The 57,990-nt window shown below is 36.5% G+C and overlaps 7 protein-coding genes across 12 annotated transcripts; 5 read left to right on the forward strand and 2 right to left on the reverse strand.

The window, feature by feature from the left end:
- The first annotated feature begins 7,051 nt into the window (after positions 1-7,051).
- Positions 7,052-14,707, forward strand: LOC129727190 (3-oxoacyl-[acyl-carrier-protein] synthase, mitochondrial). 2 transcript variants are annotated; one of them, XM_055684749.1, is made up of 2 exons: positions 7,052-7,150; positions 13,398-14,707. In XM_055684749.1, exons 1-2 carry the CDS (start codon positions 7,067-7,069, stop codon positions 14,667-14,669), a joined length of 1,356 nt encoding a protein of 451 aa, XP_055540724.1. In that variant the 5' UTR covers positions 7,052-7,066; the 3' UTR covers positions 14,670-14,707. The 2 variants fall into 2 exon arrangements, with proteins under 2 accessions (XP_055540724.1, XP_055540723.1); XM_055684748.1 differs by lacking the exon at positions 7,052-7,150 and having other exon boundaries at positions 13,171-14,700.
- Positions 10,686-11,861, forward strand: LOC129727194 (ribosomal RNA small subunit methyltransferase NEP1). The gene is made up of 3 exons (XM_055684755.1): positions 10,686-10,966; positions 11,027-11,270; positions 11,328-11,861. The coding sequence occupies exons 1-3, from the start codon at positions 10,820-10,822 to the stop codon at positions 11,651-11,653; spliced, it is 717 nt and encodes a 238-aa protein (XP_055540730.1). The 5' UTR covers positions 10,686-10,819; the 3' UTR covers positions 11,654-11,861.
- Positions 13,170-20,686, forward strand: LOC129727192 (G-protein coupled receptor Mth-like). Of its 2 annotated transcripts, XM_055684754.1 has the most exons (4): positions 13,170-13,185; positions 19,265-19,746; positions 19,810-20,223; positions 20,288-20,686. In XM_055684754.1, exons 2-4 carry the CDS (start codon positions 19,611-19,613, stop codon positions 20,644-20,646), a joined length of 909 nt encoding a protein of 302 aa, XP_055540729.1. In that variant the 5' UTR covers positions 13,170-13,185; positions 19,265-19,610; the 3' UTR covers positions 20,647-20,686. The 2 variants fall into 2 exon arrangements, with proteins under 2 accessions (XP_055540729.1, XP_055540728.1); XM_055684753.1 differs by lacking the exon at positions 13,170-13,185 and having other exon boundaries at positions 16,354-19,746.
- Positions 15,206-31,683, reverse strand: LOC129727191 (45 kDa calcium-binding protein). Of its 3 annotated transcripts, none has more exons than XM_055684751.1 (3): positions 31,079-31,683; positions 30,349-31,027; positions 15,206-15,355 (listed from the first exon to the last, which is right to left on the reverse strand). In XM_055684751.1, the coding sequence occupies exons 1-3, from the start codon at positions 31,312-31,314 to the stop codon at positions 15,338-15,340; spliced, it is 933 nt and encodes a 310-aa protein (XP_055540726.1). In that variant the 5' UTR covers positions 31,315-31,683; the 3' UTR covers positions 15,206-15,337. The 3 variants fall into 3 exon arrangements, with proteins under 3 accessions (XP_055540726.1, XP_055540727.1, XP_055540725.1); XM_055684752.1 differs by lacking the exon at positions 15,206-15,355 and adding an exon at positions 18,285-18,451 and having other exon boundaries at positions 30,425-31,027; XM_055684750.1 differs by lacking the exon at positions 15,206-15,355 and adding an exon at positions 18,285-18,451 and having other exon boundaries at positions 31,079-31,682.
- A 2,589-nt stretch (positions 31,684-34,272) lies between these two features.
- Positions 34,273-37,067, reverse strand: LOC129727103 (ras-like protein 2). Of its 2 annotated transcripts, XM_055684569.1 has the most exons (4): positions 36,760-37,067; positions 35,753-35,840; positions 35,273-35,698; positions 34,273-35,240 (listed from the first exon to the last, which is right to left on the reverse strand). In XM_055684569.1, exons 1-3 carry the CDS (start codon positions 36,868-36,870, stop codon positions 35,286-35,288), a joined length of 612 nt encoding a protein of 203 aa, XP_055540544.1. In that variant the 5' UTR covers positions 36,871-37,067; the 3' UTR covers positions 34,273-35,240; positions 35,273-35,285. The 2 variants fall into 2 exon arrangements, with proteins under 2 accessions (XP_055540544.1, XP_055540543.1); XM_055684568.1 differs by having other exon boundaries at positions 34,273-35,698; positions 36,760-37,066.
- Positions 37,068-41,223: 4,156 nt separating this feature from the next.
- Positions 41,224-45,897, forward strand: LOC129727100 (venom serine protease Bi-VSP-like). The gene is made up of 4 exons (XM_055684565.1): positions 41,224-41,347; positions 43,021-43,184; positions 43,242-44,057; positions 45,607-45,897. Exons 1-4 carry the CDS (start codon positions 41,290-41,292, stop codon positions 45,748-45,750), a joined length of 1,182 nt encoding a protein of 393 aa, XP_055540540.1. The 5' UTR covers positions 41,224-41,289; the 3' UTR covers positions 45,751-45,897.
- On the forward strand, positions 42,029-43,040 carry LOC129727102 (uncharacterized). Its single transcript, XM_055684567.1, has one exon. It carries the CDS (start codon positions 42,099-42,101, stop codon positions 42,918-42,920), a length of 822 nt encoding a protein of 273 aa, XP_055540542.1. The 5' UTR covers positions 42,029-42,098; the 3' UTR covers positions 42,921-43,040.
- Positions 45,898-57,990: the final 12,093 nt, after the last annotated feature.

The following is a 57,990-nucleotide window of genomic DNA, read 5'->3' on the forward strand; positions in this document are numbered from 1 at the left end:
CGTTTTGATGTTGACAGTTGCCTTAACGGTGAGTGTCTTGTCATTTCTCTAATGTATAGGTTCGCTACCTGGGAGGGAGAAACGAATACTACACTCAAAACAGAGAACACGCACATGCGTCGTTTTCTGCTAGCGTGTAACTATCTTCATGCTGTAACCAGGCCTTAGACGCGCCTATGCTTTTGCACTGGGTTGTATGTGACTTTTTTTGTGGCTCCATTTCCATTTCGAACCCACTGTGGTTCCAATATCTTGCTTGTTATTTTTCGGTCATAGAAAAATGGCGCCTTTTCATAGGCCTGGCTGTAACGCATGCATGACTCAAACGAAGGAATACCGAATGTGCAAATATTACAGACTAATTTTTCGAATCTGTGTTTCCTTCGATTTGCCATTATATAAGTTTTTTCAAAGTTTCGAGTTTGACCGTTATGGAGTGTGTTCGAAATTGTAACCAAAGCCTTAAATCATGAGAAGCGCAAGTTTGATAATCGAAGTACGCTAGCATGATTATTACTTAAAGCGCAGACTTAAAGCTTATGAAATTTATTATTTACGTAAAAAAACCAATTTTTTTTGTAAAACGACAATGAATAAAAAAACTGTTTGCGATGAATATTTTTTACTCATCGCAAGAAAAAATGCTTATTTTTTCTTGGATCCAATTGACAGTCAATGACAGCTCATTCTGGTTCATTTTGACATTCACACAGCTTCGAATCCGTTTCTCCCTCCCAGGACTTGACATACAAAACCGACAAACCAAGCGAATAAAAGATACACTACACACTTAGATTTTTTTGCCGAGAACTCAACAGCTGATAAATTCAGCGAAATGTTCTACAAGTTTTCGGCAGAATTTTCAAGAACTTCGGCAAACGAAATTTAATACCTGCTGGTTTACGGTAGATCGATATATTTGCTGAATGTTCGTCGAAATATATTGCTGACATTTGTTAGAAATTTCGCCGAGCTCCATCAGCTTTTGGGAAGTTTGCCGAGATAAATTAAGTGTGTAAGGTCTTTTTTACGCGGGGGATGCGTTACTCGATATTACAAATTATTTATCGTTGCTTTTTCAGGCATTAGCAGCAATGCCAACCTTTTTTTTATAAAAAGCTGGAAGAATTCAAAATAAAAAAACTGGAAAAAACTGGATATATAAATTTGAAGCTTTTACAGGAAGTTATTTAATTTTCGGTTCAAAAATGCTGCACCGTAATATTACATGTAACCAAAAAGGCTAAAAGAAAATTTTTTACTGATGGAGATTATAGTCACTGGCGTACTTGAAATTGAGTGGATTTCGATTAAAATCTTACAACCGAGGGGCATGAAAGCACAAAACACTGAAAAGACCATACATGTAATGGGAATAAGTTCAAAAAATGTGGTGATGAACAGAAAACTGGATAAAACTGCAACAATTTTCCAAAAACTGGAACTATTCAACCTTCAGCTGTTTCGCTGGCGATCAGCTAGCTGGCATCCCGCTATGATTCGAGGGCTAACATCTCAGCGTGTGTGTAAACGAGATAGCATATCACCGCCACTTCTCATTCACATAACATAGCATCTGTCATTGGGGCCCGCAAATCGCGGATCCGCTGCGATGAAGCAAAACAAATAAGATAGAGATGCCAGCTAGCTAGTGGCGATCTTCAAAAAAAAAAAAACTGGAGACATCCAAGAATAACTGGAGGGTTGGCAACGCTGGGTATTAGTCTACCTATAGAATTCTCCAAGCGAAAACACACAAACACTACGACACGGCCCGCTTTACACTGTATATTGAAATTTGTGAGAGTGTGAATCAAACTCGGTAGTTTTTTAGGCTCTCTTTCAGATGACAGTTCTCACAGGTGACAAAAAATTCTTACAGCTAACAAAAAAAAAATCGAAAACATCGCACTAATACAAACGCACCTGGAGAACTCTATAGACCTTCCTCTCTGCGCTAGTATTAGTGGTCTATTTCACTAAAACAAGTTTAATTTTGGTAGCAAATAATCAACACGCTGGTAGTAACAAAAAATTTCCTCCTGCCCCGAGCTTTTATTCAAGTTGTAAGCCAATTTTTAGTTTTATTTCATCTGGTTTTCCACTAAAACAAAGTTTGTTAAAACAGGTAACACTAATGAACTAGGATTCATAAGTGCAATATTTTTCGAAATTGAATATCAGCTGATTTTTTGGTTGAAAACAAATCGATTTTATTAGGATACAGACTAAGCCTGTATTGGTGAGATCTGGCGTAGAAAGCTCTATAGAGTTCTCCAGGCGATGTATTCGATTTTTTTGTTAGCTGCAGGGTACGTTAATGAAAAGGTATTCTGGACTCGAAGTGTGTCGATACACGATTCACACATACACTTTCAAATATGACGTGTTAGGTTTAATGGAATGCGACAAATGCACATAACGAAAGTATTTTTTACTGCAAATACTAGTCGTTTTACTATTTTTTCCTCTATAGTACTGCAGTAAAACCACATACATAAGACATACGTAACACCCAGGAAGAAATCTTCAAAAATAGTTGGTACAAAATGAACTACTCGAATGGTACCACCCTCTGAATAAAATCACTGTTTGACTTGTTTTTGAAGGCAGTGTACCTGCGTAGCCCTGTATTTGGCTCGTTCCTACTCGAAAAAGGCTGCATTGATTTTGTAAATCAAGAAATATTTATCTAAAGTAGTCTAGAATTGGCATTGCAACCATATTTCAAGTAGTTGGCAACACGGCCAAAAGATGTATCCCAATGTTAAACCACTTCATAACCTTTATATTAGAACATTTCTGCCAGGAATTTTCTCCAAAAATGAGTGCCAGATTTTTGCCAGACTTTTTATTTTCGTTTTGCCAGATTTTATTTGAAACTTAGTGGCAACGCTGTGTTCAACTGAATATTTATCCAGCTGCTAAAAAGCATTGCAAACAAAACAGCTATTGGTAAATATTTTCCTCAACTAGTTGCACTATTACATTCGTACGTAAAAAGGTCTATAGACCTTTTTACGTACGAATGTATTAGTGCATCTAGTTGAGGAAAGTATTTACAAATCGCCTTTTTGTTTGCTATGCTATGTTTTTGGCAGCTGGACAAATATTCAGTTGAATACTTATTATAAGTTCTAAACTCGTTTCTGAATGAATTTTTCATTCGTGATCATGAATCGGGGGAAGCTGCTCAACATTATCGACCAAAAATGGTAAAAAGTGATAAAAAGTCGGAGCAACGAGATGCGATGATTTACATTTTGGAGGAAACAAAAGCAACTTTACATGAGTTTACACGTTCATTAGTGTGCGTAGGTGAAAAGTCACTAATCTCTATACCGAGTAACAGTGAATGACAATGTATTCATGTCCTGGGCCCAAATTCATTTGTGCCCGCTGTCAGAAGAAAGATAAAGATGTATGATGTATGATGCGTTTACTACAGTCTGGCGAAGTAAATTTCGAAAACAAAGAACAATTTCACGAACTGACAGGTGTCACTGATGTTGTTAAGGCCCAAGCACAATGGATGCGTTTGCATTGCGTTGGCGTTAATTTAACAGAAAATGCATGGGCTAACTGTCAAATGGCCGCAATCGCAGCCGCAACGTATCCATTGTGCTTAGGCCTTTAATGTTCGCTCCATATCCGCTAATGCTCCTGCTGATGTTGATGTTGCTTTTACATTCGTTATGTCCAGGAGACTGGTGTGACGAATGCTCACATTTGTCATCTACCTCATTGATTGAGGTTTGTTTGTCCTTAAACAACAAAAATAGAGTGAACGTCCAATAATTACTATATGACTTATTCTCGAATAAACATGTTTTGGAAGAAAAAACCAAGACTCAACGTTTATTTTATGCCTTGTTCAGACTACGCCGGATATCACCTGATATCGCCAGATAATATCGGATATCACCTCGAGCGTTCACATTAGAGTGAGCTGATATGATTTGACATTTGCTTTGGTAATTGAAAAGAGAAGAAAACAAAAATAGGTCAAAGCTAAAACAAGACAACAAGAGCAATGGGATTATTATAGAGATGTCAGCGAGTTGGCTCGCACCAACGCGAACTCTCATATGCAATTGTCAACATGTGCGGGATGAAAAGTGCAAAAATACTTCCTTCCTTTTTTCTCGCATGCAACGCGAAGTTCGAAATTTGTAGGGTTGCGTCAAAAGTCTTTTGGCCGTGTTGCCAACTGCTTGAAATATGGTTGCAATGCCAATTCTAGACTACCTATTTCTTCCTGGGTGTTACGTATGTCTTATGTATGTGGTTTTACTGCAGTACTATAGAGGAAAAAATAGTAAAACGACTAGTATTTGCAGTAAAAAATACTTTCGTTATGAAATGCTGTGCATTTGCCGCATTCCATTAAACCTAACACGTCATATTTAAAAGTGTATGTGTGAATCGTGTATCGACACACTTCGAGTCCAGAATACCTTTCCATTAACGTACCCTGCAGCTAACAAAAAAAATCGAATACATCGCACTAATGCAAACACGCCTGGAGAACTCTATAGAGCTTTCTACGCCAGATCTCACCAATACAGGCTTAGTCTGTATCCTAATAAAATCGATTTGTTTTCAACCAAAAAATCAGCTGATATTCAATTTCGAAAAATATTGCACTTATGAATCTTAGTTCATTAGTGTTACCTGTTTTAACAAACTTTGTTTTAGTGGAAAACCAGATGAAATAAAACTAAAAATTGGCTTACAACTTGAATAAAAGCTCGGGGCAGGAGGAAATTTTTTGTTACTACCAGCGTGTTGATTACTTGCAACCAAAATAAAACTTGTTTTAGTGAAATCGACCACTAATACTAGCGCAGAGAGGAAGGTCTATAGAGTTCTCCAGGTGCGTTTGTTTTTTTTTTGTTAGCTGTAAGAATTTTTTGTCACCTGTGAGAACTGTCATCTGAAAGAGAATATTAATCTGAATAAAATTCTGTTCAACGGATTCTTTCAAACAAAATGTTCTCATATAAAGGTTATGAAGTGGTTTAACATTGGGATACATAAAATTAACAGTTTCTTTGCGAAATCGGTGATTTTATCTCACCAATGTACACATAGACCACTCTGACTTCATATATATATATATATATATATATATATATATATATATATATATATATATATATATATATATATATATATATATATATATATATATATATATATATATATATATATATATATATATATATATATATATATATATATATATATATATATATATATATATATATATATATATATATATATATATATATATATATATATATATATATATATATATATATATATATTTATATATATATTTACATTACATGTAACACAAAATATAACATATTACATAATATTTTACATGTTATATTTTTCGTGTTACATTACGTGTAACATGTTACATATCACGTTTGACATGTATAAAACAAGTGGCATGTTCCTTATCACATGTAATATGCTACATGTTACGTGTTACATAATACTATTACATCGGTTTATGTACATAGACCACTCTGTTCCGACAGATTTTCAACACGGAATAAATCAGTTTTAAAATTCGATTTTCCGAAATTTTCTTAATCTCCCAACTTCAGCTTCTTGAGTAGATGCGGTTTATGCCATTAACTCATTTTCGAAAAAAATGGACTTTAGATCATCCTTAACAGTGCGGTACCATTTGAGATGTTATGGCGGCTGTGTACAGCGCGGCTATTTTGCTCACTCACTCGTTTTCACATCGATCGTTGCTATCGTTTCAGTTTAAAGTTTCATCCACCATAAACCTTTAGCTGCGCTGTTATCGGGCTGCTAAATTTGAGAGCGTGATGCTTCCCGGATGCTCGGCTACTATTCCTCTAGCGCGTTTAGCAGCGACCGGTACGATGTGAAGTGATTATAGAGCGCTGCCAAACAGGTATAGAAGCGCACCGTTAAGGATGCCCTTAGGCCACTCTGTTCCGCAACAACTCAATTAAAAGTGATGTTCTTTTTTTTGCTCTCGCCGGGCGTAGGTAGGTAAAGGCCAGAAGGCCAACCACGGCTCATCTCGACCTTTTTGCGAGACGACGCGGATAAAATCTGGCAAATATCTGGCTTATGTTCAAATATCTGGCAGATTCTGACGTTTATCTGTTTGTCTGGCTCGCAAACAGAAATCTGGCAAAATCCAGATTTATCTGGCATACTGGCAACGTTGGTTGAACACTCATTATATGTGCTAAACTTGTTTCTGAATGAATTTTTTTATTCGTGATCAGAAATCGGAAGAAGCTGCTGAACATAATCGACCAAAAATGGTAAAAAGTGATAAAAGTCTAAGGCCAGTGACATACTGGCGCGTTCTGCGTTGCGGAGACGGTTCGCCTTGCCGTGGGTTAATGTATAGCTCTGCTTAGCGCTGTATATTAACTCACGGTAAGGCGAATCGTCTCCGCAACGCAGAACGCGCCAGTATGTCAACGGCCTAAAGCAGGTATTAGACGAAGCAAACATTTGCTATTTTTGGTACGAATTTTATTTGCACAAAATAAAATCCGTACCAAAAATAGCAAATATTTGCTTCGTGTAATACCCGCTTAAGCAACGAGATGCGATGATTTTCAGTTTGGAAGAAACAAGAGCAACTTTACACGGGCTTACACGTTTACTAGTGTGCGTAGGTGAAAAGTCACTTATCTCTATAGGGATGTCAATTGCTCGGGTGCAATGGAGTATACATAGGTACGGAAGAAAAGGTGTAGTTGTGGTAGTGAAATGCAAAATTCTATCACAGTACTCGTGAGATGTGTGTAAGATGCTGTCAGTGACGTAAAGCTTCAAAAACAGTGAAAACAGGAAAGCACATTTTTAATTTTATCAGAGTGGTTCGCGTTTTTATGAAGATATTACTTATATAATACCGTTTAAATGCCTTTCTGTGTCGTGCAAGAATGCGGTATTTGGGCATACCACATTAAAAAGAGTGAACGGTCAGTGATTTTGCATATTTTCCCCAAAGAAAAGTCAAAAAGGAAGAAATGGGAAAAAATTTGCAGAAACAATGAAAACGGTGGAAAACTTTATGTTTGCTCTCTTCATGTTGAGCCATCGGACTTCGAAAATATCTACAGCTTGGATGTGCGACGTGTATTAAAGAAAACAGGTATGTTGATATGATATGAATCAATTGCTTGGTAAAAATACCAAATCATCGCCGTTTCCAGCTATACCTACAATCCGAGTACCTCAGATCACACCGTTATCGGATCGATCCGTCGATGCAAAACTGAAGGCCCGCAAAAAAGTGGTGGCTGAGCTGGTAGAAGCACACGATGAAGAGAAAAATAATTCTGCCTCAGCAGAGGAGTTGTTGAACAGCACACAGCACAACTTCGACGTTCTTTTCGAGGCTATCGGTATCGCTGAAAACCAGAATACATCATCAGGAATGGAAAATAACCAAAAAAAAACAGTGACATTAGTTCGTCAGGACCGGAAAGAGGCCACTACGAATGAAATCGGTGTAGTTGAGAATCAAGGATTTGATGAGGTTTTGTATTTTCCCGAGATTTTTTAGATGTTTTTTTTTGTGACAAACTCGCAGACATCCTACATTGAACATGCAGTCGAAGATCTCACCATCGCCTTAGAGGCATACGGTAGAGATGGTCGGGTACGGGTATTTTTACTCGATACCCGTACCCGACCCGTACCCGACGGGTTCGGGTAACGCCAAAAAATATTTTTCGGGTTCGGGTCGGGTACGGGTAATTTAAAAACCAAGGCTTCGGGTTCCAACTCGTTCCAATTTTCAACTCGTCGGGTACGGGTTACTCGATTTCCGTGCATTATGAGAATTTTATTATTAACTTGCCAAGCCTCGGTGTTTTAGCATAGTTTTGGTCTCGGAGGGAGAAACGGATACGAAGCTATGGGAGTGTCAAATGAACCAGAATGAGCTGTCAATTTGAATTAGTAGAAAAAAAGCATATTTTAGTAGCAGGTATTGTAATAACTTGAAAGTATTGCCTTACTTGAAAAAATATTCAAATATTTTTGTATTTAGTATGGTTATACAAAATATTTTGGTTTATTTTTACGAGAAATAATAAATTTCATAAACTTTCAGTAATAATCCTGCCAGCGTATTTCGGTTATTAAACTTGAGCTTTCTGGACTTACGGTCAAAGCCGTCTTTCTTTCGAAATTTGAGAAATTGCTTAACCAACTTTTGTTTTATGTAGCGACAGTTTTGTAATTATTACTCGGGTATAAAAAAAATTAAAAAAAATCGTTTGGTAACAATTTAGAACTATTCACTTCATCACGGTTGAATGCTGAATGAATCTTTCAAAAAAATTATATTAAATTTTTATTAAACTCTCGAAAACAAAATAAAAATTTCAGCAGTTTATATGAATCATACGTATGCATACAACATAAATAATTGAAATCCCTGATCAGTTTTATTATGAGGTAACTAACAGGAAAAATTAAGCCTAAATTCTCCGTACACAGTTATGAATAGATATTTTGCTGCGTGATAAAATGGTCACATTTTTCTACATCAGATGAGCGGACGTACTCAGTGACAGATGCTAAGCTGGATTCTAGGTGAACCAATACATCGCCTGGATCTCTGGGTTCATTAACATTCGTTCACATGAACACTCGGTTCTAGCCTAACTCCGGCCATCATCTCGAGAAACCACATATGACAATTGATGCATAAAATGTGCGAGGTAACCAGGTATCTAAAAATAATTAAAAAAAATACCAGAACGGGTCGGGTACGGGTCGGGTACCGGCAATTTCAGGGCATTTTTCTTTCGGGTACGGGTCGGGTACGGGTAGCTGGAAATTTTTTTTTTCGGGTTCGGGTCGGGTACGGGTATTTTGAACAAACCTGACTTCGGGTTCGGGTCGGGTACGGTTTTGAAAATTCTCGATGAGTCGGGTACGGGTCGGGTACGGGTAACAAATTTCCGATACCCGACCATCTCTAGCATACGGCATGCCGGCTACTTTAAACAAATCGGACAGACAGCGGTAGCATGTGTAGCAACTAGTCGTCCTGTTGGTATTTTTTCGCGGGTCGCTTGAAGAAAAAAAAGCCAAATCCATCCTTGAACCCCTTCAACCGCCGCGATGGAAAGAATTTTAATATTAATGATTGACAACACTATAACAGAAGCGCAAATCATTCAAGTTTGTCCAAGTTGTAAGACGTTATTTATTGTAGAGTTATAATTAAACTAATTTAACATGTAGTGAAAATACTCGAAGCATTCCCGTGCAAATAAAACTGTTATTTCTAATATTTTCATTTTTTAAATAATCTTCGAATTTACTTAAATCATGGTCGAATGGAAGCAATATTAATGTACGGGGAAGAATAACCCATCATCTGATGTAGAAAAATGTGACCATTTTATCACGCAGCAAAATATCTATTCATAACTGTGTACGGAGAATTTAGGCTCCATTTTTCCTGTTAGTTACCTCATAATAAAACTGATCAGGGATTTCAAATATTTATGTTGTATGCATACGTATGATTCATATAAACTGCTGAAATTTTTATTTTGTTTTCGAGAGTTTAATAAAAATTTAATATAATTTTTTTGAAAGATTCATTCAGCATTCAACCGTGATGAAGTGTATAGTTCTAAATTGTTACCAAACGATTTTTTTAATTTTTTTATACCCGAGTAATAATTACAAAATTGTCGCTACATAAAACAAAAGTTGGTTAAGCAATTTCTCAAATTTCAAAAGAAAGCCGGCTTTGACCGTAAGTCCAGAAAGCTCAAGTTTAATAACCGAAATACTGGCTGGCAGGATTATTACTGAAAGTTTATGAAATTTATTATTTCTCGTAAAAATAAACCAAAATATTTTGAATAACCGTACTGAATACAAAAATATTCGAATATTTTTTCAAGTAAGGCAATACTTTCAAGTTATTACAATACCTGCAACTAAAATATGCTTTTTTTTTCTACTAATTCAAATTGACAGCTCATTCTGGTTCACTCCCACAGCTTCGTATCCGTTTCTCCCTCCGATACCAAAACTATGCTAAAACACCGAGGCTTGGCAAGTTAAAAATAAAATTCTCATAATGCACGGAAATCGAGTAACCCGTACCCGACCCGTACCCGACGAGTTGAGAATTTTCCAAACCCGTACCCGACCCGAACCCGAAGCCTTGGTTTTTAAATTACCCGTACCCGACCCGAACCCGAAAAATATTTTTTGGCGTTACCCGAAACCCGACCCGAACCCGTCGGGTGCGGGTCGGGTACGGGTATCGGGTAAAAATACCCGTACCCGACCATCTCTACTGTTTACCTCTTTTTCGTTACTTATACAGACAAATGTCTTCTTCTCCCTCACCTTTGTATACCTCATTGGCTCGGGTGGACGTGAGACTATTGTTGCCATTATGCCAGATACATCTGGAATATGCCATATTTCTGATGAAACCCATAATAAATTAGCAAATCTTAGGATCTCGAAATATTTAAAAATGAGCAAGATTTAAATCAGATTTCGTTCATCTTGGTTTGCAAAAAATTCAGCCGATAAATTGCCTTTCTTCACATGAAATCTCGCCTGCTTATTTCAAGATTTATTAAATTACACATTACCTGATTTTTATTAAGCCTACCGGCAACCCTGATGACGAAACGAAACAAAAATGTTTGGAAAACTAATAGACAAACACGTTTTGCTACAAACCTACTCCGCGGTATCAAATAAATTCCACGATTTAGTTTTAGTTTTTGAATAATTGGCTAAATTTCTGAATATGGGTAAAAAAAGGAAGCACCAAAATGATGATGAAAACGATACAGAGTATGATTTGCCGGCTAAACATATGAACACGAGTCATATACGTTCTAATGAACGGAGGCTCATTGTTATTCTTGAAGGCGCTCAATTGGAAACTGTAAAGGTAAGTGATTAAAAGTATGTTTACACGGTGGAATAAAAGGTTAAAAAGATGATTTAATAGGTTGGTGCAGCGTTTGAGTTACTAAACTGCGATGATCACCTCAACATTTTAAAGAAGTACAATCGTGATCCCGGACGGTGTCGCCCAGACATAACACATCAGTCTCTGTTGATGTTGATGGATTCACCATTAAATCGAGCTGGATTGCTCCAAGTGTACGTGAAAACCGAGAGAAATGTTCTGATTGAAATCAATCCACAAACGCGAATTCCTCGTACGTTCCGGCGCTTTGCCGGGTTGATGGGTAAGTACGGTTTGCTATAATATGTTGTAAATAAGCTGTAATCAAAACATTTTCTAGTTCAATTGTTGCACAAATTCAGTATAAAAGCGAATGATTCACCTCAAAAGCTAATGCGAGTGATTAAAAATCCTATTGTCAACCATCTTCCTGTCGGATGTCGAAAATTTGCAATGTCTTTCAGTGCGGCAAAAGTACAACATCCACGCGAGTTAGTTCCTAAACAGGATGAACCAATTGCTTTCGCTATTGGAGCTTTTGCACACGGCAATCTGAATTTAGATTACACGGAGGGCTGTTATTCTATCAGCAATTATCCCTTGTCTGCAGCACTCACTTGTACAAAACTCTGTTCAGCTTTTGAGGAAGCATGGGGAGTTATTTAGTTCTATTCATATGTATTCAAGGGAATTGAGTTTACCAATCATGATTTGTATCGAAAATATATTTCAGGTCTTCAAAACAGCTCAAGATAAATACATTCGTTTTGTGTATTCAGTTATTTTCTAAGGGCCCTCATTCATTGGACTTGTATTCTATTCAAATTGAAAGAATAAGCTGTTCCAGCCAATAAATGCTACAAAAATAGAAATATGTATAGTGAAAATAAGAATTAAGAGAAAGAATGTTGTCCTGAAAAAAAAAATGTGAAAATCGCGTTTCATTTTCGTATAATATTTAAGTTTTGTAAAAAATTGTTATTACAGGGGCTATCACAAAAGGTTAGCTAGGTAAATCCAACATCTTTTCAATACGGCTTAGATTTTTTCCATGCCACATGACCTATCGTCCAAGTTCGAGTGCCTGTACAGAAATAAATGTTATTTAGGCTTGAAAGGTAGAGTCTCTTGAACAGAACTTTTAAAGATAGTAAATGCATGCTACCTTTTCAACAAACTGTGGTGGTGGAGGAAATTTATCATGTTTTATACAGTGAAAGCTTATACGATTTAGCTTTTCGAAATAGGTAATTGATGTTCTCTTCTTTTCACTTAATTTGGAATTTAGTAAAAGCAATTTCACACTGCTATGTGAATAGGGGTTATATTGTTAGCAATTATATTTCAAAAGTGACCACATGTCCCGTTTTTTGAGGGACAGTCCCGCGCTCTACCTAAATGTCCCGCTTAGAAATACGTCCCGCGTTTGTCTTAAGTGTTTCACACGTTTTTGAAATGTCCAGTTTGAACAAAATGAATCCACCCGATGTCACATTTTTTCACAGCGTGCCTCTAACAAGCATTATTCTACATATTGATCTGTTTTTTCCCGTCTATAATAACCGAATTAAAGGAGCGTAAGAGCGAGAAAAAACACTCAGTGGGTAAACGTATCCATACACCCGACAAAAATGCTACAAACAGATTTATCTTTAAAAAATAAAATTTTAAACAAATTTTTATGCAAACATTGTTATATACAAATACAGGTACTCTAAAGAAAGATGCAAAGTATTCAGTAAAAATATAAGTCAGAATGTTTTACGTCTACACAGAGTAGCATTTTGTACATATTTAATCTTTTTAATTGATTTAAAAATTAAATCACTGTTTTGCTTCCAGCTTGTTTCTAATACCCGCCGCTTGGTATAATGGCGCTGCGACTGGCTAAATGTGTTGGCCAAAATCGATGAATTCACGAGAAATGAAATTTAAATAGGTACGGAAAATGGTTTGAATCTCAAGTTTAGAGAAGCAGAACTCTAAAAACAGTGTGAAAAAACAATATTTGGGTAGAATTTTTCAATTTTTTTTGTTGACTAATACAGACAAATGTCTTGTTCTTTCTCACCTGTATATACTCCTTGGTTCACGACAATTTTTTTGTGCCTGACTCAACACTAGTGAACCTGTATATATACTCTATATACTTATACATATATAATAATATACAGGTTCACTAACTTGACACCGGTCCGGTAAGCTTCATGTGTTTAACAATAACAATCTTTTCGGAGAAGGAAGAAGGCGCTTGAAGAACGAATATAATTGTTCAAAAATTTTTTAGTGTTGATTGAAATGATAAAGTAAAATGTTCTCACTTCGATCGCAATATTTTGGGAAACTCCGCGGTTTGAACAACAATCGAACGTTATGTTTTAACCCAACACCTAATTGTAGTTTGGCCGAGAAACGCCGTGTCGTGATTACTGGTTTGGGAATCGTCTCTCCCGTAGGATGTTCCGTAGAAAAAGCATGGACTACTATTTTATCAGGAAAATCAGTCGTTAGCAAACTAACAGATGAAGCTTATGAGAAATTACCCTGTCGGGTGGCAGCTCAAATACATGATGATATGATAGACATAAATGCTCATTTCACCAAAAGTGAAATAAAAACAATGGCTCGGGCAACGGCTTTTACACTGATAGCAGTGAAGGAAGCATTGGAGATGGCAAAGTGGATACCACCACTGCTTGATGCTAGCTCTCTCGAGCATACTGGAGTTGCAATTGGAATGGGTATGGTAGATCTTATGGACATATGCGATACTAACGAGGCATTGAAGAAAGGGTACAATCGGGTGAGTCCATTTTTCGTGCCACGTATTTTACCTAACATGCCAGCTGGTCAAGTTAGCATAAAGTATGGATTTCGAGGACCGAATCATTGCGTTTCAACAGCTTGTGCAACAGGAGCTCATTCCTTAGGTGACGCATTCCGTTTTATAAAACATGGAGATGCAGAGGTGATGGTTTGTGGAGGTGCTGAAGCTTCAATAAGTCCTCTAGGTATAGCCGGTTTTTGTAGATTGCGAGCTCTGAGCACCTCTTTTAATGATGAACCCGAGAAATCCTCTCGTCCATTTGACGAATCACGAGACGGGTTTGTTATGGGTGAAGGGTCTGCTATTTTTGTTTTGGAGGAACTGAGTCATGCTAAGGCAAGAAATGTTCGTATATTAGGAGAAATACTAGGATATGGTCTTTCAGGGGATGCTTCACATTTAACTTCACCTAGAGAAGATGGAACTGGTGCTCTTCTGGCAATGAATAGAGCATTAAAAGATGCTAAATTAAACCCTGCAGATATTGGCTATGTTAATGCTCATGCGACTTCTACTCCGATAGGAGATGCTATAGAAGCACGCTCGATAAGATGCCTTTTCACGGACTGTTGGCGGGAAATTGCCGTTTCTTCAACCAAAGGCGCACATGGACATTTGCTCGGAGCAGCGGGAAACGTGGAATCACTTTTTACTATACTAGCTTGCCTGGAGGGGAAAATTCCACCTACAGTCAATTTAGAAAAGTTACCTGAAGATATGCGAGGTATGAACTTGATTGCCAACCAGTTTCAAAACTGGCGTCCTAGTGAAGGGAAAAAAAGAATCGCATTGAAAAATTCGTTCGGGTTTGGAGGAACAAATGCATGTCTTTGTTTAGGTGAATACAGAGAATAAGCTTTTCGATAAAAATATTGATGCTGATTTTCATTTTATTCTGGGTGGCGAGTAGTGTACTATATCACACTTATAAGAAAGGCGGAATAAACCGAGAACCGTTATGATTATCAAGTTACAAGTTCAACATCTGCGATAAATATTTTTTATAGATCTGTTGGATTGTCAATCAATGCCTTTTATGATGATCCAACTTATCATTAGACATCTCTTTACTAGTCGCAGATACACTGTTATTTCCATACTGTTCGCCAGATCTATGAGATTGATTACTGTAAGATTTCACAGAACTTCCCGATATGTATTCCCCCATTGCTTCTGCTTGCAACTGGATTAGGTTTCGCAGTTCTTCTTTATATGTTAATGGATTTTTGGCCACCCGGTATTTTTGATTTCGTCGCCGAATATCTCTTCGATAAGAAACAATATCCTCCAATGATGTCATTTTCTCATCATCATCCTTTTTTTTAAAGCTGTAAAAAGTTACATAGTATGGTTAGACTGTTTTTGATACATTTTTCAACAATAATTTTACTTAATTTGAATTTCTGGTGGCGCATGCAATATTGGCGTTGATGATATGACGTTTTCATATAGCGCCAATCGCTCTTCCGGACTGAAATTTATAATCAAATCTGCATGATTATATGGTGTGGCTCTCGATGGTACTACCCTTGCCGGCACATCTGCGATGAAATATATTTAGCTATATTATTGCATCATATCTACGTGTTTATTTATTTCGAATGTGTAACATTTGCTCTGAGGCAGTATGGAAAGTTGAAGTAACGTGACTACCTAGTTTCACTGAGAAGCGATGTTGATTGGAGTAAAATGATTCCGGTAATACTTCGTTGTTTATCTTTTCCCTCTTCTGTCGAGGGATACTAGTATTGGGTGGTTTCTGGAGAAGAAAGTATGCTCCATGAAAACTGTGTTTATCAGATCATTTGTATTTGGGTTCTTACCATTAAATTTTCATCCGTCCACTTAAGATCGTTTATTATTGTCTTCAAATACTGATTTGAATTCTGTATAAAACATTCCAGATCAAATAAAACTTTCTTACGTTCTTCCATTTATTTACGAAAACATTCACGTTATTTGATTCAGTAAGCAGCACCTTTGCAACAATAAACAAATCAAGTTCTATCCTCTCTCGTAGAAGATATTATGTATCCGTTATCGAAAAGATCATTCTATCGTAAACCAACCAAAGTACATACATACATAACCAACATTGATAGCAAATCAGAGATGCCAGATGTTTTTGAAAAATGTCTGCGACTGCTCGAAAAACCGGAAAATGTGCTCCAAATCAGAAAAAAACTATCCGTCATCAGAGAAAATTTCGCTCGCGCAGGCAAAAGTCTGTAAAAATCTGCACACATTTTAAGAAAATCTGCGCAAATATAAGGAGACTCTGACAAAAATCTGCAGAAACCGTGGAAAAACAGCAAGTATCTGCAAATCAATATATATCTGCACACGGGTTCTAAAAATCTGCGTTTTGCAGACAAATCTGCACATTTGGTATCCCTGTAGCAAATCGAGAAAAAAACATTGATGTTCACAAGTCTGTCATCGGGTGTTTCTAGAACCCCCTGGCAACCGGCCATATTTTTGTACAGCAATTGTATGTATTACATTTTTACAGAATTTATTATAAATACATAGGCGCTAGACAACTTTATTTTCATAAAAAATATTTCGGTATTCGGTAATATTATGCGATATCGGATTATATATTTTAATATTTATCGTTTATCTCTCACATTGATATTGCTGGCCAAGTTGAAATATCCCGCTTTCCACAAGCTGTAATGGCGGAAAACAAACATCGGAAGTGAGCGTGACAGCTAATATTGTTTGTATGTTATATAGTTATTAGAGCTACTCAGAGAGAAAGAGAGAGAGAGAGAGAGAAAGAGAGAGAGCGAGAGAGAGAGAGATAGAGAGAGAGAGAGAGAGAGATAGAGAGAGAGAGAGAGAGAGAGAGAGAGAGAGAGAGAGAGAGAGAGAGAGAGAATCAGAGTCTATCAACCTGGGGTTATGCAGGGTCGCTGAAGCGAAGTGATTTCACAGGGTTGTCGTCCGGCATTCTTACGACGTGACCGGCCAACCACAACCTATGCAATGGGGTTCTCTCCAAGCAGCGCGTGCAGTTCATGATTCATGCACTGTCGTCGCCATTATCTATCGTCCGTCGGTACTCCACCTTAGATAGTCCGCAGCACCTTCCGTTCGAAAACTCCAAGGGCGTTAAGGCCCTCCACCAGAAGCGTCGTTATATTGATTCCGTAGAGGACTACCGGTCGTATCAGGTACATCGTCAACATTTTGCTTCGTCGCACTAGACTCGATTTTAGCATGCTGCTTTACTAGGGCTGCGATGCCTAGTCTCGCGACGAGGCTGCCGTATTGGGTGTAGCTGGCGAGACACCGCATTTCTTAGCGAATTTCTTCATTTATTAGCGAATAGCGAATTTCTTTATTCCATTGTGTTCGGGAAAATTTGCCGAGTAATAATGAAACGACATCGCAATTTACGACGCATATGAGAAAGAGATGCCAGATAATTGTTTACGAATTGAGCACGTGCGGTGGCGGGTTGAAGCTGACAAATTTTACAGTGCGCTTCGGGCAGCACGCCAGGTCAATACTGGGTCAATATCGAGCGAATAAAGAAGAGTTTTGACAGCGGTTCGGTTGCTTCCAGGTCAAAACGAGGTGACCTGGTGGAATAAAGAAATTCGCTATTAGTTCAACAGTCCGCTGCGGATCAGTCGCTGTTTAAGCCGCTCCTATCCTGGGGAACAGACGCTCAAACAAGTTGCTCTCCAAGGAGAACAGCTACCCCTTCCCTGTCAGCCCACCGGTTCACCGATGTTCTCTTGGTTACTCGTATTCAAGTCGGTACTACGTAGAAGTAGGGATATGGCACTAAGCCTTGGACCACACTAGGGTCTATTTTATGTTAGTTGGCCAGTTGGCACGGCCGTATTGCTGGTACGCACTGCCCAGCCGTTTACCAAACCTGGCTCTCAATATCGATTCAGTGTTGTTGAAAGAGCGTTGAGCGTTGACGCTGTGATCAAGATATTCAATACATTTTTGGAGATTCAATCCCGATTGAAGTGATTTTTTCTACTGTTACGACACAATTTTATTCTTTATTAAATTTGCGCATTTTACCTTTTTTTCCTCTTTTTTTTAAATGAAATGTATGGAAACTAGCCCCCCTAGAAATTTTCCTTAGTTTCGCCCATGATTGTACCTGATTGCAATACCTCGTTTGGCTCGGATTTGGACATGTTCGTTTGGCTCACAACATTCTCATCACATATCTCTCACTCTGAGTATTGCTAATAGTTATATAGGTTATGAAATATTCGATATAGATTTTTTATGTCTTGGAAATTCTTAAAACGTCAAGATCCGAAGTTGTTTAAGAGAAAAAAACCGGAAAAACGACTTTCTTAAACATTCGAATTTTTGAACTGAGAAACTTCCTCATCTCAAAAATTTCTAAGTCTCATAAAGTCGATAAATTGCTTATTGTTTCTACAAAAATGGCAGGTATTTGGATATTTTCGGTGCAATAATCACAATAGGTTCTTGTTTTGCGCGAATTTATTTGTATAATAAAAATCAATATAACACATGTTTATCACAAATAAAGATTCTGCTGAACGGAGTCCTGTGCTTCAAAATTCATCATGGAAACTTTCTGCAGTATTTATCATTTTTGATGAAATGAAAATTGTTGACTTGGACAAAATCTGTAAATTGATTGAAGAATAGCACAGTATTACAAATAGGTATAGCTTAAAATCAAAACTTCAATGATGGTGAAATTTGGGGTACGACTCATATGTCATATTGTTGTGTCTACATACTTGATTGGGCCATTCAAACGACCGTAGTTTATTTTGTAGTGCGCAAAAATAATAATTTTCCCAACATCCGGGAACCAAGTTGATTTTTTTCAATATATTTCAGTATTTTAAACAGACAAATTACTTTTGTTCTTCATAAAGAGATACTGTAGTAACTACGAAAGAGTTCCACATGTTGTATTAAAAAATGCGAAGTTTCGCATAAAAGAGGGGTGCCCATTTCGCCCCGTGTGCTCATTATGCCTTTAATCCCCCTACAATATTTAAATGGCAAATAAGAAGCGCACGCCGGTACTGTAAAAATGTAAAATACAAAATTATGGAACGGTTATCTCGTGCATGTTTAAAACCAACGAATGAACTTTGTGTTGTTAAGAGATTTTGTTTTGAAGTCATTTGTTGGCCGCTGTTTATGAGAACGTCGTTTAGGACTTCTTTTCTTAAGTGTTCACTTTTTACATTCTTCGCCTGCTAAGAGCAATATTGCAATATGCAGAATGTCTTTTTTCAATTTTATAAATACACTAAAGTCGCTTTTTACGCGTTTTTTATGCGGGTTTTTTTTACGTCTTTAAAAATTTGTGAATAATGACAGTTTTTTAGCGCATTTCACAGTCAAATTGCTTGAATCAAATTCCCACATATTCACTGATTTTTCCCGATTTTCCTTTTCTTTCTAATTTTCATCATTCGCAGTTGGACTGCGGTTCCCGAAATTTACGCGGCGCGTATTCCTGCGAAAAAAACCAACTCCAGGATATATTACACTACATTTATTGGGGTCTCATTGAATATTAGGCATGGAAAATAGTTTCTGCAGAGTTCAAATTGTACTTTAATTCTATACTGTATGTTCTCCTCCTTGTTAGCACAAATCGACTATGACAGATGTAAGCGCAAGAACAGTAAAATTTGAAGATCTATTATTAGATTAAAAGCAACGAAACAAATTTGCCACTAATCTCGCGTCCAGTTCATTTCTGTACTCTGGCATAGATGAAACTCACTCGAAGATATTTTGTTAGATCGAGGAATCATAAGTATGATAGAAAAGTTTCTAATTATGTTGCTCATAGCGGCTGCGGTAAACGCTAAATTAGATAACCCAGATGATGTATCATTGTGTTCTGGAAGTGACTTAGAGAAATACGTGTTCGATGCATCATGGCATATTTTAGGTACATAAAAGTATACTTTTGGCGTTTAATTAGTTTGTTGAGTACATATCGTTTTTTTTGCAGCTGGTGTCATCTGTATCGTTCTTCTGTTGGCGGTTTCATTTATTTACTACCACATTCATGGACTACGAAGTGTGCACGGTTTTATGTTTTTCTATCTTCTGTTTGGATTGCTCACTTTGTACTTTAGTTTGATAGTTATCAACTTCAAATTTTCTTTTATTCCATGTGCATTTAATGGATATTTGCTTGGGTTTACTACACTTTTTTGTATTTGTTGGATGAACGTTATGTGTCTCGATAGTTTTCTTGTTTTCCATAATATCGATATGAGTAAAACAAAACAATTTACGTATTGCTGCTTTTATGGGATCGGAGGTCCAGCAATTTATCTTTTTGGCTGTTTTCTTTTAAATCAATTAGAATTAGATCTGGCAAGTAAACCACCGTTTTCTGCAGTAGGTTGCGGTCTAAAGGGTAAGTTAACAGATTCAAAATTTATTTGCGAATATGTTCAAATCTGAATACTTTTTATTTGCAGAAAAAACTGCTGATCTCTACTACTTTTATTTGCCATCTCTATTACTTGTTGTCGCAAGTGCCAGTCTCCTTATATGGACGGCTTGGCGCGTAAAACATCTTCAGCGAGTTTTAAAACACAATACGGTTCAATTCGATAGGAGCGCCGACCGAGAAAAACTAACGCTCACTTGGCGACTTTTCGTAATATTAGCTTTTCTATATGGTTTGCAGTACTATGCTTGGGTTACGGAATCGAATTGTTGGCTTCGATTTCTAACTAGCGTCTATGTATATATTACGGGTCTGTTTATATTTCTCATATGCATTTGCAACCGTCGCGTATACGATTGTTTTTTAAATCTTCGTTGTTTAAAGTAGATCACAATAAAGTTTGACAAAATGCATTTATGTATCAATCCTGCTGTGAAATAAAAATATATGAAAATATTTTAACTCAACATCAAACTGCCTGTTTTACTTTATTCAGCCTTTTTTTAGATTTAGCTCAGTCAGCACATGATCAAGCCTCAATCAGGTGCTCAAGAATGTACTTAGTGTGTACATAATTTCCAATATTTTAGCGACACTGGTAGTTCAAGATATTATTTTTACTAACGATTGAAAGGCGTCGTACACAAATTATGTAACGCATGTAGGGGGGGGGGGGGGGGTTGAGTCAGCGTTACTTATTGTTACATAGGGGGGAGGGGAGGTAGTTAAAACAGTTACGTAACTGAAATGTTTGCTCAAAATTAAAAATTTGGAGGGGGCTCAGGTTGCTCAGCATTACGTAATTTTAAGGGAGGGGAGTCATATTGAACGCTACTTATTGTTAAATAGGGGAGGAGGGGGTCTGAAAGCTTAATTTTTAGCGTCACGTAATTTGTGTACGACGCCAAGTCGAATTAATCGTAGAGGTTATAGGTCCAAAACATAAACAAAAATGCAAAAATGAGAATGATTGACATTTTATGTGATGATGTACCACCGCAAAAAAGGCGTACAGGAAGATAACGAATCTATGGCCTCAAATATTTGGACATCTCCTCATGATGTCATTATACAACTACGGAAAAGTATCTCTCATTGATTCACCTCAGCCGACTACACAATGTTACGAATAGTCCTGTGCGCCGCCACGCCGCGCCGCCGCCGCCGACACTTTTACGCACGCCGCCGCCGTCGATGATTTGGACTATTAATTAAATTTTTGGTGCGCCGCCGAAGAAAATCTTTACCGCGCCGATAGTGATTGTGTATGCTGGATTTTTTCCTGGTTATACAAATGCCGCAAATCACAGCCGATAAGGGAACACTCGTATAGGTATTAGGTAATGCGGAATTTGGAAATTCTTAATACCCCTTCACCCCTACGTAATGCAATTTTGCATGGTGGCCTCACTCAGTGTAACACTTCTTATCAGTCATTATCAGTGATTTGCTTCGTCAGTTTGCTTCGAGAAAATTGTTTCAGTTATCATAACATTTATTTTTTATTTTTATGCAAATGTATTTTTTATTTTCATGCAAACGTATGAGCAGTCTTAAAATGTTCAAAAAATTTATGAAAAATGACTAGTGTTTTTTCATTAATTATTTGGTAATTTTCTTTAGAATACAAAGTTTTTTTTGGAGATCAAAATGCGAAAATTCACTGAAAATTTTGCGCAAATTAAATAGTTGATCATATTGCGCTGAAACAGACATTTTTGTAGATAGTTTTTTCGTCAACATTTTCAAGCACGACTATATTTTTTGCTGATTTCTCGTTAATTTTTATTCTTTTTTCCTCTGTGCGGACTCATCACTGCGACCAGAGACATTTGATCTATTGTGACATTGGCCAGGTGTTTTCTGTACTCCGCACTTCATATTATTGGCAGTAAATGTACGCTTTTCATTTATATCCGTGCTTGTGTGAGAGAGTTTACCCTTTCGTTTCAAGCTTACTGCTCTACTATAACGAGCCTCTTACTATTCTACCAATATTGCCAAATTACAACCTAACGTTCCCCTCTGGCCATTATGTCAAGATGAAGGAGCCTTATCGAAACCTCCTTCCTCGTGCCCATACCGCCAATTATAATTCCCTGGAGAGGATTAATATTCCTCAGAACAGTTTTATTATAAGAAAGACTTATTTTGTCAAGAGGGAGGAGTCTTAACGAAACCTCGTTGCTCCTACCAACACCGCGTCACAATCACAATTACCCGAGAAGGATTTAATGCTTCACCTCTGGTCAGCTTTATCCCAAAAGTCGCAATAGAAAATGAAGAAACTGTGGTGTTTACCGAAGAACTCTATTCGATTGAAAAGAGTTTCCCATTTTTTCAGTTATTCCAACCTAACAAAATATATGAAAGTTAAAATCGACTCTCTAACGTAAGATTTATCCAATTTTCCCAAAGGTCTACGGTTAATCGAAATCAACATATCAAAAAACTATCTATCTTTTTTTCTAAATTGAACGTCTCTGGGAACAGTATTCCATGCAGGGTTGATATTTGTTGACACTCTTGAGTGAAAGTGAAAAAAAGCATCCATAAACGTTATTTTTTTACAATCCTTTCAGAGTTCTCCCTTCCCGCTTTTTGCATGGAAGTGAACTGTCAAAACACCTCATTATATTTCATGCGATGAAAGCAAGACAACAAAATCAGTTTATCAGTTAACGAAGATTGTCAAGGCATCGGTCAGTGTCAGTGAAAAAGTGTTTCGGTGAGGTTCATTTTGGTTGAGTGGACTGTTTGTTATTCTTTTTCGCTTTGAAGTGAAGATCATTTGGTTGGTTTTGTCGTTAAATTTTATTCCGTAACCGTGAACGATGCGCGCGATCTATTTCATCTGAGTATAACAGCACGTTACTAGGACGAAAATCTAGTGTATTTGAAAGAGTGCTGCGATCATTGGAAGTGAAAATTGAAAATGATTGGCTGTAATTTTCGAAGAATTTTGCTGGGGAAAATGACTTTTATCAGCACTGATTCCATGTAATTTTTTGTTGTGGGCTCGTTGATGATTTTTTTTGGGATTTACACTTGTTTGTACTTTCTCTGCTTGGTTTATTATTTTCTGGTTATTCAATTGTTTGTTTACTTGATATCTTACAAATTTTATTTCTATTTTTGACATTCTTACAACTCTGACGCATACATTTTTATTTATGAACGTTCAATTAAAAAAATCGAACATGAGAGTACAAAAGCACACATTATGCGCAAGATTTTATAAGTGGTAATTAGTGTCACGCCGATACACGCCGCCGCCGCTGATAAAAGCTAACGGCGTCACGCCGGCGCGCCGATCGCCGCCGAGGTAAAATGTTTTCTACGCCGCCGCCGCCGGTGATATGGTCGGCTCACAGGTCTATACGAAAGCTACGCAACTCTACGCAATCCACGTGTCAACCTCGCCACTCATATAACTTTCTCATAAAGTAAAATACCGAAAACTTTTGCGCGTTGCTAATCTATTTCAGGTATTATATGGTATATACATCGAAAGTTGCGAGTCATTTTTCCAATTTTCAACTGGAACAATAATAACTTTTTTAAAGGTATCGCAGAGTCTCTAGGGATTGGCTCGTCCGAATATCAGGTTTTCTACCTAACAGATCGATGACCAATGTCTCTCGTATACTTCTCATCTGTTCCTCAAAAGCCTATTCGCAAAAAACACCATCAATCTTTTATTGGTCGATCACCAACCACAAGAAAACAAGCGCAAGGAATACATCGCGTAGTCACTAGAACAATCATGATATCTATCGACCTAACCAACCGTGTCCAAACAGCGCTCAGCACTGAGTGGTAGTACCTACATATTAGGGATGTTACGGATATCCGCATCCGCAAATGCGGAACATCTGCATAAAAGTTGACATCCGCATTCGCATCCGCATCCGCAACATACCATGCGGATATTGATAAAAAATATCGCTTCATAAATTTGTTTAAAAAAACTTTCCTTGGTGTATTTACTGCTCGCTTAAATAATTTTTGCTTTGGGGTAGGACATGGTCATGTGAAAAAAGCAAAATAAAACATAAGGGATGCATGAAAATTGACATCCGTATCTACATCTTGTGGTCCCCGTGGTTCTGTGGTTAGCGATGTCGGTCGGCTAGCTCTCTCACACGGTTGTGATATCGGGTTCGGTTCCCGATCAGGTCGAGGATCTTTTCGAGCTGGAGATTTTCCCGACTCAGCACTGGGGCACGGTTTATCGTTGTACTTATCCTACAACATGCAAAATGCACCAATAACAATATCGATAACGAATTCTCTCAACTAATCTAGTTGATCGAGACCGCGTTAGCCACCCCCCCAGGCTAGCGTGCGATATTGTTGTATCTACATCTGCATCCGTAATCACATATCCGCATCTGCAGATGTCTAAAACAGGCTTTGTTTTGCTCATCTTTATCTTAAAGAGAAAGAGTTTTCTTTCCTTTTAACAACTGCGAGCTTACATTCAATGTGCATCACACCATCTGCTGTAGAGAGAGCGCAGAGTAATAGTTTCTCTGACGAAAAAACGCTCCTAATTTGACAGAGCATCCGCGCACGCAAGAAAAAAGGAAATAAATTGCACGGCGACCAACTGAGTATTGCGTTACCGTTCTCATCGCTCTGGGGTGCGCAAAAACAGTATAAAATCGAACCTTCTGCAGAATACGCACCCATGGTGAGTTGGGAATCTTCCTATAATATTAAATTCGAAAACAGTTAGGATGTGGCTTCAATATGAACCTAAATGTTTTGATATTTGGCCAACTTCTCTTCTAGTAAAGGAGAAGCTAACGAAAACTACTCCCTCTTAAACTGAGAGAGCAAATAAAGGTTTATTCCTAACACGTGATGATAAAGAGTGAAAAGGAACTCTGCGACCGAAATACTCTACGCCTAAATGTGGATAATTACTCACTCTGTGTGAGAGAAAGTCTAGTTCTCAAAGGATTTGGCAGGTAGAAAAGGAAATTTGGGCAAAAATCAAGAGAACGGAAGAAGCCTGGTCTAAAAAACTACATCCGTAACATCCCTGCTACAAATGAGCCGTTGCGGAACAGAGTGTCTAAAGACCATTTTTTCGAAAATGAGTTTTTTGAATAAACCACATCTACTCAAGAAACTGAAGTTGGGAGATTAAGAAAATTTCGAAAAATCGAACTTTAAAGCTGATTTATACCGTGTTGAAATTTCGTCCGAAACAGAATGGCCATTTTGTTTCGGAACAGAGTGGTCTATGTACATAAATCGGTGTAATACTATCATGTAACACGTAACATGTAGCATATTACATGTGATAAGTAACATGTCACTTGTTCTGTACATGTCACACGTAACACGTAATGTAACACGAAAAATGTAACATGTAAAATATTATGTAATATGTAACATGTTGTGTTACATGTAATGTCACACGTGACATCTTACATGTGACATGCTATATGTACCATATAACATGTGACACTAGCCATTTTATACGAGTTACCGTCATTTTCTTTGTCATTTACCAGGTTTGTGTACATAGACCACTCTGTTCCGAAACGATTCGAGGATTCCAGTGAATATATATATGAAGTCAGAGTGGTCATTGGTGTACATTGGTGAGATTTCGCAAAGAAACTGTTAATTTTATGTATCCCCATGTTAAACCACTTCATAACCTTTATATTAAAATATTTTGTTTGAAAGAATCCGTTGAACAGAATTTCATTCAGAGATTTTTCGAAAATTGCTTCTCCTGAACAATTTTCTCGATGGCACATAGACCACTCTGTTTCGCAACGGCTCATATATTCGAAGCACGACACGGCGCGTATTGCATCACCACTCAGTGTTAGTGTTATATTTTCCACACCGGTGTTTCATACTTCGACAAACACCGGATCCGTGGGCTTTAGTTTTGTGAAAGCACCGTAACGGAAAGTTTAAGCTTCGTAGAAACACCTTGCACTCTTTGGAACACAGCCCGAAGAATGCGGATTCGTATAAAAGTCAACGCAAGTTCGGACTCTGTTCCTGCGTAAAACTTTGTCCGCGATGCGTCTCCGGGCCACGACGCGATAGAATCACCTTTTTCGATGGCAGAATTTTCAGTTGCCTTCCTGTCTTGCAACAATAACACGCCTGGACCCCCTCCGCGAAAAGGGGAGAATCGTGTGAAGACAAATTCTTATTGTAACTTTGAGTATCTCTTACACTCTTGATATTACAATAAACAGATTTCAAACTAGTTAATCTAATGTCGAGATAAAGCTCTTTTAGTATTGTAGGGGAATCGGGGCAAAACTGACATGTCTGACATGTCACATGGCTGATACTTTACGTAGATCAGACATTTACCAATCGATTCCTGAGACTTTTTCACTCAATATAAGACAGATTTTAACTACCACTTTTAGATATTAGCGCATTACCATTATTGCTCATACATAAACAGGCATACCTCGATTATACACACCCTCGATTATACGCACCCTCGATTTTACGTACTTTGATTTTACGAACAGTTTACCTCGATTTTATGCACACTTTTTTCAAACACATTTTCAATTCCAATATTTTTTGTTTGAATTGTGCATTTTGCAGGATTATATAAATTAGGTATCGTTCACAAATAAGGGGCTGTCCATATATCACGTGCAAGCTTAGGGGACAGGTAGGTAGATGTCAACGGTCTATATAATTTTTCGAGAATTTATGTGAAAGTTCATCCACGGAGGTCTGAAATCACCCAAAATATGTCCACAAATATGTCAGGTTTTTTTTACGCAGGGAATACGTTGTATATTCTTTTAAAAACTGACATATGATTACTTGTGTCCTAAAACGAAAAACGTAATTGGAATGAGGTCAATACCTTGTGCCGTTTTTGAGTTGTAGAAAAATGCAACCCGCGTGAACTTTTTATGGATAGTCCCTAATGAAAACTTGTTTGATTTGGAATCGTTCAAAAACAGATCACACCAAAAAATTAAAAAACAACACAAACATATAATAAAAACAAATATTAAATATCTTTCAAAACCACCCTTTAAAAACAGATTTTTTCTACGAAAACAACATATTGCTAGTGAATAAATCATAGTTAACTAACCTGGAGATATTAAGTTTAAAATATTAAAGTTTAGCAGAAAACAATTTTATTTTTAATTTTTTACAGAGTTTGTTTTTTGTGAAGGATTAAAATAATATCTACAACTTTTTCAAATACTGTTTACCAATAAAACAAACCGTGTATACACACGCACCCATTTTCATTGTTTTATGTAATCCATTTAAGGCATTTTCCAGATATTCTGAGTGAGTTCCTTGCCATAAACGGCCCATTAGAGAGCGTTTATTAATTAAGTAACGCAAATAATTATCTTATTTGACCCCCCTTCCATCTATATAACTGTTTTTCGGACCTATAATTTTTTTTATATGAGTTGTCAAACTTCCCAACCCCCTCTTTAGGCGTTACGTAATAATTGGACGTTCCATTACATGTTTATTTGCAAATTTCCGATTACGGAAATTATTTTTGGGTTATTAAAAATATTAAAAATCTTGCTTCGATTTTACGCACAATTCGATTTTACGCACATTTCAAAAACGAGAATGTGCGTAAAATCGAGGTATACCTACCCTTTGTGAAATATACTAAAACCATGCCAAAACCGTTTTGTGATCAGTTTTTGTCCGATTTAAGGTCTGTTTTTTTAAAGATGGGTAAGAAAATCCTAAAATGCTGAGGACAAACTCTTAGAATTTTGATATTCGGCTTCAAAACAAAATGGCGTCGAAAAAACATCGAAAATTTCCAATTTCTCCAAAATTCAAACAGGCGCCACTGTTGCCCCTTAAAGTGAAATGTGTTTAAACTCGGGGAAATTTGTTTTTGCTTCAGAATACATAAAAAAATCATACATAGAAGCCAAGGCAGAAAAAAAGTAAATTTTTGTTGCACTGTGTAATTGTCAAATAGATAGTAGCATGGCATATAAAAAGCTACATAAGCTGAATTGGATTGTATTATTAGATTCCAAAAGAATGATGACAATTTCTTGTCTATAAGATTCGGAGAAAATCCGTCATGTTGAACAAACTAATTTAGTGTTCTTGATGGCCTTGCTTGAACCAACTAAAAGAAAAATAAGTTATAGACCCAAGGCTAATTTTGAGGTTGAACACTTTATCCATGAACACTCTATTTTGTCGTGCCCAACGTACAGATAGAAGATTGGAATATTCAGCTTTTTTTTATCAAATTTTTCTACAACTTTGCTGTAGGCAGCGATCTGGTATATTTGAAATTAGAAACAATATTTTTCATATGTAACTGGTGGGGGGTTTGATCTAAACAGCGAAAACGTTAAAAGTTATGCATTGTTTTATGAAACAAACTTTTTCACAGTCAAAACTTAAACAACGAGATGAGATTTCGAAAGTGGTATTTACAGTTGTAAATACCTATCATCAAAGATGACTAGAACAAGATACCTAACTCTTGCAGAACTCATCGGACATGATTGTCGCTGCGCGTGAGTAAAAGTCGAACTAATTTATACACTGGTAATATGATGTATACTCAACGTCAAAATCAACTGACGACAAGGCCAAGACATGACTGCTGAAAGGTGAAACAATTTTTTCAGCATTTATGTGGACGACTGTACCGTGCTGCTATCCGAAAAATGTTAATAATGTGTACGAATGTTTAGTTCTCAAACATGCAACTCTCCGGAAGGATCAAGAATAATCGACGCATCATTTAAAATTGAGCGTACCATCAGAACTTCCTGATAACCGCTATGAGCACGCTCTACAGTCAAGTTTTCCACTCTTGCCGTGGTTAATAAAACAAAAATCGGGTGCCCCGGTGAACCTGACCATATGCACAGTAGTGCTGAAACCTGGCTTGCGACATATGAAAGTGTTGGTAGAATGGGACCGAAAAATAAATATAACCCCTCAATATAAACATCCACTCTGACAGTAAATTTCACACTTTTTTTTGTTATTTGAAGTGCAAAAAATATGGCAATAGCATTAAGTGCAAAAAATGACAATAGCATTAAGTGCAAAAAATGACAATATCATTAATCTGCATATTTCTTAAGCGTCGAGCTGACCAAACTGCTACTTCTTTTTCATATACAATCTTGAACAGCTCAACGATCAATGACGGACTATGCACGAAAAATCGGTTTTGTTCATAGTGACAATTTTATGAGAATTTAAGTCATCAGATGGCAGCACTAACCGTCGGAAATCGGTCGTATTTAAAATGTATGAAAAATATGGAAGTTAAGTATCTTGTTCTAGTTATCTTTGCTATCATAAAATATAATATGGTATGTGTAGAAAACGTCTTGGAAGTTGTCTCATGAAATGGTGGCTGGAAAACGACAATCATAGTCGGTTTCATATTACTTTTTGTACTTACGATCTTTAAAAAAGCCCTATTCAAAAATGTATCGTGCGACGATTTTAAAATGTTTACAAAAGATGCATTATGGCCCAACGGATCGAATGGTGTGCTCAGCTGTTCTGGGGCATTTTTTCATAATAACGATCTACAATTTCCCTGACGTTTAAATTTAATTGTGTGCAGATAACTAAAGGTTATGGCACTCTATCATACTTCATTTTTTTGGTTTTACCTTGAAATATACCTAAACAAAACACACTCTAGCCGATTGTGTTTGCATAGAAACCCCTGTTCAGAGGTCGAACAAATTCGAAGTCAGATATTGTAAATAGTAATGCAACAGTTGGGGAAAAGTTTAAGTTTCTGCTAGTTACGGTCTATTTTTACTGCACTCGAAGTGTAGACATGCGGGATACATGTTCATATGAACCCCAAATTGCAGGGTGATGAAAAATGCACAACATTTTCTGTCAACCTGTTTCAAAAATTTATGCGCAAAAAATATTATTAAGATCTTTATGGAAAATCAGTTTCGAAATAATAGCTTGTAAAGAAAATACACCATTTCAGAAAAAAAAACAAGTGTCATTGAAAAATTCAATCCAATCGCCCCACAAAAAAATCTGGACAGATTGGATTAATTAACACGTACTTCTTACCTCTTGCAACGTCAGTACTCTATCACCATTTTTGTCAGCAAGGCTGAACAGTGTGGAAGCTTCCTGAATAGCGTACCTTGGATGGCGTGGGTCCACATAAGACAAAAGTTCCCCACGGTCGGCTTTGCCGTCTTTGTTTTTATCTATAATTTTGTTGAATTCTTCTTTCCGTTCACGTTCACTTCGCGATAGAATGAATTTTCGGTTATTAGCATCGGCGACGCCGATCGGTAGAACATCAGTGAACTCGCTTTCCGTTAAACGATCGTCTCCATCAAGATCGAACTGGCGCAAAATTTCATCTACCAGGTTTAGGAGATTCACTGTGCTGGATTCCGGATGACGAAATGATAGGAATTCATCCAGTGTCAGGCTCAGTGGATCCGTTCGTGCTGCCTCCATCCATAGCGCTTTCTCGCGCACGACGGATTCCTTCACATCACGGTCTGATGTATCAAATAATGATTTTTGAACGTATTTTTCAGTAAGGCCTTTTTGTCTCATAGAGTAAGTTTGATATTCATCCCAGCTAACTAATCCATCTCGTGGCTTTTGGTCTATTTCAACAAATGTTGTTGGATTGTTGCGTATTGCGTTGTCGATATGGTCCCTTATTTTGAAATTTATGAACTTTGCAAGCTCTTGCATTGTCAGATGTTTGTCGCCATTTGTATCAGCTCTGAAATGAATATTTTGATTAAACTTGGTTAAATTTGAGAGATGTTCGTACTTTTCAAACGCATTGGTTAGTTCCAGTAGGGCATTTTTATCAATGTGATACTTCGCGGAATTCAGATTAGCACCTTCTTCAACATGATTTTCTTGTTTCGATGCTTTATTAGTTGTACCGATTGGAAATGCTATCAACAGAATACAGGTGATGAAAAGCAAGTAGAAAAGCACAGGCAGGACAGTGGACCAGCGAGGAATTTTCATGTTACGTAATAATTTAATTATAATACCCATCGCGATTAACGACCGACAGTTATACACTTTTCGACTTTCAAATACTTAAATAGCTTAATTTGAAGCGAATGTATAAAAATCCTTCAAATGCATTTAGATGTTTTATTTACATACAATTCCTTGTTCAATTTTACATATTGTATACACAATTGATGGCTGGAGTTCAACGGTAATCTTCACAATTTAGGATAAAATTCAGTTTCGAGGAATATTGGTTTATTTCACAGCCTCTACGTTACTGCCAATGAAAGTGAAAGAGAAACCATTGTGAATGAGACTATGCAAGCATAAAGCGGCACACTGACTGGCTTGAATAATATAGCTCTGCGTATCCCCCCTTTGAGCAGACGGTTACGGGTCTATAGGGTGTCTACTACGACTGTGCGAGTAAAGCACGCGACTTCTCCGAAGAAAAAGCGAGAAACGTGGAAACAAAGTTGTGGAGTACGAAGCTTTGTATGTCAACAAAAATATACGTGTGGCGGGTAACCGGAGAGCGGCAATAGAAAAATTGAGAGTTTAGTACATGTAGCATGCTGCATGATACGTGTAAGAGAGATCTTTGATGATTGTTTACAGTAGTGGCAGAAAAAAAGCTCTGGAATCTCGGTGGATATGACCGACAAGTACACAGTTTTCCGGAGGCTATGTTTCACCACTTGAATATTAAAAAACTTTGGAATATTCAAAACTAAAAAAATACTACAAGGCGCTCTAAGGGTTGTTTAAAATGATGATGTTATTGGTTTGATTTTAATTCTCAGCCTTTCCTTAAAATACATATTATAAAGACAGCTAACGTATATTACTTGTTAAATAAAAAAAAAAAAAATATGTAACAATTTTGAAATTAAAAAAAAGATTCTGAATAAATCTTAGTAAATGGTCAAACAATTATGCAAACATTAATTAACCGGTTGGGAAGAGGAGACTTCGTCATTTTTTCTTGAAACTGATGTAAAGAATGTCACAGTAAATGGTTGGTGTCTATTCATGTCGTCTGTGCTAGGCATGCTCGCATTGTTCGCGTAAATTTGTCCTGGAAATTTTCTAGCAATTTTCGCCTCTGAGCAATGAATTGATAACTAGTATATTGCAAATTTGACCAACATTTTATCTATCCAACAACATATTTTTTTTATCGTTTGAAATCTGGCGAAACATTTGCAAGTTTCATTTCCAATTTTACAGAATGCACCCCAGTATAGAAAACAAAGACTTAGTCCCACGTCAAAACTTTTGAATGGTAAGAATTTCAAATTTTTAAACCTAAATTCGAAATATTTCGAAAAAAGGATGCATTCCGGAAGCTGAACACTACAAGGTTCACGATGGTGTGCGTATAATAATGTAACGTCATCGAAATACAATTATTCTTAGAATAAAAACAATGATAAAAAAATCGTTAATACCTTACAGTTGAGAAAAAAAATCTTACATTTCTCTAAACTGGAGATTTCACAAATTTTTCTAACTTCAAATTATAATACCAAAAAACGGAAAAAAGGAACTCGTTATTTCTAATACTTTCAGAAAGTTTTTCTATAAGGCATCGTCTACAAATTACGTAACGCATGAAGGGTGGGGGGGAGGTGGGTTATGTCTGCGTTACTTATTGTTACATAGGGGGGAGGGAGGGGGGTTAGTTGAGACCGTTACGTAACTGTGATGTTTGCTCGAAATTAAAATTTTGGAGGGAGGCAGCTCATATCGAACGTTACTTATTGTTACATAGGGGAGAGGGGGTCAGAAATCTAGGTTTTCAGCGTTTCGTAATTTGTGTACGACGCCTAAAACTTTCTGGGTTTCTGAGCCACAAAGTTCTAAAGTGTGTATTCCAAAACGCACCGTTTCAAAAAATGACTGAAAAATTTCACGCACGTGAAAAACTTTGCATATTTTTATTATTGACCAATAGAGCAGTTATCATTTATCAGTGTACATTGGAACAAACTTGGTTTAAGTTTCATATTCTTTCTGCGATAAATAATTTGTTTTATACAAATATAAAACAAACTTGAAAGGTTACTGACTCGATATGAAATATAGCTACAAAACAATCTAATTCGATTGTTGATGTTTATAAGAGAGTAAAAAAGAACAATTCAATTAACCTTCTGTCCAGCACATGAATCCGGTTAAACCCATTACGATTTTGAATTCATCTAACAATTTTGCATATTCAATATTATTCAAAGTTAATCGGCTTATTTTTTAATTTTTTGTCGGGAATCCAACATGAACAACCTCAATTTTTGTTAAATCCAAGCAAATTTTATTGAATGTCGCGTTGCGCTTAACGTTATTCATGGGGAGTGGGAGTTACATGATGTTAGTACAGTTAAATATCGCGTTGTCATGTTTGCTGAAGATTTTAAAGTACACAAGGCTTTGCTTTTGGGTTTTCAGATTGAACAACATGAGGTGCGTTGGTCTAGTATCGCGAGTCTAATTAAATCTCGAAGAGCGCATCATAAGTTTGTCGAACATTTTTTTAATGATTTCAATCTAAAATGAAGGATAAATTTCTTAAAACCCATTCGAATTAAACCTTTCAAGCTAACGTTAGATGAGGCTATTGGTAGAACTGTCAGAACTGTTCGGGTAATTCTGTAAATTCTACAAATTTATTCGTATACCTTACTTACATTTGTAGAAGCGCAAAAAATCCGTAGATCTGGGAAGTTTGGCTATGGGGCCTGATTTAGAAGACAAGTAGACTCGACTCGATGTATTTCAAATGAGACGAACTGGTCATCGAAACTTTTGTAACACAGCCCTATATACTAAAGACATATGTTTCTTAAACACAGATATATGACCCACAATTCGATTAAAATAATTGCCGAATTATACATATTGCTTTTCTAGCTACCAGATAGTACAGTTCTGTAATCAACGTCGTAACGTGTATGTAAGGATATTATGCTGATTAAATAAATAGAGGAGAACATAATATAGTTTGTCAACGTTTAAATATATATATATTTTCGTTAATGCTTCGATCAGACGTTTGTTAATTTTATTGTATGCGTTTTCTTTTTTTTATTATTTGAAATTGAAACGTGAATTTAGTTTAGCACCGTTCTTAAAACTTGAATCTTGGTGTTGCCAATAGTACAGAAAAAAAAAACAAAACACTCACATAATTACCTGTTGACAATAATTGTAAGCACATTTAAAGCTAGTTATTTTGGTTAATGATGGCGTTACATTGCATTTATGTTGAAACTTCATTACCGATAACGTTAACAACTCAGGTGTACTGTAGTGATTATTTTTCGAGCTTATTCTATAAAACACAATGTAACATCCATTTCTATATATTATAATAATTTGCATATATTTAGTAAATATAATTTTCTGCGATTATTCTTGATAACATTGTATACTTTCTAGTCGTACTATCATCATGATATCTATTGTTCTTACATTCAGTGGAGAACAAAAAATTTCATAGTTATTCTGATAAAAATATTTATAAGTTTTTTCTGTTAATAGAACAATGCTGGAAATGCTTTCTCGACCATCTGCTACACTGGGATGTTATTCCTGAACAAGTTCACACGTTTTTGATACATTTAATATCGGTTAGGCACATTTGTATACTCTCTATTTCGACTATGATAAAATCCAATAATTGCAAACATATGGCACAGTTAATAAAGTTAATAAAAATCAGTAAATTGAGGATATTAGGTTTTTGATATAGTTTGATCGTTTAAAATAATCCCGTGCCACAGTTTGAACCATCCACAATCTTCTCTAAGCTCTTCTATAAATTATTAGTACGGCAGTTTTTACTCAGACATGACTTTCCAAAGTTGTTTCAAAAACTGTTTAGAACAGTGCTTTGCCATGCGTTGACCATAGTGTGCGTTTTGTTTGGTTTTAGCAATTCGGATCTGCGATGCTTGTTTCTATGCCTAGTTAACGGAAGGCAGATTTGCATTTAAACGCGTGTTCGTCCATTAGAGAATACAACACTTTTTCTTACTGCCCTTCCGTTTTTTCTTCTCATCTATAAGCGGTCTTTCTGATAGTTGAAACTTTCTAACTACACGGACTAGTTCGTGAAAAGCCTGATCAACATTGATTCGTAGTTTAGCACTGCATTCAATGTACGGAATCTTCAGTTGCCTGCTCAGTTGCTGAGCTTCTTCCAGTGAAACAACTCTCTGGTGATCCAAGTCTGATTTATTTCCAACCATCAACATTGGAAATTCGTCACGATCTTTTACGCGCAGTATTTGCTTGTGAAATTTGTAAATTTCATCGAAACTTGCATGATCCGTCACGGCGAAAACCAATAGAAACCCTTCGCCAGATCTCATGTACTGTTCACGCATTGCACTGAATTCTTCCTGTCCAGCAGTATCCAAAACTATATAGAAATACGTTGTGTATCAGAATTTTCATTTTACATTTGATAACTTACTATCGAGTTTGGCAGGAATATCATCGATAACACATTGTTTGTTGTATGAGTCTTCAATAGTTGGATCATAATCATGGACAAAATAACTCTGAAATATAAAAGTAATTAAAAGAAATATTAAAGCATCACGATTTGCATCAGCATGAAACTTAATTGATAATTGTTAATATAAGATTAGTACACACGCCCTTTTTATTTACCCAACTTTTTCATTTTTTTCTTGTAACCTAAATACCTATGGTGTCAGATTAGAAAATAGTGAAGTGTTGCAACATAACTTAATACTTTTACTTCAACATATTCAATACACATTGAAAATACAGCTTATCTTTTTGTAAACAAATTTAAGGAAAGCAGTATCTGTTTTAATCATTGAGTAAAAAAGAGCACGAATATTCTTCATATTTTCTTTTTATTTTATTTTAATCAATACATATTTTTTCAAAGCCTAAAAAAATCATCACAAACTTATTCATCTTTTTATTAAAAATAATACAAGAGCTACGACTACTATAGCTAGATGTGTTTGCCACAAATTCAATGTCACTACGGGCTGAAGGTGGATGAGAACATCAACACGCCGTGAACTATGTAGTCCAATATGCAACAATTGTCTTTTCAACACAATTCGATGCGCGTTCAATGTAACACTCGGTCGTGTATCGTTGATGATGACGAAACTGAGGGTAAATTATGTGGGCGATCAATGATCAAAGCTGTTTTTTCGATACTTTTTTATGAATTAGCATTCCGGTCAATCGTGCGGGTGGATTTTTATGTTCAGACCAATGCAACGTTTCTCTAGAATCTCCACTTGAGATGATGACTACCTATTTAGATGAGAGCGGGTGGGAAAGGGTACGAGGTGACACTACATGTATTAATTTTGCAAACCGATGCCAGATGCCACAAAACTGTTCTCTATTCAGTATACTAAGTTTTTCTTTTCATTGAGAACGTCATGCTTAACATAACAGTATAAGAAATTGAATCTTTTCTAAAAATACCTGTATAAACTGTATAGTAATTGCTGATTTTCCAACTCCTCCTCCTCCTACTACAACAAGTTTATATGTCTGAGCGTAGCTGCTGTGATTTGACTGATTGTATCGAGACATGATTCCAAAAGCACTTATAAAACGGTTTACGAACAAATAAATTAAAATCAGACAAAACCAATCAATTTAACGATATGAAATAAGCTTTCAGTGGGATTTAATACAATTAAAATGGAAAAACGCTGGGAGTAAAAAAGTCGCTCGCTGAAGTTGTGTACATTTTTTGGAATTGGAACTAATTGCAAAAGTGACATCAGTCTAGGGTTGCCAAATATTTTTTAACTCACTGAACGAGACAAACTTTTCTGAATATCGGATACGTACGACGACACCGGCTTCACACTATGTGATTAGTATTGAATAAAATTTAATAATTATATTTGACACGTATTAGAGAAACAAAATTTCTAAAATTTAAATGCATTATTGAATACTGGAACTATGATGGATGATTGATTATTTAATCCATGATGCAAAAATAAATATTAATGGCAACTGTGTTTTCATCTTCTGTAAATAAAAAGCTGAATAAGACAACTATGGGGAAAAGCAAATCTGACATTTTTTTGATGGCTGCGTACGGTTTGGTTTAGGATATCCAGCACAATGAAATGTACACAGGTGCGGCAGAAGTCGGCATTTGGCAGAATTAGTAGCGGAAATGCGTATGCGATTTGATGTGGTATTCCGCATTCTTTAACTGTCACCTAAAAGGAGGTAAAGTTTCATTAATATATTGAAAGAACTATCGACACTGATGAATTTACTATGCTGTTTTGTATAGTTCTATCTCTTCAATGGTTACAAGCTAGACCATAGGCGTAGGGATACCATCCGTCCTGATTCAGCAGCAGGGCATGTCCTGATTTTGAGATCCTTTTAGGGCGTTCTGGTTTATGTTTCATATTCAAGCATTTGTCCTGATTTTCTTAAGATATTCAGTTTTGATAACTCGGCACTTTTTGAAAAATGACACTTTGATTCCCGGAAACAATGCTTGAATGATTTTTATGTTTGGTTGAATCTCAGTGGAGTAACGAAAGAAATCACCTACTGCCGCATATAATAGGTCCGTCCCTTTTGCATTTTGATTTAAACTTTTTTTTTTCCACGAGCGGTGATGGCGGACAGTGCACGCAGCCCATTTTGACGTTTTCTGTAGGTCAGGGAATTTTCGCCCAACAAATAATTTTGTTGGATAACATTGGATCTGGTACCAGCGGTTCTGGTACCCACTTTTTGAATGGTTTGCCCTTATTCGCAAATAGATTTTCTTTTAGTTGGAAAAAGCATCAATCATTCCTCCAAAAAATCACTGATGACGTTGCTCGCGTAACTGAAAAACCGTTGTTACATAGAAGAAAAGTTGGTTCAAAATTCTTTGTATTTGAAATGAAATCTGGTCTAAAGCAGGTATTAGACGAAGCAAACATTTGCTATTTTTGGTACGAATTTCATTTGCACAAAACAAAATCCGTACCAAAAATAGCGAATATTAGCTTCGTCTAATACCTGCTTAAGCCGTAAATCCAAAAAGCGCGAGTTTTATAATTAAGTACACTGACATGAATATTACTGGTAAAGTTATTTATTATTACTTGCAACTAGTGAACCTGTATATTAGAGAAACGACAAAGCACTCACCGTTAAGGAAACTGTCAACATCAAAACGGGGGAGCTGTATAATTTTGCATTGCCGTGTTATCCGTTATGTTTATATTTAATTTTATATACTTTCACCATAATTGATCATTATTTTGTTGACCATACAAACGGTTTGTGAACCACCAAATAAAAATCATTGTGATGAAGCAATTTTGAAGCATTCTCAATTCATTGTTTAGCAATAGAATATGAAAAACGTATGAAAATAAACATATCCTTTATTGAACCTGATTGCAATACCTCTCAATGTGTTACATTTCTTGTTCGTTTGGCTCGGATTTTGACATGTTCGTTTGGCTCACAACATTATCTCCGCATATCTCTCCCTCTGAGTATTGCTATTAACGCCAGTTTTCACGTTCTCAGTCTACTGATCTTAACGAAATTTTAAATGATATTTTCAAATAAATGTGTTTTTTGAGCAACTAAATTTTATTTTTAATTTTTGTTAATCTTGCATTCTTTTTAAAGTACACTAAAGTCGCTTTTTACGCGGGGGATACGTGCCGCGTAATAAAAACCGCGTAAATTCCGGAATCCGCGTAAAAAAACGCGTAAATTCCGGAATCCGCGTAAAAAAAAACCGCGTAAACTCCGGAGTCCGCGTAAAAAAAAACGTGTGAATTCCGGAATCCGCGTAAAAAAAGGCCGCGTAAAAAACCGCGTGAAAAGCGACCTTAGCGTATCTGTAGAAGGTACACTTCATCCGTCTTGGTTGAAAAAGGGGGTTGTGTGGTGGTTATTTGCGTTTTGTTCTTATTTTCATGCAATGCGATTATTGCAATACTGTATGCGGTTTAATAAATTAGGTAAAGTTCGTTTCCACTTTCGTGCCGGGCTTATTTTAGTTTCGGAATAGAATATAGGGGAACCGTGGGTAAGATAGTCATTGTCATTATTTTTCTCTAAAACAAGAAGCAGCTTCGAAAACCAGCAATGTTCAAATCATGAAGTTGAACCGGAAGTACTGATACGTCGGACAAGCCTATCATCTTTTAAACTCTTTCACTGGGCGGGGGAAGTACACTGGGTTTTAGCCTTTGTACAAATACCATTTTCACTATTTTCATTTCCGTATTATTATTTAGTATATACTTAAAGTTGTCTATAGCTATAGAAGAGCCTGTTCACTTTAATAGGTAAAAATAACTATCTATCCTATCCTAGCTTTGGGGTGCTACATGCCGATTCGGAACTTGACCTTCTGTTTGTTATACACAGACTTCGCAGCCAACTGTTTAGTATACAGGACAATTGCGGGGCTAGCGCTACGATCCTAGTCTCTCCCGAGCTGAGACTCAAACCTACGACGAGGCCAGCATCGTACCTCGAGACCGTCTGGGAGATTCTATCCTATCTATCCTTTTCTGCAATCTTATTTAATGTCCTGCGTTCAGTACATTTAGCAACGCTTTGTGGCACTCTTGATAGTGAAAAATACATCAATATTTAGCATGAGGTTTCAAACTAAAAATAAATAAAAATTATTTTGGATTAGATTTCACATGGTGAGAATGCTGAAAAAAGAAAAAAATAATTACCGTAAACTGGGGTGACTTTGATCACTTTTTGGCGAATGTACGAGATTCATACAAAATTTTTAGAATATATATGAATTGTTATCCACTGAGAGAGAAGGTGGTCTAAAATCATCAAAAACTAGTCCACGAGGAATATGACTTATGAAATTGGCCAAATTTGCATGTTACTTCACGTCTTGGGTTTTTGTTAAGAAGAAATATGTTATACGCTGTGGAGAATATTGGGACTCAACATTGCCTTTGAGGAAAAACTTGCAAAAATAACAATAAAATGTATTGTTATAATATTTGTTCATCTTAAGAACTAATCTGGGAACAAAATAAAAAAAACTTTACGTATTGCAGCTTGTTGTTTTGAATCTGCTTGAACCGATTGTTTGTATGCAACAAAAATCGCCAAAAATACACTTTATTTTCAATTAATATTTTAGCATGAAAAACACTCTTTAAATAGCAGGAAATGCATGAGTAGTAGCAATGCGAACATATATTCACGCATTCAGTGAATATTACGACAAGTCCCAAGCACTACGAGCTCTTTTTTACCACATTTTCAAAAAAGAGGTACAGTGATCAAAGTCACCCCGGTGATCAAAGTCACCCCAGTTTACGGTACTACAATTACAGCTCAAAAGCTCATTTTACTCAAGAGACGAATAGTTGATATTATTTAAAAAAAACTATATCTATTGCTTCCGAAAAGAATAATATTTTTAAAAATTATTTTTTACTTATTTGTTACCCCTGCGATATGATCAAAACTACATTGTATATTGATTCATGAGTCAGCAAAACCATCAATGACAAATCTTTATTTATCATCTTAATAGAATAAATATTAAAATCGTATCGCGAAGAGAAGGTTTCCTTTGAATTGTATTATTAAATCGTTTAATTTGAGCATTTGATGGTATCCTTTCACTGTTCAATATCTAAAGAATTTTTGGGAAATGTGTGAGTGCGTCATTTAGTTCATATCATAATTTCTCCAAATGACCGGCAAAAATTATTATAAACCTAACGGTTTGCCTGCTGTTCCCCTACATTGTCTTGCCGGAACAGTAACGAACGTAATTGACATAATTTAGGCTTCGAATGAACGATCCGTGTGTTCTTTTATTATAGTGTAAATTGTTAGCATAGGTAATCGTGGACATTTGCGAGAATATTTTTTTAAGTTGCACAATATTACGTTGTTAACGTGTACTGGTTATCAGTTTGACTTCAACCGGGTAAATGTGAGGATAACCTTGCGGAAAGTTAAAAAAATAGCATGGATCTTCTGATATTGACATTCATTGTAGTGCATATGATTCTTGTTAACGGTCAAAGTGAGTAGAATTCATGTGGCATCGACATACCTAACATGCAATTCACTTGCATTTTTTTCTCTTCGTTACCTAATTTTGTATGACCTTTCATAACGGTTTTTGTACAGCTTTTCACGAGCACACGGTTAGATGTAGTTCATATGATCCAACACAATTTATTTTCATTTCAATCGTTCTGATGAATTGCTAGAAAGAAATTTCGAAATCATCACTCACCAAGTTTTATGCTCTAGTAACTCTAGTATCGTTCAAGTTCAAACTTTTCAGTGCCGGTGATGCTTTAACCATATCGATTTTTTATGATCAATATATCATTTGTTAGAAAGTATTTCATCATTGATTACATCTATTAGTTGGTAGTTTTTTTTTGGCTTGATAGGTATCAATGGTATCAATGTTAACGCTACACAACATCAGCTCAATTGTTATTACGAAGTGCAAACGACATTGAGTTTTTATGTGTGAAATGTTTTGCTAGCTTGAGCATATATTGTTCAGATTCAATATGGGTATTCATGTCGAGCTCGTAAACAAATACCCAGCCGTAAAAATACTCACCTCCATTGACGAGTAATGGAAGATACACAGTTTACGGCTGGGTATTCGTATACGAGCTTGATGTGAAGACCCCTAATGAATTAGTTTGAGACCGGTGGTATTTATTAAGCGATACCATGTTTATTGGATTGTTAGTTCTGTACAGCACCCCGTTGCGTGTGATTGTAGTGAAGTGTGTCGATCGTTTAGAATTATGCCATTAGCTGATATTTGTTGGAAGTTGTTGCTGTTCCCGTGGATTGCTAAATTTGGTCAATGGAAGGAGATTTGCTGGCTTCAATTTCAGACGACAACTCCGTTTCCTTTTATCACGTTGCCAAACGGATACACCTTTCCTTCCACAACCACGACGCCATCGTTCACATTCATTCCGCTTACAACAGCACCCGTGAACGCTAGCACCGGAACAACTGCGTTAACCACAGTCACATCGGTTCCATCCAATACCACAACGACTGCCCAAAATACATCGATCAGCACTACTACTACGTTTTCCACGCTGACATCTACAACATTTCAGACGACACAATCTACTGGCACTGCAACAACTGTGACATCACCGATATCTTCAACATTGTTTACCTCACCCTTAACAAGTACGACCTTTGCTACCACCAGTGGAACTACCGTCAGTGTATCTCCAACAACTCAAACCATTCCAACGCCACCCTTAACGTCGACGCCAGGTTCTTCGCTTTTTCCAACAGTAACGTTCACTACACCTTTTCCCACAAGCACAATCTCTAGTGGAACTTTAACAACATTACCTCCAATTACCACAGTGTCTAATATATCACCTCTGCCAACTTTTCCCACTTTCTTGTCCACACTGTATCCACCTACAACGCCAGGTACCGTTTCTACCACAGCAACAGTTTGTGCACCTGTACCATCAACGTGTCCTCCGACCATTAGCGTTACCCCAGTAGCAGCAGCCATTGATCCTCGACTATTGCCTCGACAGCTACCCAACGGCTGCCCTTGCATAGATATCAGACAGCAGAGCTATGTTTAAATATTTTTCGATAGTTTAGGTATCTAGTCAAGACAGTTCACTCTATCATTAGTCATCCTCACACGTACTTCACAATGATGCGTTTCCCCAAAATACTTAGATGATGCTTGTTCAACTCCTGACGGGCAGTCTGGCATTTGTATAATGTATAACGACTGTGATTTCATTATGCGTCTTCTCGTCCAAAACTCCCAGAAGCGTGATCCAAATATAGAAAACTTTGTGATTCAAAGCATTTGTGGAAATCGCGACACCTCACAGCTGGTAAGTAGAACCGTTTTCCTCCATGAAACCTCTCCAATGAATTTGATTTAATTTCAGGTGTGCTGTTCTGCCCTTAGATTTTCGCAACAAACCATCGCAACCACTACCTCAGGATCATTTTTCTTCTCAAATATACAATCAGTTACCACTCCAGTGGTACCTACTAATACCGTTGGATTACAGAACGGACAATATAGATTACCAACAAATCCCATCGAAATGTGTGGGATGTCTAATGCATCCCATTCACGAGTCGTTGGTGGAGTGGATGCTCAACGAGGAGCTTGGCCGTGGATTGCTGTTTTAGGATACCGTGCAAGCAATTTCGATCTAACGACGGGATTTCGATTTCTTTGTGGAGGCACTCTAATAACCAGTAGACATGTGCTTAGTTCAGCGCATTGCATTCAAAATTTGTTGTTTTTTGTGCGACTAGGGGAGTATGATATAACATCCGACAATGATGGAGCGAACCCAGTCGATATTTATGTTGAAAAAACTTTCGTCCACGAACAGTACAATGCGAAAACGATTCAACATGACATCGCTCTGATTCGTTTGCAGCAAAATGCACCACTTTCGAACGCCATCAAGCCCATTTGTTTACCGGTGGAGCAAGCGATACGTTCAGCTGACCTAACATATTACTCACCATTCGTTGCCGGTTGGGGTGCAACGTCATACCGAGGTCCAACCGCTAGCCGACTGCAAGAAGTACAGGTAGTTGTCGTGCCCATCGACCAGTGCGCCTTCAACTACCAGCTGTACTTTCCAGATCAGATATTCGACAATACGGTGCTTTGCGCTGGACTTCCTCAAGGCGGAAAAGATTCTTGTCAAGGCGATAGCGGTGGACCATTGATGTTGCCACAGGTGAGTACGAAAATTATGGTTGTAGTAGATGTGTCAACTATTTTAATTCGTATTCATATTATGTGGCTAAATAACATTAATTTCAGTTTTAATGGATTTAGTTTGTGTTTGAAAAGTACACTCTCTCGTTTTTCTTAATTTGCACTATATTGCGGTTTTTGAACGACACTTACATTAACTGTTATGTACTCGGCAAGGTACCCGGGTTTATTGCTAGGGTTTAGGCTTTATTGCTTTAAAAAACAAGGATAACCTCAACTCAACCAGCTGAAACTTATGGAATGCTCCTAACTAGTGGACATAAAACATTTTCCAGCATCAAATTGTTTATAGCAGTAGAGGGGGTCGAAGGGGGGGACTTCGAATTTTTTTACCCCATAAGTACTCGGCAGGGTATCCGGGTACCCACAAAATGAAATGCTTCTTGCTTATTTATTTTTGTCCGATTTTCGATCTTGGCTTGCCAAAAGGTTGGAAAATCTGTCTACTTTTAGAATCCGGGACTGACATGAACCTGTGACCACAGCTGGTTGCTGTAAATCCGGATCTTCGGGAGCATGTTTCGACGAGACGGAGTAGTACAATTGTCAATAAAACCGAACAAAATTGGTATCAAAATTCATGAAATCACTCTAGAAGTTGATTTTCATTCATTCTGAGTCCATCTGTCCGAAATGGTCATCTCGAAGCAGATTCCCGATCTTGAACATGGTTCCGAGGATCCGGATTTACGAGAACCATATTAGACCAATGGCTCTGTAGGTCCCGTATACTAAAATAGATAAATTTTTCAACCTTTTGACGGATCAAGATTGAAAATAGGTCAAGAATTGAAGAAGTAAGAAGCATTTAATTTTGGTGGGTACCCGGGTACCCTGCCGAGTACTTACGTGTGTTAAAATTGCCGAGTACAAAACGTTCAACTCATCAAATAAGTATTAGGAAGTAATTTTCAATGCTCGGATCTAACATTTTGCATGTGTCTCTAGAAGCAACATGTCTATTGTTATTACCATAATTGAAATTTTTAATACCTCTGAAAGTCCGCTCAGCTAGTTTTATGATTTGTACGTTGCTAATATTATACTATACCTAACAGGTTTTTGCTCAACACAACGACACGTATACTTTTGCTTCAGAAGCTCATGGGATTCCCCTCTTTCGAACAACCTTTGGTCATTTTCTGCGTGAATCATGACCGTAACGAATCTGCACGTTTAGGTGTTAGTAGCAAATCGCACATAACACAAATTGTTTGGTGGTTTTCAGATGAATCGGTGTGATACGTACCTATTTATCTTTTTACAATCACAAACTTATTTTTGGAAATGAGTGCCACAAAAAATGAAACGAACCAAACTCGTCTAAAACATGCGTTCAGGACAACATAGCTCATATTATTAAAAATGAAATTAGACTATATCATTAAGTATTTGAGAATATAAAATATCTAATTCCTAGAAATAAAACGTTCTCTGGATACTGTTCAAATTTGTTTAATTATAATGCAAACTCGATGCTAATGTATGTATACATCTACTATCAACAGCGTTCGAGTAATGGCCAATACTACTATTTCAACCTAATTGGAATTGTTTCCTACGGATATGAGTGTGCAAAGGCAGGTTTCCCAGGAGTGTACGTGAAGGTCGGACCGTACATTCCATGGATCGAATCGAAGCTGAATCTTTAATGATTAGTATCGCTAGAACCATTGACCGCTGCAATCATCGACCTTTAAAAGTATTCAACGGCAAACCTATTGATGTTTATAATCATTCTAATATTTTTTTCATGCGGATATAAATAAAGTGATTGTTTGTTTATAGCGAAACCATGATTGATGCAGTAATCGTAATTCATAAGTCATTGGTATTCAAACTGTGTATGCTAATCAATTCTGTACCGCAGTGTTGAATGAGGTGTATGGTTCCTCGTTATATCACTGGCCTCGTTATGTCACTTATAATTTTTGATTCGCATCTCTTCATCTCTTATATATTAAAAAGATATTAATAATAAAATATGGTTTATGCTGCGATGAAGACTTCTCACCCATTCATTTAAAGTTCACTCGTTCGTAAACCTTTCAGGAAGCGCGTGAATGAAGAAACCAGAAATTTTACTAAGACTGCTACTGGTGATGATGATGATCCAAAAATGTTTACCATTCGTAATCTACATCCTTATTATTGAATACGAAGGCGAATTATATTCCAATCGAAAACACCGTACAAAGTATTTAATAATAAATGACTGACAACCACTGTATATCAAATTTCATTTTCATTAAAGGATTTGTTTTGTCGTTTTGAGTTTGTAAGGAGAACCCCACTGATTTATTTGAATCATTTGTCAAACTACGTGAAACTTTTTGAAAATGAGAAGATAAAGATATTTTACTACTACTGGTAAACGCTATTACGTTTGTTTCGTCGCAGATGGTACACGAACAGCAGCTTAATTTTATATAGAAGATAACATTGGTTGATAAGAAAGTGATGTGATAATTCATCTTAGGCATTTCATCCCAAATATCGTAGAATGATATCTAAATGTCTCGTCATAACAGAGTAAGATAATAAAATCATATTTGCGAAAGTTTCAATGCAAACAACTTAAAATTGAACTTGAAAACTTCACTATAAAGGAATTGATTGACATGTTAGAAGGTGTGAAAATCCTGGATTTGAAACATTTTGTTACATTGTACAAATTGAATGCTAATCTAAACATATAAAAATGCAGCTCTGTCTGTCTATCTGATCCATATAGTCTTGGAAACTACTGAACCGATCGGCGTGAAATTTTGTGCATAGGGGTTTTAGGGACCGAGAAAGGTGACTAAGATAGTTCGAGACCCCTCCCTCTCCTGGAAGGGAGAATTCCCATACAAATGAAAGAAAATTTCGCACAACTCGAGAACCAATCAAGCAAATACAACCAAATGTTGCATGTGAATATTTTAGGGATAACAAAAATGTCCATATTGTCCCCTGCTTTTTCTGTAAAGGAGGGGTCTCATAAAAATGAAACACAAATTAAGCATAACTCGAGCACCAATCAAGCAAATACAACCAAATTTTGTGTACGAATGTTTTTGAGAGCAAGAAAAATTTTCATGGTGGTTCGACACCCCTCCCTCTTCTGGATGGAGGGCTCTCATACAAATGAAACTCAAATTTCTTCACAACTCAAGAACTAATCACGCAAATGAAACCAAATTTAACATGTGGAGGTTTTTGGGTGCAAAAAATATTTTCATGATGGTTCGACATCCCTCCCTCTTCTGGATGGGAGGGCTCTCATACAAATCAAACACAAATTTCTATGGTGATTTGACACTTATCCGTACTCTGGAAGTGGAACAGGTCTTCCATACAAAAAACAGATATTTTAACCAGTTTATTCCGGAAAACAGCGTAAAATGATCGAGTCGATGCACAGGAGCCAAAAATCGACTCCAGACGCCATTTTTTAATTTAGGATGAAAACATCCGGCTTCTAAAATGCGTGTTTCCGGAACCAGAATGACGCCCAGCGACCAGAAAAATGGCAACTTCTGGGAAACAACCGAAAATGACCAGATACTACTCAATATGGATATTTTCGTAATCGAGATGATGCAAAAAAGCCAAGCAATACCACCCAATATGCATATTTCTGGAATCAGGTTGATCAGAAATACAGCTGAAAATGACTGCTGAACTGCAGCTGAAGTGTTGTCATTCCGATAAAACCAATCATTTCAAACGACTTTTTTTACTTTGATCATATTCTGTGGCCGATCCGTCGTGCATTTGCAGACTATAAACAAATCGCAAGGAATCAATCTATTTGGAATGTTAAAAACTATTTAATTAAACACAGAATGTGCGGGACGGAGTTTGCCGGGTCAGCTAGTATTGAATATGTGGGCATTATTGCTTTTTAAATTTCATTTTCATTAATTCAATGAAAGGTAATGGGATAATGATGATGCACGTTACTCATCAATCGTCATGGAGTGAGAGAGATACAGGGGATAGTCAAAACAAGTAAGATAGACAAAATTTTGATCATCTTTGAAATGCTGTAACTTTGCCAAATATTGTTCGGATTTATTAATTCGAACACCATTTAACTAGGAACCTTTTAAAGTCTCATTTTCTGACCACAAATGTGGCGTAGGTCACCGTATGCAGGAAATATTCCTGAGCTCCGGTAGCCATTTTTTGCGTGATTTGGACGAATGCCAACATTATTTTGATCTTATATGGTTTTCGGGTAGACATGGCTAACATGCTAATTTTCGGATGGATTTGGTAAGTAATTGCCTGACAAAAATGTGATTTTTCAAATTTTTCTTTCACAATGTTCTGTTCACATTTGAATTGCCAGTCAATCACGTTGGAAATGTATGACCTGCTTTAAAGAGCATGGACAATCTATATCATGATGTGTATCATGAACATTTGCGACACAGCTGCCGTGTCAAATAAGTTATCTAAACTAAAAAAACAAATTGCGACTCAGTATAGTGACAGTTGTACACAACTGTGAATCCGATTTATACGTACGTATGGCAAATTGATTTTTCATCATTTCCAACTTTTCCAAACGGATTTTCTCAACTTTCAAACGTAGCATTTCTAGCGCAGTCCAAGATAAATCAAATAACAAAAACCTAAATTAATCCACCTTACGGTGAGACCCAGCCTTTCTCATTCGAACTTATTATTTGTTAAAATAGATTTACATCAACACTTAAAAATACACCTTGATAATTTCTGCTGGATTTGTAATTCATTCTAAACAACAAATTTTTGGGTAGCCAACAGCACAATTATACCGAACATTCAAAATATAACATTCACACACATATGAACATACATTATCGATTTGCACTCATATACTGCGTATAAATATTTAGATTGTTTGTGTTCCCTATACATTAATTTGAATGATCTTATCAGTGAAAATGAAATTCTTTAACGCAGTTGATATTACTGATTCTGAGGGGCATCCAATGAATGGGCAAATACCAATCAATACGGGTTCTTGAAACCTGGATTATACCCAATGGCCAGAATCCGACCTCAAACCCCATTTTTAATCCAGATGACCACTTCTGGTTGCCTGATAATCATAAAATCCATCATGGAATTGCCGAACTGCCTGATCTGGGTATTTCGATGGCGAAGATGGCCACAGTTTCTGATCAACAGCCTAAAGTGACAAATATCACCCAATACGATTTGGGAAAGCGGTATGATACTCTGAGGCTAGAAATCATCTTCAGAGGCCATTTTAAACTACTTGACAGTAGCTTCCGGTTTCTGGAAACCAGTCTAAAAGAGACAAACATTACCCAATGTGAGTTTTTCAGTACCCGGAATGATGCTCAAAGGCCAGGAATCAACTCCATACTTCATTTTGAAATCCGAATTTGCGGCTTCCGGTTTCTGGAAAACATCCTTCAATTACTAAATATAATCCAATAAAGGTATATCCACTCTTTGGATTTTAGAATATTGATGTTGTATTTGAAGGAATAATTGGAGCATAGTATTTGAATCCCGTCGGGATGCGGCATATTTTTCCAAATCTGTATCATATTTCCAGTTCGCTTAATTTTCGTTCTCTCTACTTCATATACTGTCTGCTTAACGAACTAGTATTTGAAATTTGACGTAATATTTGTACTAAATAAATAGTTTTTCTATCATAATGACTCCTAATTTCGAACTTTGATCAAAGCAGCTAGTTTTAAACAGCCTTTGGGTTTCGATTCATTGTAAGTTTTTCCTCAAACCTGTTCGTTTGACACCTGTTTCTTTTAAACAGGTGTCAAACGAACAGGTTTGAGGAACAACTTACAATGAATCGAAACCCAAAGGCTGTTTAAAACTAGCTGCTTTGATCAAAGTTCGAAATTAGGAGTCATTATGATAGAAAAACTATTTATTTAGTACAAATATTACGTCAAATTTCAAATACTAGTTCATTAAGCAGACAGTATATGAAGTAGAGAGAACGAAAATTAAGCGAATTGGAAATCGTCGTGTAATCTTTGAGAGAATAAACTTTCAATATTTTTTTTACAATTTAACACATAATTGTTAAAATACAAGTCCGATTACACTGGTCAACACAAATGTGGCCCCGAAGGTCAAACTGAGAAAAAATAAAAAATTATTGCTTTTGAACCAGTTTTGTGATTTTTTTTTAGGGTAACTATTGTGAGGTTTAGAGCAGCATTTTTTTCGATTTTGTCAACCAGTGTTATAATCAAATGGAATGGATTCGAATCAAGCAACTAAACCTTTAATTTGAAACTAAGATTGTTGAAATCAGTCATGCCATCGTTGGCAAAACGAGTAAATTTAAAAAAGTTTCCTGAACGCGTTTCTTTTCATAACCTTTGAACTACATGTTCAATCATCATAAAATTCGTTATTTAGGGGTTTTGAAGACAGTCCGTTTATTTGATACCTATTTCGTTCAACTCGGTTGTGTAGTTTCTGAAATAATGGAGTTTCATAACTTTTACACTTTGATACATAACAGACAAAGTTACAGTCCGATTATAATAAAATTCAATAGGGTCTTATCAGGCAACTAGACTTTTCTATTGCAACTTATTTTGTGAAAATCGGTCCATCCATCTCTGAGAATAGTGGGTGAGTTAAAGCAGTTTTAGAAACATGTTTTTTGTCATAGCCTGATTTCCCATTATTATACATAACGGACAAAGTTGAAGTCCAATAACAATAAATTTCAATAGAGTCTTATGGGGCAACAACCCAGTCAACCATAAATCGTATATCAATGTACGAAAATTATCGCAAATATATCTCAACGAAGTCGAAATCGTATAACACGCTTTTATCATGCGCAGAAATTCATCTTTCATTGTATATCATGGTGGAGTCTTTCCGATTTACGATTGTAGGCTTAGAGTTGTAAGACAGTGTGAAACAAATCACTTTCTATCGGATATAATCGTATATAAATACGTATATCAATAAATTACATACCATTATTCCTCAGTACGTATATCGCCTCCAAAATAGTACGTATATGTTGTTTTTGTGCATCAAATGTGAGTTTTAATAATATAAATGAGTGCGGATATTGGAATCAAAACATTATTATACGTATGAAAATGTTGACTGGGAAGACCTTCCATATGACACTAATTTTGTGAAAATCGGTCCAGCCATCTCTAAGAAAAGTGAGTGAGTTCTTTGCATAACTTTTGAACTACATGTCCAATCATTATAAAATTATTTTACAAATGGTTCAAAAAACAAGCCCGTTCTTTTGATACCCTCGTTCAAATAGGTTCTGTAGTTTCTGAGATAATGAAGTTTTGTGATTTTCACATTTTGATACATAACCTCGAAACTAAAAATCCGATTACAATCAAATTCAATAGGGTTTTATGGGACAACTAGACCTTTCATTTGCAATTAATTCCATGGAAATCGGTCCAGCCATCTCTGAGAAAATCGAGTGAGATTGAAAGAGCGTTACATACATACACACACACATACAGAAAATGCTCAGTTCGTCGAACTAAGTCGATTGATATACGAGATTCGACCCTTTGGAGCCTTTCATACCTCTGATTTTTTCAGTGATTGCTATACCTTTCTAGGAGAAAGGCAAAAATCGCGCAAGCAGTCAAGCGGTTCCCGAGTTTTGCGCGGTCGCACATATGTATCTTTGTTTTATAGATAAAAAAATTAAATTAGCTTCTGCATAGTTCTCCACAACTTTCCCATTAAAAGCGAATTTTTTATTTCACCAGTGTGGAAGAGGTGAGTTGGAAAGTCAAACCCCCATACGACACGGAAACTGTGACGATGGGTAATATGGTTTGTGCCCAAAGAATGTCTTACAATGGCTGTTACATTGAAGTTATAATTACATATATTGTTTACATTCGTCTACTCAAGAGTTTGTAAACTTTGTTAGTGTTATGTACCCGTAAGTCACTTCGCTGGACGTAAATAATAAACAACATCGCACCTGCTACTTGTTTAGGATCGTGCGATATAGTAATTGGATAATTACCAGTGATTTAAATAAATGCAAATGTTATGCTAAATTTGATGCACTCCGGGTGGCTGTGCTGAGAATAAAACTGCAGGGTGAGGGCGATTGTCCGGCAGAAGTGAAAGATCGTGTTTGATTAATCGCGTTCTGTAAATATTCAAAACGGCGTGCGGTAGTTCGCGGTTAAGTGCAGTCCGTATCGTTTTGCATTGATTGACGCACCTATCTTGACAGGTTTATCAAAAGTAAACAACTTTGGTTGTTGTAGTTGTATCACACAGATATAAGTAAAAATGTGCCAATTGATGATAGAAATAATCGTTTGCTTTTGACTTCCTCCTGTTCTACTCGCCAAAATAGTAGCAGTTGGAGGCAATATTGAATAAGAAATTTACAGTCTCGCTATTTTTGATGTATGTAAATTACTTTTAAGTTTAACCTTTGGAAATCCTGGTTGGGGAAAAAACTATCTAGAGTAGATAATTAACCGCTTCATAGGAAAGTGCGCTAAGGTCAACTACGTGAGTGCGTGAGAACCTGCTGCAACTGCTGCAGGATGTGTTTGTCCTGTTACGCACTGGCTCATGGATTGATAAATTTCTCGCTTAATAAATGAACATTATATCATGTAACATCAACTAATATTAAGCAGATAAAACTGCTGCAATGATTGATTGGCTGCAATGTTCGTAACTGTGATTCTTGCGAAAAGAATCAATGCGTCAATTCGTTCACAAAAGAATACAGCCACATCATAGGTTCCTGTTTCCGTCCATTGACCGTTTTAAGTTTATTTCTAATCTCAACCATGCTGCTACTGAACCGGTTGGTTGTCTATCCGAATGTTCGTTCAATGGGGACGGTCACTAATAGTGCAGCAATGTGTTTGTTAACCGGTGAATCCGGTGGCAAACATGACTGCTCTATCTCCATAGACTCTAGAGATGAAACGAACTTGAAATCCCTTATTGCATTTTTAGAGAACAAATTTATCCTCAAACACTTATTTGTTTTGTCCGCGACTGTATTTATCATTATCGTTGGTCAACTACAGCTGTATTGGTCCGAACAGTAGTTTGCGATTCGCAATTATGTTGAGTCGTAGTGATGCTTAACCGTTTCTGCACTGCTGCTGCGAATTTCTGCTGTAGCTCGAAAACCCAAAACGAACAACTTTAAAGCAACAGTGCTATAACGGTGTAATACCGGCGCAAAAATGAATTCTACAATATTTTTGCGTAAAATTGGTGTTGTGGAAATGATTTTAATTTAGTGTTGTTTTAGCTGCAGTACGTATAAGAACGGATTCTTAGTAGCCATTATATGGAAGTGTTGTAAAAGTTTGTTTACTGCATATTTCAATTATATAGTCAGGTTGTAGATGATGAAGTCCGCCATGAATCTAATTTTAGAATTCGCGTTCTTCTCCAGTGTATTTCGAAGCTGTGTTCATTCTCAAGGTATTTAAAAATAAATAAATGATTAATAACGGTTAGTTTTTTATTTATTTGCGGTGTTTGAATTATAGTGCAAATCTTTAAATAACAGAAACGAAAATCCAAGAAAGATTAGTTTCTTGCTCTATAGCCAGTAGCGTAGCTAGGGGGGTGCGGTTGGTGCGGTCCGCACCAGGCCCACCACTCAAAGGGGCCCCAAAATCTTGCACCAGGCCCACCACTCAAAGGGGCCCCAAAATCTTGCGAACCGGTCAACATGCCCATCTGAATTCGTGCCCTCGTGATCCACACGGACAGAGTAAACGTGATACCGATGTTCATTTTTAACATGATTTGTGATTCGACTGACGCCGAAGTTGAATGTTTTCCGATCGCAGAAAACATTCGATGCAACGTGGAAACACGTACCAAAGGAGCGATTTTTTGTGATGCTGAAAATGCTGTCTAGGGTATTTGTTTAATTATTCATCTCATTAGGCCGACGTTCACGAAGAATGCATGGAGTAAACACCAGATTTGAACGAAATCGTTGAACAAATAAACAAAATATGATTACATGCTCTCATAGAATCGCCCATCAATGGAAATTTGGTAAACTTAGTTAGTTTTATCCTGAATTTTGTAAAACAAACCATTTTTCACAACACTCCCATACTCATCTCAAAACCTAAAACACTGCTTAATTATTCATCTCACGACGCCCCCGTATTCATCACACAGTTAATCACTTTGGTAATGAACGCAGCCGCATACCGTCGTAGTAGGTTACCCAGGTATCCGCTGTAGTTGTTTAATTGGTAGTCTAGGTATTCACCGCAGTGCTGTCGATTTATGTCAATTATGTCGGAATTATTCAAATTTTAAGCTTGTTTTTGGAAATTTGAGGTGAACATTTTGGAAATAAAAGTATTCTTAGTGTAGTGAGTGATTTTGTTTAGTAATTAAGGAGTTATATCTACCAAAAAAAAAATTTTTTTTCGCCATTTATTTTTATTGGCCTAAATCATGTTAAAACTATACAAGAATCAAAATCTACATCGCCCAAGTACAGATCTAAACTCAAAGTTCGTTTAAATCAATTTTTACCGAACAACTTTTTTACTCCAAAATCACATTTTTCGTTTAATTTGGCGATGCTCGTTTTTCTTTTTATTTCGAGGCTTTGTAAACAAGCAGAAGTTACCTACGATCGTTATCGTGTTTCAAATTTGAAGTCTTTAGGTCTTTGCATCAAATTTCGACCGTTATAGCGTCTCTACAGAACGTGTTTACTCACAATTTCCCTTTGTTTAGTCGATCAGCCGTTCTCGTTGTGTACATTCTTTGTTTAAGTTTTCTATACTTTTTAACTGTGAGTTACATTCAAAAGTCTTAAATATGAGTGACAAGTTTGAGTTTTGCGTGGGATCGGGCGCCAACTGTGTCAAAGTCGCTAAGCATCGCATGTTTGACATCGCGAAAGAGGCAAGGCGCAGCCATACATCAGATGACAAAAAGGAAGAAGTGGAAAATAAAACCCAGAAAGGACAATTTAACGGCGCAGGGATAGCTGACTGAAGGTAAAAAAAATATTAGGGGCTTTGTTATTGCGATTCTTAAGATTTATAGCTTTTTTCAAACTTTAAACGCGTTTTTCTCAAAACCATGTTTTCGAAATCGGCGAGTTAAAAAGTTTACATCCGATTGACTTGAAATTTTAACTGTAGCTTCTTCATTAGATTATCTAGTGAAGTACACACGATTTAAGCGATTGATTTACAACAACTAAAGTTATAAACAGTCGATTTTTTTTGTCGAAACAGAACCTTTTTTTCAAACCGTTACCATTTTGCGAAGAAAAATTCTAAAAATTTAATCATGTGTACTTCACTAGCGACACTTATGTAGATAATGAAAAAATTTTTGTTTTGGTTATAGGTGGAGTTGGGCACGACTTCTACTGCTCGCCGCGGAACAACTTTTAAAAAAAGCGGTTCACGGCAATCGCTGCACAGCCGCCATTTTGTAACAAAAATAGCAATAAAAATATTTTTTATATTCTGCAAGAGTTGCTCAATCCAATGATATATTATTTATGTACCTTACATCTCAAATGTTCTGTAAAAAAATAATGAAAAAACCTTGGTTTTTTGAGCATTTGGTAGATATAACCCCTTAATACAAAATGTAGTCCGCAAATGATGAAAAAAACTTTGGTTGGCTGCTGAATGAATCCCGTTGTAGCCGTATAGAGTAATGGGTAGATTTCGTTTTCTTGGTTAGATGATCGGAATAAATGAGTTTTTCAGTGTAGATACCCGACTATGATAACAAATTCAGAGATTTTAGGTCAGTTTTTGAGGATTCTACTTCATGAGATATCTAAAGTGAACTAATGAGAATCCATTCCATGGATTAGTTGATTGGTTTAATTAGAAAATATGCGTTGTTTTCTAGTTTTCAATTGAGTTTTCGTTTTATAATTATGGGCTGAGATGAATAATGGAACAGTTTCCCTATCTGTGTTGCTGTGTTTCTAACATAAAACAGAGCGAGGGAAATAATTTACGTTCGCGCGTGACTATATAATTTCTGATTTTGCCAATTAAAAAGCACGGAAAGAGAGTATCTAAATTAACCTTATTCTTGATTTTGCGGAAAACGGAATAAATAAGTAAAAAAAAATAAAATTTTTGTTTCTCTCAATTCCTTTCATGAAAGAAAAACTACAAGGTATACAGCACTAGGGTTGTATGAAATGGTGACGTGGGTCTGAACACTGTAATTAGAAGGATTTTTAGTTACACAGGTTACAGAATTTGCAGCCAGTAACAATTCGTTTGTTTTGTGGTTCACCTATTTTTATATACGCAGCCTCCCCATAAATTTTCTTTTTAGAAATATATTGAACAACACTCGAAAGAACTTCGATTACACTTAACGATATTGTGTAGTGTTTTGCCTTTCTCCTAGAAAGGTATAGCAATCACTTGCAAAACCGAAAGTATAAAAGTGCTCCAAAAGGCCGAATGGCATATATCACTCGACTCAGCTCGACGAGCTGAGCATTTTCTGTATGTATGTGTGTGTGTGTATGTGCAGATTTTTATTCTCACTCACTTTTCTCAGAGATGGCTGGACCGATTTTCATGAAATCAAATGCAAATGAAAGGTCTCGTTGTCCCATAAGACCCTATTAAATTTCATTGTTATCGGATTTTTAGTTTAGAGGTTATGTACCAAAATGTAGAAATCATGAAACATCATTATCCGAAAACTACACAACCGATTTGAACAAAATTGATTTCAAATGAACGGGCTACCTGAAATACCCTTAACTTTTGAATTTCATAAAGATTGAAGTTGAGGTTCAAAAGTTATGACAAGAAACGTGTTTTGGAGACTACTTAATCTCACTTATGTTTCTCTGAGATGGCTGAACCGATTTTCATAAAATCAGTGTCAAATGGAAGGTCTAGTTGCCCCATAAGACCCTATTGATTTGTTTTGCAATCAGACTATTACTTTTCCTGTTATGTTTAAAAATGTGAAATCCAGCTATGAAAAGGAACATATTCCGAAGACTACTTGAACTCACTCACTTTTCTCAGTGATGGCTGACTCGATTTCTACAAAATTAGTGTCAACTAATAAGTCTAGCTGCCTCGTAACACCCTATTGAATTTTACTGTAATCGGACTGTAACTTCGTCTGTAAAGTACCGAAATGTGAAAATCACGAAACTTCATTATCTCAGAAACTACCCAACCGATTTGATCAATATTAATATCAGATGAGCGGGCTAGTTAAAGGTTAACTGATGAATTATGATTGAACACATGGTTTCAAAGTTTGGCTGCCCTATACGTTCCCATTTCATTTGATTATAATTGAACTTAAGCCATCGTTATGTATTAAATTGTTAATAAAACAACGAAAGTCTATTATTTCAAAGATTACATGACTAATTTGAACATAACTAGTGTCATACGAACAAGTCGTCTCTCAAACTTACAAATAACAAACTTCATAACAATTTGATATGTGGCTCAAAAGTTATGGAAAGAAAAGAAATTCAAGGGCTTTTCAAAACTACACCTGCTTTGATTGATATATGTGATCTCAACATAATTTAAATGTGGTTTTGTACTATTTGAACGTTCCAAATTCATCGATTCCTTGCGATGTGTTTAAAGTCTGCAAATGCACGACGAATTGGCCATAGGATATGATCAAAGTCAAAAGACAAATCGTTTGAAATGATTGGTTTTATCGAAATGACAAAATCTTCGACTTTTGGCTTTTGGCGCCCTAATTTTGAATATATTCATATTGGGTGGTATTCGGTCGTTTTCAGCAGACTTTCTGGCATCAATCTGACACCGGAAATACCCATATTGGGAGGTATTTAGTTATTTTGGTTGTTTCCCAGAAACTAACAGTGGTCGTCTTTA

The sequence above is a fragment of the Wyeomyia smithii genome, chromosome 3 (assembly GCF_029784165.1).
Source record: "Wyeomyia smithii strain HCP4-BCI-WySm-NY-G18 chromosome 3, ASM2978416v1, whole genome shotgun sequence".
NCBI lineage: Eukaryota > Metazoa > Arthropoda > Insecta > Diptera > Culicidae > Wyeomyia > Wyeomyia smithii.

What these genes read in the sequence shown, in the direction of transcription:
- LOC129727192 (XM_055684754.1), top strand. Translation starts at nt 19,611, where the DNA reads ATGATAGAAAAGTTTCTAATTATGTTGCTCATAGCGGCTGCGGTAAAC. An exon ending in TGCATCATGGCATATTTTAG is followed by an intron (nt 19,747 to 19,809) that starts GTACATAAAAGT and finishes TTTTTTTTGCAG; the next exon opens with CTGGTGTCATCTGTATCGTT. An exon ending in AGTAGGTTGCGGTCTAAAGG is followed by an intron (nt 20,224 to 20,287) that starts GTAAGTTAACAG and finishes TTTTATTTGCAG; the next exon opens with AAAAAACTGCTGATCTCTAC.
- LOC129727100 (XM_055684565.1), top strand. Translation starts at nt 41,290, where the DNA reads ATGGATCTTCTGATATTGACATTCATTGTAGTGCATATGATTCTTGTT. An exon ending in GATTCTTGTTAACGGTCAAA is followed by an intron (nt 41,348 to 43,020) that starts GTGAGTAGAATT and finishes CAAAATACTTAG; the next exon opens with ATGATGCTTGTTCAACTCCT. An exon ending in ATCGCGACACCTCACAGCTG is followed by an intron (nt 43,185 to 43,241) that starts GTAAGTAGAACC and finishes ATTTAATTTCAG; the next exon opens with GTGTGCTGTTCTGCCCTTAG.
- LOC129727190 (XM_055684748.1), top strand. Translation starts at nt 13,299, where the DNA reads ATGTTCTCACTTCGATCGCAATATTTTGGGAAACTCCGCGGTTTGAAC.
- LOC129727191 (XM_055684750.1), bottom strand. Translation starts at nt 31,314, where the DNA reads ATGGGTATTATAATTAAATTATTACGTAACATGAAAATTCCTCGCTGG. An exon ending in CTAACCAATGCGTTTGAAAA is followed by an intron (nt 31,028 to 31,078) that starts GTACGAACATCT and finishes TATTCATTTCAG; the next exon opens with AGCTGATACAAATGGCGACA. An exon ending in GAGTACTGACGTTGCAAGAG is followed by an intron (nt 18,452 to 30,348) that starts GTAAGAAGTACG and finishes ATCAATTTACAG; the next exon opens with ATTTTGTCCAAGTCAACAAT.
- LOC129727103 (XM_055684569.1), bottom strand. Translation starts at nt 36,870, where the DNA reads ATGTCTCGATACAATCAGTCAAATCACAGCAGCTACGCTCAGACATAT. An exon ending in TTACTATACAGTTTATACAG is followed by an intron (nt 35,841 to 36,759) that starts GTATTTTTAGAA and finishes TTTATATTTCAG; the next exon opens with AGTTATTTTGTCCATGATTA. An exon ending in TATTCCTGCCAAACTCGATA is followed by an intron (nt 35,699 to 35,752) that starts GTAAGTTATCAA and finishes ATTTCTATATAG; the next exon opens with TTTTGGATACTGCTGGACAG.
- LOC129727102 (XM_055684567.1), top strand. Translation starts at nt 42,099, where the DNA reads ATGCCATTAGCTGATATTTGTTGGAAGTTGTTGCTGTTCCCGTGGATT.
- LOC129727194 (XM_055684755.1), top strand. Translation starts at nt 10,820, where the DNA reads ATGGGTAAAAAAAGGAAGCACCAAAATGATGATGAAAACGATACAGAG. An exon ending in CTCAATTGGAAACTGTAAAG is followed by an intron (nt 10,967 to 11,026) that starts GTAAGTGATTAA and finishes ATGATTTAATAG; the next exon opens with GTTGGTGCAGCGTTTGAGTT. An exon ending in GCGCTTTGCCGGGTTGATGG is followed by an intron (nt 11,271 to 11,327) that starts GTAAGTACGGTT and finishes AACATTTTCTAG; the next exon opens with TTCAATTGTTGCACAAATTC.